General features: G+C 39.1%; 1 protein-coding gene across 1 annotated transcript; it reads left to right on the forward strand.

The window, feature by feature from the left end:
• The first annotated feature begins 25,544 nt into the window (after positions 1-25,544).
• On the forward strand, positions 25,545-56,299 carry LOC124287649 (pyrokinin-1 receptor-like). The gene is made up of 5 exons (XM_046724152.1): positions 25,545-25,888; positions 28,178-29,182; positions 53,613-54,161; positions 54,659-54,784; positions 55,743-56,299. The coding sequence occupies exons 2-5, from the start codon at positions 28,897-28,899 to the stop codon at positions 56,225-56,227; spliced, it is 1,446 nt and encodes a 481-aa protein (XP_046580108.1). The 5' UTR covers positions 25,545-25,888; positions 28,178-28,896; the 3' UTR covers positions 56,228-56,299.
• The last annotated feature ends 15,790 nt before the right edge of the window (positions 56,300-72,089 follow it).

Consider the following 72,089-nt stretch of genomic DNA (forward strand, 5'->3'; position numbering starts at 1 on the left):
TGGAATATATTCAGAGAAGGTAGCATTATTAAACATGTTGAAGGCAGTTCATGTTCAGGCCTTGAAGTGTTAGGTTTATGTGTCAGGAACAACCTAAATTGTACAAGTAGATGTTTACCACTTTGGTGCTTGTGGCCCAAGGCTTCTGATCATGGTGTGACATCGGATCCTGGTACTTTTCAGGGGTTGAATCGCTCACAACAAACAGCCGCGCCCTCGAAAACGTGCCCTACTTCACGGGAAGGCATGTACATCATCATACATATATTTTCTAGGACTTGGTTTCATCAATTGATTTGCAATGCGTTCTGTGTTGATGTCAACCACTTTGGTGCTTGTGGTCCAAGGCTCGTTATCATGATATGTCAGTGGATCCTGGTAATGTTAAGGGGTCAAGCCCTCACATCAAACTGATGCTCCCTGGTAAGCTAGAGTGTGCCCTACTTCACGGGAAGACATGTAAATAAATGCATGCATTTTCCAATACTTGGTTTCATCAGTTGATTGCAATGATTTATGTGACCTACATTTTAATTTTTGCCGATCTTCACTGCCTCGAAATGTGTCAAATGGCATAAACTATTCAAAACTTGTTGTAATGTGTGTATTTGTATGTATGTATTCGAAGGAACAGAAGTGACTGCGTTTGCCAACTCGTCCTTCAAGTGCTGTCAGCAACCTAAACCACAAATGGTATTGCCAGTCACGTTCCTTGCTCCAGCGAACATCCACATGCAGCTGGTAATCACACTGAGCATGGTTTCTGTATCAAAAGCTCCGGTCATTCCTTAACTAAGCAACCTTTACATAAACTGCACAGGCTTTGCCGGCTCTTTCTGTAGGCAGATTAATCTTCAACAGACGGATGACAGCGGTATTCAATATTACCGGCCAGAATTTTGACAATTCAATTATGGCTCGTTTGCATCCTTATATATGACTTGACTAGGTGACAGAAACGTCGTATTTGTTGACGAAAGCGCAGCAGAGACGACTGTTGATAATGCAGTTATCTGGAAATCTAGACGCTATCCTGATTACACAGGTCAAATATTGCCGCAAGTGATGGACAGAGTAAATGAAATGTACGAGGTATATAGGTATATGAGTGAAGTGTCGTAGTGATGTTCCTCGCGTACTCCACTACAAAGACAGTCAAAGGCATTTATCTGGCATATAATATTCACATACAGAGGATCTGACTACCCCTACAATCATGCGTAGGTGTTTCGCGGGCAAGAGACAAAAGGGAGTTGTGGAGTGTACAGGGGAGAGATATGCAAACTGGAGATGAAAGATGATTAGAGAAACAATCCACACAGAGAGAGAGAGACAGACACAGGGAAACCATGGGCCGGAAACTTAACGGGTGACGAGTAGAGAAATAAACGCCATATAGAGAGGAAATAGTCGAGCAGGTTGGTGTACAGTGAGAAATACAGGCAAGACGAGATGAGAGAAGGGGTACATCTACACTGAAACGTAACGTGAATGAAATAGGATCACTGTCAACGAAATAGTCTGGGTCTGAAGCCGACGTTTAACTCCCTCCTGGTTATCCTGATGAGATGTTGCGATACGTATACGAACGTCATTTTAAAGATCATAGTTTTACACTCAAGACATCAACGCTCGTTATCAACAGATATTCGGTATGCTCCACTTTCCTAGAATACTTAGTTTACAAACCAAGGAGTTCATATTCTTTGAAGAACACCGTGGAAATCTGCCCAAACCTAGGCAGATGTCAATCAAACATCATGGCAACGCATGTCAAATAAATATTGACCAAATGCTATTTGCAGGTTTAACCTAGGAGATAGTGTTTACTGTACACAATTGAAGTGATATGATCAAATAAAATCTGGCAGCTTCCCTACATATCAATATAACTCTGTTTTATACTCTGATAAAAAAGCAAAGCACCTTGCTTACACTCTCTGCTCAGCAGCTCATTACTTCCTCCCTTCATGGTGCACGTCGTCGAGATCAATGGAGAGGAAAATTGGACCTGATGATAGAAAGAACACTATTTATGGCGTCAGACGCTATGCTTATCTGGAATTCTTGAATGGATGAGGAACTGATAGCTGAAAGCATTGTGAGAAGCCAAGAAAAGTCGAGCTAATTATCTCGAACGTCTTGGGGCCAGAGCTATGGATTTATCCAGGTTCGACATGTCCATGTAAGTACCTTATGAGAAAGGACAACTACAACATTGGAAACGTTGTATTCAAAAAGTTAAAAAGACAATGGAAAAAACTGTACTTTGTATACATATACAATCATTTATCTGGCATCACCTTTTAATTAGCTTTGTGTTAAGTTTTTAATTCATATGACTGTAAATTTATTTAAAGAACAAATAAACTTTGTTTTTTGTACTCTTTTAACTATTACATATGAAAGATTTGTGGTAAGTCTTATGCGGAACACGAAATTCATGCTTAAAAAACTTGTGGTTAATTAATACCGGGCGATTAAAAGTTGCCAAAAGTCGCCTGCTTCACTCTCGCCCGCCAACGAAACCACAGACAGGTTACGTAACTCTGTCGCCAGAGCACTGCAGTGACGTCATATTTTCAGAGGACGGATTTTCAGTTAGTTGTTTATAAAGTGTGTAGCAAGCTTGTCATTTTGATGATTTCTCGACACCAACAAGACATGCCGAATCGTTGCGTTGTCGTCAATTGCTCCTAGGGGTCAGGCAATGCTGTCACCATGCACAGATTTCCACAGGACCCCGCAGTTCGTTCTAAATGGGTTATGCTTGTGAGTGCGTAGCGAGCGTTGTGGAAGCCTGAAACGATATCTTACTTGTGTTCAGATCGCTTCACGGAAGTTAAAGAATCAAAACTACTTACTAGTTGGGGTAAAAAATGACCATAAAGATTTTCCATGACACAACTTGTTACATAACGATTTCTTCCTCGGAACCAAGGTTGTGGTCGAAGTAACAATAATACTGTAGTGAGTGAGTTATTATTTAACGTCACATCGACAATATTTCAGCCATATCGTGACGAGAACAAATGTGACATTGAAATGGAAGATATGTATATTATAAAAACCTGTCGACGAAGGACAGTAAAACCAACTAGTATATCACAGTAATAGGAAAAAAACTATCGTATATCTCTAAAATAGGATTTAAAATTAGAACAATACAATATAAAATAAGGCTGAGGATCGCCAACAACTGAAGGTAGACAACCACTCTAGGGACCATGGGGACTTACAGTATTTTGGCTACCTGCATGGACCCTAGCTGGATTTAAACCATACCTTCAGCCACTGGCGACTGTACCGAAATTTAGCCATAATAAAACAAGAAATATTCTACGATTAAAATGGTGTGTAGAACTAAACTGACTTGGGAAGTTTTGGGACTTACGTACCCTCTCAGGAGGACAATAATACTGTCAGTAGTATTATATTGACACCCACCTCGCTTCCACGAGAGAAATTGTTATGTTATAAGCTGTGTCATGCAAAATCCTATTGGCCATCAATCAAATACATATTTTACTACCAGTAGAAAGTAGTTTTGATTTTGTAATTCGGTGAAAACAAACCTAAATAGCAATTATCCTCAGACTGACGGATGTTCGCGACAGGATGCCGCCATTTTTGAAAATCGTAAAGTCACGGGCTAAAGTCTGTTAGAATTAATAAGATTATGGTTTGTTTTCATCAAGTTAGAAAAGCAAAACTACTTTCTATCCGTAGTTAAATATGTATTTGAATCATGACCAAAAGGATTTTGCATGCCACAACTTATAACATGACGATTTCTTCCTCGGAAGCGAGGTGGGGGTCGAAGTGACAATATGCGCGATAAATTTCGTGCTACATTCACGTGGTTAACGTGCACTCACCAGTATGTAGATACTACTAGTCAATGTAGGTCTTTATAATTTATATTTGGTCTTATAATCCTAATTAGTAAATCATCAGACTTGTATGCATTTTGAAACTAAATAAAAAGCTGATACTTACAGTGAATTTATAACAGGAATGTAATATCTAGACATTGTATCGTTTGCCAATGTGAACCGTAATTCGCACTCACGCCCTAATGTATGTTGTCTGTCTCATTACGCTTCATGGCGAAAACAATGATTGTGTTGAATGCTACGACAAATGAATAAAAACAAACTGCAAACATTAAAATTGAAACAGATTAAAGTTATGGGAACAATGTCAGGTTATTACCTTGTTCGAGGAATTTATCCATCAATATCCACAAAAACGAGTGATATGCCATTCATCCGCAGCTGTTCCAAGTGATGTGTCTTTTAACAGTCTTCATTGGTCACCCAAGATAGCACACCTGGCAACTAATTGCATAATGTCTGCCATTCTTTTAAAAAAAATGAATTTAGTTACCCAATAATGAGCAATCAATCAATGTATTGGCGGTTAACCCTTTGAAAGAAGGACGTTGTTTTTACGCAGACACGACAGAGAGTATTCAGTATAGATTAGTAAATCTACATACATAAACACTACCTTTTGACAAATCCGCTGTGTAAGATAAAAGTAATTAACCAATCAGCGTGTTATCGGTTAACTGACCATCAAGTGAATGATGACAAAACCACGTGTAGGTTTATACCACCTAACACGGATTATAACAAGGGAGTATTAATTGCTGTATTGCATGCAATTTTAATTGCACGTGAAAACTTATGGACCGACACTGTTTTGAGAATACGAACAGAACTTCATTGTTGCATAAGAAATACATATAAGTATTTGCTGTGTGCTAAAACTGTACGTACCTATTTACCTAAGTAAATTTTCAGATTCTTCTAACCATGGCAAAGTAGGGTTGTTTAGTTTACGAATTCAAATAGATCAAATGTCATTTTTTAATATCATACGTAATAGACGTCATATTTTTACATGACATGATTAAATATCGAGGTAAAAACACACAGAATTATACCATCCAGGCATTAGAAAACCCACACTGCTTTGATACTTTATTACAATCAGACAAGAACTACCGGGGATATTTTCAATTAACTGCATCGGATGGTCATCTACCCTTCTTTATGTCGCACTGTTTAGGTTGAAGAAATTAACCGTAACCGTGATGAGCGAGGCTGATCATCGTTTTCGCTATCACTAGCGTCTGGCTCAAACAAATAAGGCCTAGCGACACCAATCGATTTTTGACAGAATCGTCTATGAAAACAAGTTGTACCTCGGAAACTAGGCAAAGCAGGAGACAAAATTAAATGACAGTAGATTGTGAGAACATATAGCTTTCATTTTTCACGACAGTTGTCACGCTTCAGGTTTAAACAAACCTGTATAACAAGATAATTTACCCCCTGAAATGTACATGAATTCTGCATCGGCCCTCATTTTCTAGTCCTCATATGACGTCACAGAGACGCGCCGCTCTGATTGGTTGAAATTTCGTTCGCGGGTCAAAAAGGTCGATTTAAGTTAATTAAAGATCGAAATGAGTAGTTTTAATGACGGGGTTTCATTTATAACGATGCCAATTAGTGATTTATGTATGTGTACCCCCTGGAGTATATGTGATCTTTAACTAATAGATGTGGCGTTGGGGTATCACAGTAGTTAAGACGTCCGGTCGAGTCGCACATTGGTATTACATGTGCAGCAGTTTATGCTTTGAGGGAGCTTCTGGTATGTTATTTTGTTTAGAAAACACGACGATTAACCATGCTGGTCCCCAATACAAAACACTTATTTACAAAACGATAGAAGATTAAGATAGAGATCCATTAGACGAGCATACCAATACATATACCTGGTATTCGTGGTTACGTACCCATTTATATAACTAGTGGTGAGATTGTGGTTGTTTTCAAAGTCATCTGTCCGTTGTCCAAAAGTAATTCGTGCCTATATATTTCCCGTTGTTCAAAATGGACTTATGTTTGTTGGTTGATGGGCGGTCAGACTGATTCATATAGATTTTTATAATTCCAGCGCAATCAAATTACAAAATTGAAAATCTTAATATAAAATTGTATCTGTGATAATCGGCTTACTACTGTTTCCATTGTCAGAATGGCTTTTGAAATATTAATGCTGAAATACGAAACTACGGAATGCTACTTTCAACAACAAAACAATGCATTGTTCAGCCATTCAAATGCTAAACATAGTCGTAAACTGTATTGTGAGTCGACCCCCTATGTTGCCGATACCATTTTCCCAGTTATTCAAAGTTTTATCAAATTCCATGGCGAAACAATGTGATATTCAGATTTGAGAAATTATACTTGTTTAGCTCATCTCAGTAATGAGCCTGTAAACAGAAAACAGGATCATGCTGAATATAATACTTAACTTCTAAAAGGCATTTTCTATTTCCATCGGGGATAAACGTATCGATAGAAAATAAATACATTATTATGTTGATGTTAAGCTATTTCACTCTCGTTACTTTCTGTTCTGTAAGCCCTTATCTATAGAAGAAATATTGAAACCCACCTGCTATCCTTTACGCGCAGGAATTAAGGTTTAGGCATGTCTATCAGTGAATATCATATATAAATAGGGCACTTTGAATTGCATAGTGTACTTGGATGTGACATGACCAAACTATCATGTATGAATACATGCTAACAAGTACATTGCCTATGGGAGGATGTACAGTAAATGACGGCTATAACAAACTCAATGGAACCACAAAGATTAATTTGTTACTGCCGTAATTCGTTATACGCATTTCGATTAAAATATACAGTAAGTGGTTGGTAAAAAACAAATGGTTAGCTATAACCCTCAGTTTGTTATAAGCGTGTTTGTGAGTCGACCCCTATGTTGCCGATACCATTTTCCCAGTTATTCAAAGTTTTATCAAATTCCATGCCGAAACAATGTGATATTCAGATTTGAGAAATTATACTTGTTTAGCTCATCTCAGTAATGAGCCTGTAAACAGAAAACAGGATCATGCTGAATACAATACTTGTCTTCTAAAAGGCATTTTCTATTTCCATCGGGGATAAACGTATCGATAGAAAATAAATACATTATTATGTTGATGTTAAGCTATTTCACTCTCGTTACTTTCTGTTCTGTAAGCCCTTATCTATAGAAGAAATATTGAAACCCACCTGCTATCCTTTGTCTGGTTGTATTCGACCCAGACGCAATGCAATAACCTCTGCTTATCTCGGTTTTCAAATGGTGCTTCTCGCTGCAATATATCCTTACCGTAAGGATGTAAAATGACATTGTTGGAATGAAGGTCTTATCGTGGTTGGGATAGCGGGTTAGCTCTGAACCTATATGGGTCAAAGAATATTGTCCAATGTGTTCAACATTAAGGGTTAATTCAGCCGATTTAGTGTGTCAATACACATTGCCATTTAGAAAGGGGTCGAATGTAAAAAATGTTATATTTGGGGGTACTATTTCTTAATAAAGTATAGGTTCTAGTATTTTAAGCGGTTTGAGTCTCACCCAGGAATCCAACCCATTACTGTTGTTCAGTAATCCTCTTTCATTTTCCATGAGCTGAATCACTAAACGTATACAGCATCAATCAACAGTGCCTCTAGAAATAGCCCGTCCTTCCATGTCCATGGAACTACCACACACAAAACGAACACTTAAACCCAGATGCAGAACGGCATAGGTAATAGCCGACATGATAGCTATGACAGACAGGAGATAGCTACAGTGTAACAGATGATCAAGATTTGTACATTGATATTTCGTTTAGTAGTGCCATTAAGCATCATGAATATGTATGACAGTGCTGCGTGCTTTGATGGTAGGCCCGGGGCGATGTCTGCAGTGCCTCATATACATCTAAGTGCTGAGTACACAAAACAACACGAGTTCATAAACAAGACATTTACATCTGTATATTTCCCATGTGTACTTCAGGATTAATTCAAACATTTGTTCACATTATCTCAAACGGCTCAGTTTAATCCCTTCATTTGTTGCGTGTTTGCGCTTGGTCTCACATTGGGATATTTGTTTTCCATTTTGAATGAGGTTAGGTTGTTGAGCGTAAGATTATATTGATTATAATTGTGCCCTGCTACTAAAGGCAATTGATTCTATCGGGATAGACAATACAGGCGCATCTTTCAATGTCACTAGAACAGCCAAAAGAACATGTTATTGCGTCAACAATGGTAATCCTGTATTTGTTACGTGAACAAAATAAAGCTTTAGGCGTTTGTATCAGTGGATATATAATGTTAACCGGGCATTTTGAATGGCACAGGTTAAAGAAATTCCAGACATCTCAGTCGCCTCCCTTTAATAATTCAATGATGGTTCAGAATCTTCTTATTAATATTCTTCCCGATTCAGGCCCTTATTTTATCAGCTCCACAGCCGTAACATTGATCAAAGTGTGATCATTCATTTACGAAGATATTGCCCTGGGTGCAACGTGTTTTCATCATTTCTTTGTGAGAATACAAAATCGCCTCAACAAAAGATAGGTGCCGCCTCTGTATCTATTTCAGAATTTCAGAAATGCAATGTGTGTCTGAGTACTTGTCTATGGGTGTGATGAACATGTTGAAAATAGCATCAATGTCACTCTATAAAGCCAGTATCAAGGTTTTCATTGTCTGTAACCGCAGCATCATAACCAAATTAGAGATATCTTTTCACAGCCTGTCTGATGCAATTATCGTGGAATATTATAATAGCTGTGGGTACAAACAGTTAATCTTTCTTCCCTTGTATGGCCTTCAAATTCAGTTCTGACTAGATCTATATTTGAAACTTCATCTCGAACTGAGATATGCCCCCTGTGTTACTATGTTTGGTGTTCATTGGTGGTGCCCTGGCTTTACAGACACACAACGTATAAGTAATGGGAATCATATACTGTGACTATATTTTGGAGCCAGCCTAGTCTCTTCTATATGCCTTTGTATGAGCTAACAAATTCAGATTAGTATAACCCACAACAACCGATGCATACAACTGAATAAAACTGAAAAACTGGAATGTCAACTCTCAAATGCATGTGTAGTGATAACTGTCGGTGAGACAGAATTACCATTGGTGTACTCGTCAATGAGAAACAGTATCTTTGCTAAAATGACTGCGTATATTTTCCCTTTGCATCAAACAATTTAGCCATGTCACGATCGAAGGGATTTGGATCTGAAGACAGAGACTAATAGAAGCATTAAAACCAACCTATAAGATATGGAAAGAACAACGATATTCTGAAAGCTGTTTTGTGTACGCGTCCGTCTATATCATCGGTATGGTTCTATGAAACATTATCCAATAGTGAAGCTGCCCGGAAACTTTTGTTTGCGAAAAGATGAACGTACAACCCCACTGTTGCCAACCGAGACGAACAATAGTAAAAGCAATTGCAAGTCAGTTGACACATATTTACGCAAGGAAATTTGAACTTTGGGTTTGCATGTAAGGAGCCACCACATTAAAAAGCCAGGCTTATCAAATACTCGGAAACAAGTTTTAAGATCTGGTGCTGTATCTGCTTATCAACCCATCTCCTTTCGCCAATGTTGAAGTATCAATTGTCGATGATTATACCAGCTCCCTTTTGACCTAGTAGCGGAAACTCAATAGTGCCTACAAATGACCCTTCTCTTGCACTTGAATCAGTGACGCAGTAATTTGCAAAGACTGTGTTTGGCTGCAGAGTTCAGATAGGGAAAATTTCAGTCTCCGACAGTGTCTAACACAAATACAGGCGCCCGCCCTTTCTGGACTCATTGACATTAATTTAAACTGTTCATGATGATTTCGGCTTTGCCAGACGGGAAGCTGCCCACCCACTCTCCACGGAATCCCGAATATCATCTAATCGTTTGGTCTGAGTCTCACTGGCTCTCTGGTGATTAGGTGCCTGACTTTGAGGGTGTGGGTTCGAATCCCGGGTGAGACTCAACCAACAAAAGTACTAGAGCTGTCGTTTACCGAGAAGGTGTAATCCTAATTATAACATGTGTTTAATTCGACCACTTTCTTAATGGCATTGTCTGCTTGCCAAATGCAGTATTACACCTTCCAGTGTAGTAGCCTCTAATTCTCTCTAATTAGACCCCCCAAACCCAAATGCCAACACTCAAGTTTTGCAGCCTCAGTCCGAGAGTTAAACATAATTAGGAGACAACTTTGGTTCCAGCTATACCTGACCCTGAGCGGTTCATGATCACTCTGCAAATATTGGATATAAGTGGGTAATCGTGCCTCGAAAATAGGAACTGTGGCATCAGTGGTCATACGTACAGATACATCGGTAAATGTTGTGTATATTAATTTGCTATCCTAATGATCTCGCTTAACAGAACACAATCAAAGAAGGTTGCAATACTAAACATGTTGAAAGCAGTTCCGTTATTTGAGCTTGTGATTTTTGTTGAACTAGATTCCAGCAAGGAAGTGTTCGTTTCATGTACCAGGAACGACCTAAATTATATTGGTATATGTTTACCACTTTGGTGCTTGTGGTCCTAGGCTCGCAATCATGATATGTCAGTGAAGCCTGGTACGGTTAAGGTTGCAAGACCTCACAACAAACTGCTGCCCCTTCGTAAGCTAGACCTTGCCCTACTTCATGGGAAGCCATATAAAATATACATATATACTTTCTAATACTTGATTTCATCAATAATTGCAATAGTTGCAATGATATCTGATTTCCCTGAACTTAATATGTGCCATCTTAACTGGATTCAAAACGTGCTGATCTTAACTGGATTCAAATGCCATTACCTATTCAAAACTGGTTGTAATGTCTTCATGCGCGCCTGTGTGTGTTTGAGTGTGTGTATTCAAAGCAACAGGAATGACTATATTTGCCAATTCGCAGTCCTACAAGTTCTTTTTGCAGCCTAAACCACAAATGGTATTGTCAGTCACATTCCTTGCTCCAGCGAACATCCACATGCAACTCGTTATCAGACTGAGAATGGTTTCTGTATCAACAGCTCTGGTCATTCCCCAGCCAAGCGACCTTTACATAAACTGCACAGGCTCTGCCGGGTCTTACTGTAGGCAGATTAATCCTCAGCAGACGGATGACAGCGGTATTCAATATTACCGGCCAGAATTTTGACAATTCAATTATGACTCGTTTGCATCCTTATACATGACTTGACTAGGTGACAGAAACGTCGTATTTGTTGACGAAGTTGCAGAAGAGACGACTGTTGATAATGTGGTTATCTGGAAAATCTAGACGCTATCCTGATCAACAGGTCAAATATTGCTGCATGTGATGGACATAGTAAATGGAACATACGAAGTATATAGGTATATGAGCGAAGTATGGTTGGGATATTTCTCGCGTGCTCCATTATCCTGACAGTCAAAGGTATTTACCTGACATGTAATAAAGGGGAAATATTCATGTACAAATGGTTTGATTACCCCTGCAATCGTGTGTGGGTGTTTAGATGGTAGGAGAGAAAAGTTGTGGAGGATACAGAAGGGGACAGAGATGCAAACTGGAGAGAATTTAGAGATGGGAGGTGATGAGAGACAAAAACCGACATAGAGAGTTGGACATACAATCGACATACAAGCTTGGTATGATGTGGGTCCTGGGAGAGTGTCGGGGATATGAGAGGAGATCATATGGGGAGCACGGAACAGGAGAGAGGGTGATAAAAGGAGAGAGGAGCAATTGAATCGAATAAACGACACATACAGAGGAAATACTGGAACAGGTTGATAAAGAGTGAGAATTACAGGCAAGACGAGATGAGAGACGGGTACATCTACACTGAAACGTAAAATAGGCTCACCGTCAACGAAATGGACTGAGCCTGAAATCGATGTTTAACTCCTAATCATCCTCATCATTCGTGTCGTGACATGAAAAACATGTTATTGATAGGGTGCTCTTTGTACATCGTTTTAATGATCACAGTCAAGACATCAACACTATAAACGTACGTATCTACTCAAGACAGCAACACTCGTTATCAACAGAAATTCGATATGCTCCACTTTCCTAAAATACATGTTTACAAACCAAGGAGTTCATGCTCTTTGAAGAACTCCATGGAAATCTGCCAAAATCCAAGCAGATATCAATCAAACATCATGGCAACGCATGTCAAGTAAACATCAACCAAGTGTTATTTGCAGGTTTAACCTAGGAGATAGTGTTTACTGTACACACAATTGAAGTGTTATGATCAAATATAATCTGGCCTACATGTCAATACAGCACTGTTTTATACTCTAATAAAGAAGCCAACGCCTTGCTTTTTTTATTGGTTCCCAAGATTAAAATATTACAGATATACAAAACCGTATTACATACGGCTTAAAGTAATATGGCTACATGATGTACAGGTGAGATATTATGTATTAATATTTTTATAAACATGCATAATTCATTAAATAGGTAATGTATAGATAATGTCAGGTACAAATCAATACAGTTTGAGTCATCTAAGTACTGGGGAGAGAAGGCTCCATTTATGATGGAAATTATTTATTTATTATTTTTTGTTGATATATGATTTTCCACAAAGAATATTTCTTTCAGAGTTTTTATATATAAAGTTAGATTTGGAAGCATATTTTTAATACTGCATAAGTGAATATGTCTCTTCGCAGCAATAATTATGTGATTTAGTAGTCTATTTTCACGTTGAGTACCAAACCAAATCATGTTTTTGATAATTTCAATGAATGTGGATAAAAATTGTTAAGCCAAATTTGTAGGTTTATCCAAAAGGTTTGAGTCTCCTGACATTCCCAGTACACGTGACACACACTCTCACTTACATCTTTGCAAAAACAACACAAACTGTTGTCAACTTTTTTCATTTTGACCAATTCCTTTTTGTGTGTAAATAATGCCTTGTAGAAAAATATATTGAAAGTCTATAAGCTTTGTATCTTGCATTCCCCTTTCTATATACTGTAAATATATTTTTCCAATCAAAGTCAGTTTCAGGAAATAAAAGTTGCCATTTATTACAAATGTTTGGATATTTATCAATTCAAATAAGTTTATCATAAATAATTCTGCAGCCTTTTGATGCTTTTACTAAATTTATCTGGCATTGGTTAACATTCAAATTACTGACTGGAATAGAGAGACTTTAAAGTATGTTTCCAAGATTCAGGTGATATGTTCAGTAAATATCTGAAATCTTAAAAAGTACCTTTGATATGATACTTTTCTTTTAAAGATTCTATTGATAGTAATCCATTCTCATCACATATATCCCTAATATTCATAATCTTTTTCTCTGCCCAATTCTTTATGAAATATGTAGAGTTTTTGAAGTTGTGATTGAACCATAGTGGTTGGGATGGAATTTCATTAATGTTATTTGGGTCAACATAATGTTGTTTGGGAAATAGTTTCCATGTTTTAACACATCATGCCAAAAAGGGTTTTCAATCTCAATAAAAGTTTCAGAATTTGCTCAAAAATTAAATATATCTTTGAAAGGTATATTGCATGGATTTTTATTTTCACATTTTTTAAAATAAAATCTTAAGGTGGATAATTTCAAAGCATCAATAAATCTACTTGTATCAATCATTCTCAATCCTCCTTCTTCATATTTATTTTTTATTACACTCCTCTTTATTTTATCATTTTTATCATTTTAATGAATTTAAAAAATAGTTTTTCAAGCGAAGTAATAAATTCTGCTGGTGGTTGGGCAAAGAATTGAAAATATGAACTAGTTTGGAGATTGCTAGGGTTTTTATTACTGTTATTTTACCAATAAGTGTTAAATGTCTTTTTCTCAAAGATGCTAAGAGTCTATTAATTTCTTCCAGTCTCTTTCTGGTGTTGATTAGCCATAGGTTTTCAAGATCTGGTGTAAATTTAATACCTAGTACATCAAATTCACCAGTTACCCATTCAATTTTCAGGTCATTACATATTTTATCAGTAGATTTAGCTTTTGATCCAATCCAGATTGCTTTTGATTTATCTAAATTTATTTTCAAACCTGACATTTTATAAAATGCATTAATTGTGTCGATAGCAAGATATAAACTGTCCTCAGTTCCATCAAGAAATAGTTCAGTATCATCAGCGTATTGATCCAGTTTATATTCCTTATCATTGATGATGACAATACAACAATTTAATGTTTTCATTGTTTCTTAACCGAAACAACATAACATTTAGTTCCTGGAAATTATATCTGTATGGCTTATCTCTGTAATTAGGCTGTAAACAAGACACAGGAATGCTGAATATAATAATTCTCTACATCAAATGTAAAGACATTTTCTATTTTCAACAGGGATAAACGTGCCGATAGAAAATAAATAGATTACATATTATGTTCATTTTAAGCTATTTCACTCTCGTAAATTTCTGATCTGTAAGCGCTTATCTATAAAAGCTTATCTCGGTTATCAAACGGTGCTTCTCGCTGCAATATATTCTTACCGTACGGATGTACAATGACATTGTCTGAATGGAGGTCTTATCCTGATTAAGATGTCGGGTTAGCTCTGAACATTTATGGATGGTGGAATATTGTACAATTAATATTAAGGGTTTATTCATCCGAACCTGTGTACCAGGTTGACTTTGGGTTTGACTCCCATCCGGGAATCCGACCTACACTCTCAGATTGAGGTACCAAATCGCCAGCAGGCTAAGTCAGCAATACCTAAACTACTCAGCAACCGCGGGTTCCACCAAAATGTTAGTATAACAACTAGTGATCTAGACCACGTACATTATGTACCCCCTCTGACAGGTGTAAATTGGCACGGATCAAAAGACCGAAACTATTAATACAATACCTTTCAGAAAGTAGTCGAATGTAATATTCGAAATACGGCCCTGAGATCCAATTCAGACTAGATCTAGATTTCAAACTCCATCTCGAACTGAGACATGTCCTCTGTGTTACCATGTTTGGTTAGTAAGTTGACACACATTTCCGCCAGGACAAATGAACTCGAAAGCATGTTTTTAGATGTGGTGCTATATCTTTCTCAAATGATGAAGCATAAATTGTCCTGATGATACCGGCTAATAGAACGCCATCAAAGAAAGTAGCAATATTGAACATGTTGAAGGCAGATGCGTATACCAGCTTCCTTATAACTGGAAGCGGCAACTTAATAGTCTAAAGGAATGATCCCTCTCTTGCACCTAAGTCATTGACGCAGTAATTTGTAAAAACTGTGTTTGGCTGCAGCGTACAGGAAAATTGTCTCCGGACAGTGTCCATCACTGATATAGGCGCCTGCCCTTTCTGGACTCATTGATATTAATTTACACTGTTCGTGATAATTTTCGGCTTTGACAGTGAGGAGGCTGCCAACCCCCTCTCCACGGGATCCCGAATATCATCCAATCTTTCAATCTGAAAATCGTTAGCTCACCTCTGAATCAGGTCAGAATTCAGTCCACAAAGGCAGAATGTCGGTCATAGGCGAAAACACAAAGAACATATTTGAAAGGCCATGACAGGGTGCATTGTTAAAAAATAGAAAATATATTGTAAGCAAAGACATTTTAACTCACACTCATTCTTATTTACTTTACATATATAGTATTATTTGCTCCAAGCATTCGGGTATTCGCGAATACTTCTAAAGAGACCTCCCAAACCCTAGTACAAACACTCAAGTTGTAGGAGACAACCGATTCCAGTTATACCAGACCCTCAGCGGTTCATGATCACCCCTGCCCGTGTTTTATACTGTACTGTCTTCTTTAATTGGAATGTTTTAACTTTGCTCGCTAGTTTTATATTCACATCGGTGATTCTCTAGTATTTTTACTGTCCATCCGACGTAAAAATACTAAAGAATCACAGCTTTTAATCCTCCAAATGTTTTCATTTTTTATTGTATAAACTGTTTTCGTCACGGTATGGCTAAGATATTGCCGATGTGACGTTAAATATTAACTCACTCACTCACTCATGATCACCTCTAGCATGTGATGTCTCGAGGAAACTGACCACTGTGCAAGTATTGGATATAAATGGGCAATCATACCGGAAATATAGGAACAGTGGCATCGGTGGTCATACATACAGATACATCCGATTATTGGTAAATCTTGTGCATATTGATTTGCTACCTTAATGATATCGGCTAACAGAACACAATCAAAGAAGGTAGCAATATTGAACATGCTGAAGACATTTCAGCTTGTAATTTCTGTTCAACATGATTCCAGGCCAGGAAGTGTTACGTTCATGTGTCAGGAGCGACCTAAATTATACTGGCATATGTTTACCAATTTGGTGCTGTGGCCCGGGGCTCGTGATCATGATATGTCAGTGGATACTGGGACAGTTATGGGATAAAGCCCTCACATCCAACTGCTGCTTCGTGGTAAGCTAGAATTTGCCCAACTTCACGGGAAGACATGTAAAGAAGTGCATGCACTTTCCAGTACTTAGTTTCATAAGTTGATTCAAATGACTTCTGTGACCTACATTTTAATGTTTTCCGATCATAACTGGACTCGAAACGTGTCATTACTGGTTGTAATGTGTGTGTTTGTGTGTATGTATTGTAAGCAATAGAAGTGGCTGCGTTTGCAAAGTCGCAGTCCTACAAGTTCTGTCAGCAGCCTAAACCACAAATGGTATTGCCAGTCACGTTCCTTGCTCCAGCGAAATTCCACATGCAGCTGGTAATCAGACTGACCATGTTTTCTGTTTCAACAGTTGCTGTATCAACAGTTCTGGTTATTCCCCAACTAAGCAACCTTTACATAAACTGCACAGGCTTTGCCGGCTCTTTCTGTAGGCAGATTAATCTTCAACAGACGGATGACAGCGGTATTCAATATTACCGGCCAGAATTTTGACAATTCAATTATCGCTCGTTTGCATCCTTATACATGACTTGACTAGGTGACAGAAACGTCGTATTTGTTGACGAAGTCGCAGCAGAGACGACTGGTGATAATGCAGTTATCTAAAAATCTAGACGCTATCCTGATCAACAGGTCAAATATTGCCGCAAGTGATGGGAAGAGTAAATGGAACATACGAAGTATATAGGTATATTATGTCAAATGTATCGGTGTGTAGCAAAGTGGAAGGAGAGTACTGAAAGGTTTCAAAGGTCTGCTCCAGAAAGGAGCACTACCACCAAGTTCAGTTGAAGCCAACATTTTTACCATGGAAACACATAAATATACATTTTATTCAGAAATCCAAAACTAGCAAAAGGCACCGCAGTTCACCACTAGACCTACCTATGCATGAAATGTGGTGATGAAACAATCAACAGTTTTTAAGCTCTGCTCCGGAAAAAAGCACTAGCACCAATTTCACTCAAAGTGAAACTTGTTGCCATGGAAACGCCAAAAATATTTTATTCAGAAATCCAAGACTACCAAAAGGCACCATTAGACCACCAGATCTATCTATGTGCCAAGTTTAGTGAAGAAATATTGCATGGTTTTAGAGTTCTGCTCCGGAATATAGCACTACCACCAATTTCAGTCTAAGTCCAACTTGTGACCATGGAAACGCAAAACATATTTTATTCAGAAATCCAAAACTACCAAAAGACACCAGTAGACCACCAGATCTATCTATGTGCCAAGTTTGGTGAAGAAATATTGAACGGTTTTAAAGTTAATATGCTCCAGAAAAGACAACTAACTGTGCACGGACGCACGGACGAATGGACGGACGTACGGAGTCCATTTTAATACCCCCGCAAAACGCGTTGCGGGGGATAATTATTCACATACGGGTGATTGGATTACGCCTACAATCGTGAGTAGGTGTTTCGTGGGCAAGAGGCAAAAGGGACTTGTGGAGTGTATAGGGGAGATATATGCAAACTGGAGATGAAACGTGATAAGAGAAACAATCGATAAAGAGAGACAGACACAGAGAAACCACGGACCGGGAACTTAACGGGAGACGAGTAGCGAAATATATGCCATATAGAGAGGAAATAGTCGAGCAGGTTGATGTACAGTGAGAAATACAGGCAAGACGAGATGAGAGAAGGGGTACATCTATAGTAAAACGTAACGTGAATGAAATAGGATCACTGTCAACGAAATAGCCTGGGCCTGAAGCCGACGTTTAATTCCTGATCATCCTAATCATTCGTATCATGATTCGAAAACATGTTATTGAGATGTTGCAATACGAATATCATTTGAGCGATCTTATAAACAAGTCCGTAGTTTCACACTCTAGACATCAACACTCGTTATCAGCAGATATTCGATATGCTCCACTTTCCTAAAATACTTGTTTTCAAACCAAGGAGTTCATTCACTTTGAAGAACACCATGGAAACTTGCCAAAAACTAAGCTGATATCAATCAAACATCATGGCAACGCATGTCAAAAAAACATCGCCCAAATGCTATTTGCAGGTTTAACCTAGAAGATAGTGTTTACCGTGCACACAATTGATGTGATATGATCAAATATAATCTGGCAGCTCCCCTACATATCAATACAACACTGTTTTATACTCTAATAAAGAAGCCAACACCTTGCTCACACTCTCTGCTCAGCCTCTTATTACTTCCTCCCCTGGTGATGCACGTGAAGACGATGTCGTCGAGATCAGTGGAGAGAGAAATTGGACCTGATGATAGAAAGAACACTATTTATGGCGTCAGACGCTATGCTTGTCTGGCATTCATGAATGGATGTGCAACTGATAGCTGAAAGCATTGTGAGAATTCATGTTGTCTCGAACGGTTTAGGGACAGAGATGTGGATTAATCCAGTGTTCGACACATCCATGTTCTTACCCACTAACCATGACATCAGAAATGACACCTAAAACATCGGAAAAGTTATGTAAAATAGATTTTATGCATAAAGTTGCAAAAAGGAAACACCCTACCTGTATCTATAGGCATTTTCCTTGCATCACTGTTTAATTAGTTTTGTGTTTGACGTATCAGTTTTTAAGTCATAGGACTGTAAATTTTGAGTAAACATATACTCTATCTGTATTTCGATAAGTGATAGATGCAGCAATTTGTTTAGTTGTTTTCAAAATCAACTGTCCATTTTCAGTCAGTTAAGTTTGCCTTCATATTTGATCACCGTCGTCAAAACTGGACCTTAGTTGGTAAATGGCTTGTCTGGTCAGGGTAGGCTGATTCGTTGTTCACAGACATCTGTCATAATTTTGATATGCGGTGCGATACCTGCTTATCAACCCATCTCTTTTCTCAAATGATGAACTAGAAGCGTAACTCAATTGTCCTTAGAAATGACCCCTCTCTTGCACTTTACCCAGTCACGCAGTCGTTCGCAAAGACTGTGTTTGGCAGCAGAGTACAGGTAGGGAAAATTGCCGTCTCAGACAGTGGTCATTACTAGCATAGGCGCAAGACCTTTCTGGACTCATTAATTGATATCAATTTAAACTGTTCCTGAAGATTTCCGCTTTACCATTTGCTAGGCTGCCGACCCCCTCTCCAAAGAATCCCGAATACCATCTAATCTTTCATTCTGAGGACCGTTTACTCCCCTCCGAATCTTGGATATCACCAAACACAAATCAGGACAGAATTCACTATACAAAGGCAGAACGTCCATCATAGATGAAAACCTGAAGAATATAACTCAAAGGTCAGAAAAGGTTGTGAAAAAAAGAAAATATATAATATGTAAAGCATTTTACTCATATTGATACTTTTTAAATACTGCTTGCCACATACAGTGTTATTTGCGCCCATGCTTTTTATTCCCAGTACGCTCTAAATAAACCCCCAAATCCCGAGTACCAACACTCAAGTTTGGCAGCCTCAGTCAGACTTGATAGAGTGTAAATCGAATTAGGAGACAACTGATTCTAGTTATACCTGACCCTGAGCATTTCATGATCACCTCTAACATGAGACGGTTCAAGGAAACTGATCACTCTGCAAATATTGGATATAAGTGGGCAATCATGTTGGAAAAATAGGAGCTGTGGCATCAGTGGTCACACATGCAGATACATCCGATCATTGGTAAATGCTGTGCAGATGGATTTGCTGTCCTAATGATCTCGGCTGATATAATATAGTCAAAGAAGATAGCAATATTAAACATGTTGAAGGCAGTTCATGTTCAAGGCCTTAAAGTGTTAGCAATGAAGTGTTAGCAATGACCTAAATTGTACAGGTAGATGTTTACCACTTTGGTGCTTGTAGCCCAAGGTTTTCGATTATGGTGTGACATAGAAGTGAACCGAATAAATGACACATACAGAGAAAATAATGGAGCTGGGTCCCGTCTCATTAAGCTACCATAGCGCTACGACTGTCGTAAGTCTATGCTACATTATAGGAGGTACGATTGCTACGAGAAACGTTACGAGTTCTTAGGCTTACGAGAGGTTTGTCAAACGGTGCCTAGGTTCACATAGAGTGAGAAATACAGGCAAGATGAGATGGAGAAGGGTACATCTACATTGAAACGAAGTTATGCTCACCGTCAACGAAATGGACTGAGCCTGAAACCGATGTTTTACTCCTAATCATCATAATCATTCGTGTCGTGATATGAAAACATGCTATTGAGATTTGCTCTTTGAACATCAACACTCGTTATCAGCAGAAATTCGATATGCTCCATTCTCCTAAAATACTTGTTTACAAAGAAGGAGTTCATGTTCTTTGAAGAACACCATGGAAACCTACCAAAACCTAAGCTATCAATCAAACATCATGGCACCGCATGTCAAGTAAACATCAACCAAATGCGATTTGCAGGTTGAAGCTTGGAGATCGTGTTTACTGTACGCACAAGTACAGTTGAAGTGATATGATCAAATATAATCTGACAGCTTCCCTACATATCAATACAGCACTGTTTTATACTCTAATAAAGAAGCCAACACCTTGCTCACACTCTCTGCTCAGCCTCTTATTACTTCCTCCCATGGTGATGCACGTGAAGACGGTGTCGTCGAGATCAATGGAGAGGGAAATTGGACCTGATGATAGAAAGAACACTATTTATGGCGCCAGACGCTATGCTTGTCAGGAATTTTTTCATCGGACACGTTATGAAAACATGCAGCGGTAATGTGCCTGAGTGCAGGGTTTAACAACAAACCAATATATTGTCCATCCATTGAAATACTAAGCTGAGTAACACATATTGTCAGTTGATTCCCATTTTGACAATATCATTTCCCGAGTTATTAAAAGTTTTATCCGATTCCATACCGCAACAATATAGCATTTAGTTCCTAGAATTATATCTGTATGGGTTATCTCGGTAATAAGGCTGAAAACACGACACAGGAATGCTGAATATACTAATTCCCTATAATAAATGTAATGGCATTTTCTATTTCCATCGTATCAATAGAAAGTAAATACATATTATCTTGATGTTAAGCTATTCCACCCTCGTTACTTTCTGTTCTGTAAGCCCTTATCTATAGAAGAAATATTGAAACCCAGCTGCTATCCTTTGTCTGGTTGTATTCGACCCAGACGCAAAGCAATAACCTGTGCTTATCTCGGTTTTCAACAGTGCTTCTCGCCGCAATATATCCTTACCGTAAGGATGTACAATGACATTGTCGGAATGGAGGTCTTATCCTGATTAAGATGTCGGGTTAGTTCTGAACCTATATGGGTCATGAAATATTGTTCAACATGTTTTCTATTACGGGTTAATTCAGCCGAACCTGTGTTGAACCAGTTGAACACACAATGCCATTTGGAAAGGTTTCGAATGTTACATATGTTATATTTGGGAGTACAGTTTCTCAGTAAAGTATAGGTAGTAGTATTTTGGGTGGCGGTTTGAGTCCCATCAAGGAATCAAACATACACACTCTGATTGAGGTGCCTAATCGCCCGCACACAAACTCAGTAATATAACCTTCTCAGCTGATTGGATTCCACCAAAACTGAAGTGTGAGAACTGGTAATCTAGACCACGTACGTTATGTACCCAGCTGACAAGTGTGAATTTGCACAGCTCAAAAGACCGAGGCTATTAATACAATTCCTTTCAGAAAGTAGCCGAATGTATGTTATTCTCTCAATAAAGTACAAATTCTAATACATTTCAGGGTTGAATCCCATCCGGGATTAGAACCCACACTCTCAAATTGAGGAACCTAATCGCCAGCACACAAAGTCTGCTATCTGAACCTCTCACCATACGCGGCTTCCACAAAATGGAAGGTAGTCCTTTGTAGTACTTTCTGTACCCCTCTTTTAAAGAGTTTGAATTGACAAGACTCGCGTGGCCAAAGCTATGAATACACAATGCCTTTTAGAAAGTGTTCAAATGTAACATATATAAGATATAGGATCCCACTTACTGGGAAAGTGTAATCACATATGTAAAGGTATTTATTCTACTAAAAATGTGTAATCCCAAATATATCATATGTTACAGTTCTTTTAGAAGGTGTAGTGTGGTGTGGACTTTTGTCGGCTGTTTTATGGTGTTACCCTACTGAAATGCCCTGCAGCAGTTTTACCATAATACCCAACCCTCGCGTCTCCCTCCAGCATACTCCCTATCCTACATGCACATACCCAAAAGCAGTAAGTACCACACCTTGTTTTATCTACCCGAAAAGATCCAGGTTAGAATTGGTCTTCAGCAACCCGTGCTTGTCGTAAAAGGCGACTAACGAGATCGAGTTGTCAGGCTCACCGACTTGGTTTACACATATCACCGTATCCCAGTTGTGTAGATCATGTTGTTGATCACTGGATTGTCTAGTCCAGACTCGATTATTTACAGAGCGCCGCCATATAGCTCGAATATCGATTATTTACAGAGCGCCGCCATATGGCTGGAATATTGCCGAGTGCGGCGTTAAACAATAAAGCAGCCAACCAACCTTGTTTTATCCCAGAGTGTTAACCATGGTAACAACAAGTTCCACTTTTAACGTCTTGAAGAATGATGCACCATGGGATCGAATACCGACCGTCTCCGGTAAGTGGGAGCAGAGAAGAATTGCTGGGAGAATCAATTTTACCCTCTTTGATTCCAGAGCCGAATAATAAGATGAAGATAACATGGTTATCGTGTGCGATTTGGAGCATTCTGGGTCATCGAACTAAGTGAGGGACGTTCCTACAGCTTCATCTTATTGCCACTGGTCAACACATTTATCATAGTTTTCGCATATCGCTGCCATATCAGCGCTCATCACTTCTGACCTGAGAATTTCCGTGTTATTTATATTCCACACTGTTATAAACCATCCAATCCTTAATTCAGCAATACTGAATAATAATATCTGTAAATTCAATAATCCGAGGTGAATTTGTAAACTGATACACATCAAGTATATTTCCAAATATAAGAAATGCGAAGGGTATTTACAATCTGGGGTGCATTTTGTGAATGTGCAAATACAGAAACTGCTAGGGGAATTTATAAAATAATGTACATTACGTATGTTTGCAACAACCATAGTGAGTGAATGAGTGAAGATTCATCGTCCCATCGGCAATATTCCAGCTATATCGTGACGAGAATATTCATATATCATCCTAAAGATCAATAAAATTAGCAATTATAGAACCTGTTGATGATGAACAGTAAAAATACTATCACATAATAATATCACAGAGAAGGTAAAACTAGCATGCAATCAAAAAACAATATCATTGAACAACAAAATATTAAAACGGGCTTTGGACCCTAGCTGGATTTATATCATCTATTCAGCCACTGGCGATTGTAGGCAAAGCTAGCCATAATTTAAAATAATAACAATACTACGTTATAAAAATCTGGTAAGTTGATGCAACAACGATAACTGCTAGGGGTAGTTAATTTGTAAATTGATATACATTGCGAATGTTTGCAAAAATAATAACTGCCAAGGGTATTTAATTTGGAAATTGATAGACATTAGTAAAGATATAAAAACATAAGTAAATTGAAAAAATACAACAACTGTGTCCACTATCTGTAAACTGACACACATTATCCCCATAATGACCTTCCTTGGGGATTCATGATAAGAATACAATCTTGTCGTAAAAGGTGACTAATTGTATGGATCGAGTGAACAGACTTGCTGGCTTCGCTCGTGGCATGTCGTAGCATCTTAATTTCCTTATGATCGATGTCCATGATGTCAATTACTGTTTTGTCTGGTTCAGACTCGATTACTTGCAGACCATCTCCACAGAGCTGGCCTGTGGCTGGCATCTGAATATTCCAAATGTTATCAAAATTAGGATGAAAGAGTCCCCCGAAACAGTGAAAATGTAAGTACCAAAGTAAGTGAGTGAGTGACTTACTATACTACCCATAACAAGTTTAGACTCACTTAAAGCACCCACTGTATGTTACGAATATATGTATGGTTACATCAATTTATCCACTAACTTGGGGAACCAACTGCAAATCTTATGCAGATGAATTGCATGAGGATCATGCTTCCAATTGCTGAAAAGCATGTGCAAATATCGTACATGTCAACAGCTGAATTTTGGTGTCAAGTTCTGTTAGGAATTCGTGATTTTTCACTGAGTTTCATCATTCATTGAACTTATGACAATTATGTCAACATTACAAATTTGTTTTACAATACATCAGCTCATGTGTAAACAGTACCTTAAACAGTATGGCATATTTTGCAAAATCTAGTTTAGAACAGCTGACTGAAGTAAGTGGCTACATTTACACTAGTGAGTCTAAACTTTTGATGTGTAGTATATTTGACGGTAATGTTTCAGTCATATCGTGACGAAAACAATTTATACAATAAAGATGAAAAGATTTTGAAGCGTAAAACTTGTCGATGATGGAGAGTAATAATCCTAGAGTATCACAGATATGAATATAAAACTAGCATGTAAAACTAAAACATCTTAATTAAAGAAGACAGTATAATGTAAAACACGGGCTACAGATCGCCAACAACTGAAAGGGCCAAAACAAGATAATGCCATTATAAAATACATCACCATCGAACGATATTTTTCTGTTTATTTCATTTGTAGCCACCATCAAACGTATGGGTATACTTATTCCTTTGTCCTACAGCTTAGTCTTCAGTGTTTCAATCACTGACCAACCAGGGGCGGATCCAGGATTTTGGAGAGGGTGGGTGGGGATTGGAGGGTGCACATATATCATACAGTTCAAGGATTAAGGGGAAATGCTTCTCGGGGATTTTTTATGGGAGAGAGGGGGGTGGGGTGCGGACCCCAGCCCCCTCTGGATCCGCCCCATCTGAGTGCTACTGTCATTATGTTATTCAATCATACATCATACCAAATTCACTTATACAGTCAATTGTGGTAAATGAACACTGTTTTTGAAGCATTTGTGTCGCAAACTCCCCACAGAATTACCAACCCGATATTACAACCAAATACCAATACTATCAATACAATCAGGACTTGCAAAATCAGCGGTTTCAACCGGTAATTAAAGCTTTCAGACATAGTACTACAATAGCTACTTGATTTTCGATATTGTCAACAAGCGATTACAAGCCCAGCATTACGTTCAGCCCACACCCTACCTCTGTCGTCAACTTGCGTCATAATGGACTGCGCTAAGGCGAAGCAGCCACTAGTATCTTGCCTATCAACCATCACTCCGCGTCGGACCTGTCAGCCGATGAACTATCAGAGCGTTAGTGGTGCACCTCATTAGTTCGAGCAATATGGTTGGAGGGGTTAGCGTACCAAGGCTCCACAACACTTTCACAGCACGCTCTCCAGCAAATCCATGAAGCTTATTCAGTTGGAATAGAGTCACCTGTGCGTTAGGAACTGCCAGAAGGACGTATGTTACATGTAGCCCCAGGACTAGGACCGGTGACAATGTGTTGACCTCTTCACGCCTACGGTTTTGCAAGTGCTTTAATGTTAAAAGACAATGTTTAAGTGCAATGTTCGGTCAACTTCAACGTGATGTTGGTTAATGTTCATGGGCCCTAGTTCCCGAATTGGAAATAATCAGGACTACCCATTGGAATGGTATGATGTTTGTGCCTCTTCATAAATTCATTTATACGGTATTCTATTACATACGGTTGATTGCGGTTGGTTGATTGAATAGCGTTCAATCCCGACGGCTTGCGTCATTGCTCATTTCACTGGATTGTCTGGTACAGATCCAGCTGTTTCAATAGCCACTGTCATATAACAGAAGCACACGCATGCTCTTGTAATGAAATTGTGTAGAAAAGGACTTTCTTACTTTGTCGGGAGCAACTGACGTTATTACTAATTTTCGAAGGACTTGACTTTTAAATTTCATCAATATTTTGCCCTCATGCAATATGGAATTTGTTTCAGCAGATATTCCAGGCTGATTATTTTCAAGCGTTTTGAATAATATCGCAAAGACAGGTGAATTATCATGCCTAAAGGTGTCTATATATTCTAATCACATGTTCTAATATATTTTGTGCAGGCAAATTATTCATCTCTTGCAATAATTGATTTAAGCGAGGTGGAATTGCCTTCTGGTTAAAGGCGAGGGCCTCTTTCCATAAAGCGATCTAAGCGTGAAGACGATCGTATAGTTTAACACATATGACAATCACTGCGCTAAGAGAACTTTGTGAAACGAGGCACAAGGCACATTAGCCGAAAGACATCTTAGAGCTACGATGATCGTAATTTACACACGTAACTTACTTTCTCAAACCAAATTTAGCGCTGAATTTGCTTTGAGAAAGTGGTCCCTTGTTTACATTCCCCACATGGACAAAATCAATGACGTCCATTCGTGGTGCAAGCAGTTGTGATAAGACTGCGATGATGCTTCAGAAAGTGTTCACCCACACGCACTCAGCTCATTAAGATTAAACTCTTATACTCGGAAACGAAATTTGTAAGTGACTTCGTGAGTGAAAAATGTTGTCTGCCTTGGTCATCAATTATTCCGATACATTAGGAAAAGCGAACACTGTGAAAAATCTGGAGCAGGATTCTCGCTAATTGTAACGCTTCGAGACATAAGATTTATCCATGCAGTCATTTGTGCTTCAAAACATTACATTTATCTATCCCGGTGTTTGCTGAATGTCCCATTGTACCAGTATCTTATCAATTGCATCTGAAGTCATGGGTTCGGTGTTTTATTTATATAAGATGCACTGAGAAGGAATCAGTTTACACTCAATTCCTGTTGAATTATGATAAATAACAATTATAAATTTTGTTGTTAGCGAAACTTAACATATATATTATTGTGAATAATTATTGATGTATCATAACCTTAGTAATCATGATGCACTTTTACATTTCAGTTCAGTAACCCATAATTGTCGTAAGAGGCGGCTGACGGGGTCGGTGGTCAGGCTCACTGATTTGGTTAACGCATGTCATCGCACCCTAATTGCGTAGATCGATGCTCATGTTGTTGATCACTGAATAATCTGGTCCAGCGTCGATTATTTACAGACCGTCGAATGTAGCTGGAATATTGCTATGTGCGTTAAAAAACAACCACAATAAATAACTGTCCTGGTTGAACACATATTGTTGCCACAGGCGTGATTGAATGTATGTATATTGTTTTATCAAATGTATCAAATTCAGCACATATCAACCAAATGTCAACACGCAGGTAACTCATTTGCCGAATCAAACCCGGACAGCAAGAGTGGCTTGTAGCGTTTTAAACTCTGTAAGCACTGTGCTACCCATCCGTCCTTTATCCACAAGCTGTGAAATCGTACGACCAACCATAATCACACTGTTATACTGCCTTTTGAAGCATTATGAGGTTTCTTCCTCAAGGCATTGGCTGATATGACACAAAGTGGAGATTTATACACTGATGTTATTACACTATGACATTATCCCATTTGAGTTTATTGATTTTTTTGTCAAACCAAACACTCGCCATGAACATACATTATCGGTATTAACTTAGTTTCAGAAGTTGTAACATAAAAGAGGAGTCAGTCCACACTGTCTTCTTTCTGTCAATTCCTCTTAAGCAATTGGTAAAAAGGGAATGTCTTTCTTGAGAGATTCCGCTTAAAACAATGGCCTTAAAACATACACATTTAGTATCTTGAGGAGCCTTTGTTTTCATCCTGTTTAAAATAAATAACAATTTGTTATCCAGACCCCACTTTACCTAATTGCTTTTTGAGGATCTCTCTACAGTAGTCTTGCTTTGTAGTTACTGTATCTCCCAGAAGAATCCACGCTGGCCATGTCCTGCATAGATTAAACATGATTGTTGAAAACGGGTGCTAGGTCTAATGAACAAGATAAGTGATGAATGAACGTGTGTTTAAATTTCAGTTGTCAACAACAGAAGTTACTTACAACACCAACGCAAAGTGCTGACGTAAGCACACAACTTCACGCTGCCTACTTTCTCAACACTTGTACCTTCACAAGAGAGCTATTGGGCCATCGTCTCATGAAGAATTGTGTAATTTCTCCGTCTACCGCAGCCAGTCTGTAAGTAAGGAGAGTTTAGCCTTCTGGCGACAGGATTGAGACAATCAGTGACGGATGTGGTCCTCATCCAAATGGGAAATATGTGTACAAAGTCAGTTCTTGTCTCTTATGCTGAGCTTCTATGACTTGTCTCAAGAACGTGAGAGGTGTGTGCGTCAGTCTTGGCCAATGAAAGCAGAATAACGTCCACTTGGGCAAAATAATATCAAGCTTTCGTTTGAATACATTCTTGTGTTGACAGTTTAAAGGTGCATCCGGGGAAGGACGTCTTTGAGAAGCCGGTTTGCGTTAATGTGAATTCCATTTGTGTCGACACATAATAGCTGTGGGCCATTATTGGTCTCGAAATTGGATGACACTGCGGCTTTGGTTTGCGATCAGTTATCCCATGGTTAACTGTGATATACAGTTGCAATAACCCCAATGTCAAACCGGGCCATAAACCAAGGCAATTTGTGCAAAAGAATTGTGTATCTTCACTGGTGTGTTAATCTTTTGTTCTAGGAAGGCATTTCAGATAGATGCTTAGCTTGTTGGCATTGTAAAGAGTATTTACGATGTCTGTGATCGGTAGTGTGTCCGTTGTGCTCAACATGAGCAACGGCAGTGATGTCGTGAGCAATTTCTCCCTCGACGACTATCTCCTTACCAACCTTGGCTCGAAAAACATGGGAAGCACAGCAGGCGTACTCCTCACTATCATCTACAGCCTCATCTTTATCTCTGGTACCATCGGCAACGTTTGCACGTGTGTCGTCATCGCCCGCAACTCCTACATGCAGACGACGACGAACTACTACCTCTTCAGTCTAGCGGTGTCGGACCTCTTGCTACTGCTGTTTGGTGAGTAAACTTTTTTTGTTTTGTTTTCTGCTTTTTGCGTGTTTCAAGTCAAAGAGATGACATCAAATTTACATCCTGTGAAGACACAGATTAGAACTCGCCTTCAGCAACCCATGTGACGTAAGAGACGTGTAATGGAATTGAATGGCTTTGTGATCAGGTTCGCTAACTTAGATGCTGCATGCCATCGTATCAAATTTACATAAATTGTATTAAATGTCAGTCACATGACTGCGGAGTTAAACAACAAACAAACAAAATATCACATTCACAATAAGACTGTCTCACCAAAACTTTAAAAGCACATTTGCCCTTCACCGGAAATGAATGATTCTGAAACTTGTTGAAGTAAAACTATTCTTTAATCCAATAAATGATTCATCCGTTGAGGCTTGGATAAAGGTGAAATTAATTTCAGTAAATTTCCCTTTTATCTTTAGTGTCATGCTTACTGGCTATTTTACGCCAATTATTCCACTTTAACCGCGTTTACGAGGTTATCTACTCTCCCAACTCTAGTTCCATGCGACCAGCACAGTGCCTGTGCCTCAGGCAGCCGTCATGTGACCATTAGCACGACAGTTAACGCATTTCAATAAAGACATTTTTCAATTATTTCATTTTTGACAAGTCTAATACACATGTGATAGAATGGTTTACTTTCAGTGAGAAAATATCCTGAAATGTGAAACACTATTTCGATTTGCAAAGTAATCTTCGGTTTTTACTGGATTTGCCCAAAACAGTTATTCAAAACTGTAGGGTTATTAAACTGAACAAATTCTCCGAAACAGCAAACTGTCAAGATAAAAAATACAACTATGCCCCTTAATCACTACGGAAAAACTACTTCTTGCTTATTTCATTTTTATTAACCATCAACCACATGTGTATACATAAGTTTTAATCGGCAGTTGAATATAAGGCTTACCCTTTCGAAATATATCTGTAATAAATAACACCATCCCTGGTCAAAAACAAAAGATACAATATATTTCTTGCACACGCTTAGAATGCCATTATTGATTACTAACGATATTCTCGTGAGTAGTAATAAACGTCACAACCAATGGCTCAAGCATCTCTTCCACAAGTGGGACTTCATTGAACAGATCCGCGATATCGAAATCAATACCCATAATCTTTGTGGCCTCATGTTGTATGTCTCAAAACTCAGTCATGGCTGAAGGTACCTTTATAGTAAATTCTTTTAAAGGTATCTTGTCTGTCTGTCCGTTCAATTGCACTTCCCACAACAGGCCATAAGGGAACAAAATATGATAATCGAGGTGAGTGTGCGTGCGAGGGTGGTGGTGGTGGGAGATAATCCGAGATTTTATCAAACAAAAGTATGCTGTGAGCGAAAAAGCTTCAAAAAGATAATTGGGCTTCAGATACGTTAAGTAACTTTCAACATTGATGCAAGGCTATTTTAAAAATGTACAGGTACGTTTAAGTCAGTGGTTGGTCCTATACAGTAGATGTGCACTCAGATCCGGCAGCGGTAGCAGAGTTGTTGCAAAAATTCACTTCCTCCCTAAATGCACTGTTCATTCTGATAAGTTCTTTACATCTAATGGAATTGCTACACACTCGTCCTTTAAACATTTTTTCATCCTCTCGTTAATTGATGAAGAACACTGCAGCTCGTATTTCATGTTATTCCACCGTGCCCAATGACTAACGAACAGCGCCCAGTCATCTCCTTCCTTGGCTTTGTTGTTTACACCAACACATGCTCATCGCTTCCTCTTCACGATCTCACTTCTGAACTCGAGAGCTCTCCTTTATGAAATTCACTTTCATCGCAGGTTTAGCAGGGGTATTCTTATTGAATAAATCCAAGATTCAGCAGCATGGTTTGATGAGAAGACTAACCTATCGCACTCTGCGCTGCTTGTCCATGGTAGCCAGAAGAGTCATCAATCGCACATACTTTGATCCGAGACGAAGCATTGGGATCAGACAAGGTGCCACGTGTTTTGACTAACGTTTCTGGGATTCCATGTCTCAACGCTGTGTTGCGAGATGTTAATATATATTACTTGCCACACCAAATTGGCTTCAAAGTTGAGTGTTCCTTGTTTCTTGCAAAACATTGCTGAATGGGCATGGATCCTATTTGGGGGGTGTTATTTTCAGTACGTAATAAAGGATACTCTTCCTTGAGTGAAATCTATTTTTATCAGGGTGTGAGAATAAGAGTTGTTCGTATTCAGCTCGCATAACAATGATTGAATGTATTGTTATCAATATAGACTGAGAGGTAGAAAATAGTCTGGCGTTTTATAAAGTTATTGAAAAGTGTTGATTGCGTCAATTTAATCATAACTCATTCACAAAGCAAAATAAATATTAATGATGCTGACGAATTTTGTAGAGATAAGAGATAAGATGTGTAACATACCCATCTGCAATCATGGAAACTGTATATTTTCTTCATTTTTAGAAACAAACATGTAGAGTGCTGATTAATCGCAAATACAGTTAACATGTAATACAATTATTTGAACTTGTATCAACGATTATCACAACTATCAGTGTGAATCAGAGCAAATTCGATTGAGTTTGCTTTGTCACATTCTGATTGCAAAACAGGGTCAGTTATTATGGGGATATTCGAGTCATTGTACCTTAAATGCCATAGCATTCAAGAGTGGTAGTAGTAGTGGTGGTAGTGGTAGTAGTAGTAGTCGTTCAGTCATACTGAGGTGCACGCCACCAATCACTTCGCATTTTTTTTTCACAGTAAACGCTGGAAAGTACCAGATCAATATTTCTGTTAAACGGATGACGAACACGTTTATGACATGGTTAAATGCTTCACAAGTATTAACAGATCAAACATATGATGCACAATAAAATAAGAACTGGCCCCTTTGGTAACGCCACGGTCAATGCATTAGCTCCTGAAATCACAACGTAAGTGCAAAATGTGATACTGACGCTGTTACCACAACTAGAATACAGCATTAAGTTTAAAACACACCTTACCCCGAGTGCATACAGATATTAAAGTCATCATTTTCATCCCTTTTAGTTCGTTTCAAATAGAACTCATCAAATGTAGAAATGATTTGAAATGCGACGAAAACAGGCGTTTTTTTAAATCTAAACCTGCCATGTGAGGATCCTTCAATCAATCGCTGCAATGGGTAATTTCCTCTCCGACAACCGTATTTGCAGATGGACGGCACCAAAATGTGTACGGCAAGATGAGAAACGATTATACACAACAGTTAGTGGGAGACATAATAGCTGTAATTGCGGTATGATTGCCATCATGACGAAAAGGGAAAATTGTACCTTGATTGCTTCCTGAAACAAGTTGTCCTGCTGGGTATTGATCAAACATCCTAATGTGGGATTTCCATTGAGATTAGTATGAGAGTTACTTGTTAGGCAAGTAAACTAATGCGTGAAGGAAGGAAACTATTATTTGGTATTGTTTTTTGGTTTGTTTTTTCTTCCTTGTTTTTTAATTATTTCGATTGAACATGTGGTGCTCCTCAAACTCGTAGTGAGTGAGTTTAGTTTTATGCCGCACTCAGCAATATTCCAGCTATATGGCGGTGGTCTGTAAATAATCAAGTCTGAACCAGGTAATCCAGTGATCAACAGCATGAGCATTAATCTACACAATTGGGATACGATGACATGTTACAACCAAGTCAGCAAGCCTGACCATCCGATACCGTTAATCGACTCTTACGACAAGCATTGGTTACTGAAGATCACTCCTTACCCGGATCTTCATGGATACTTGAAAACTCTTAGGGTACGGTTATGAGTCTATTTTATCTCTGCCCAAGCAACATCTGAGTTGTTTATGTAGCAGTTATGTAGATGCACCAACCGAATATGGTTGCCTTGTTGATGTGACGTCATACATTGACGATCGACATTAGTGTTGCCACGTTGTATAAAAAGTGTTGAGAGAGAGGAATCATTAAAATGACTGGCACCTTCGCTTTGCGCCATCCTTCTTTGCAGAATGTCTACCGCATGGGGAAGTTAATTATCAGCAAGAAACGGCTTTGCGCAAGTGTTTTTCACAGTAAAACAATTGCGTTTCATGAGCACTTGACAGATAAACAATCCTCGATCACATTAAATATGCCCAGGTGTGAGAAATATTCGAGCATGCAAACACAACAAAAATCTAAACGCTATATAAGAACATGCATACAACTTTAGTGAGTGAGTGATGGTAGTTTTACTCTGCCTTGAGCAATATTCAAGCAATATCACGGCGGGGGACACTAGAAATGGGCTTCACACATTGTACCCATGTGGGGAATCGAACTAAGGGACTTCAGAGTGACAATCAAACGCATTAACCTAACCACCCGCATACAGCTTTAATGTCGAGGAATGTGTGAGTTAATTTTACACCTTTTTAGCAATATTCCAGCAATACCATGGCGATGGACACCATAAATGGGCTTCACACGTTGTACCTATGTAGGGAATCGAACCCAAACTCTTTAACCACTAGAATACCCAACCGCCCCTAAAGTCGAGGAGAATGAAGATGCATTAACAGATTTCAGAACAAATATCAATTTACTAAACTTTGGACGAAGCACATTTACTTTTCTGGCATGATATATACACCTTAAGGGATAAACAAACAGAATAAAAATGGAGTATAAATCAATCACATGTGCTGAGAAGCTGATCCAGAAACAATACAACTAAACAAAAAAAGTTGATTTGCTAACACAACATGTTGCGTGTGCTCAGATGGATAGCATCGACTGCCATTTGCCATCCAAATCCGGCTCATGAAAAATATTGCTTTGCTCTGTTAACAAAAACGTCTTGCCATGGCATTACTAAACATTTCCAGATGTAGTTAAATACAATTATGTTGTTAACATGTAGCAAAACTAATATTCTCACCAATTTGCTCTGTCAGGGAATCTCTCTCTACTAGAAATGCAATGGTCATGTTACAAATCCATCAGTAAGAACATAAATTGCATTTAAAGTATGATGTTGTTCATGCGCCAATAGCTGTGAGTTAATAGTTGTATTGCTTGTGCTCTCTTCGGAGGAGATAGGACTTTCTCCATAACATTCTCCAATTATTCCATTGACATAAAGTTTGGACTGAGTTAAAACTGAGACTATGCTTGTCGTAAGAGGCGACTAACGGGATCGGGTGGTCAGACTCGCTGACTTGGTTGACACATGTCATTGGTTCCCAATTGCGCAGATCGATGCTCCTGCTGTTGATCACAGGATTGTCTGGTCCAGACTCGATTATTTACAGACCGCCGCCATATAGCTGGAATATTGCTGAGTGCGGCGTAAAACTAAACTCACTCACTCACTTCTTGTTTTCTAATGGAATGCTTTCTTAGAAGAGGTGTTTGAGAGTGAATGTCCTCGAAATGAGAGTCTCATAAACAAGACTTCCTTTCACTGTCCAATCCTTTCAAAGGCCAGTCATTCCCTGGCAGTTGTGCGTTATCATATACATAACCTGAATACAGTTTTAGTTTCATCTTGTTTGGATGGAGACAAAAATTAGAGTTGTTGTTAGTTATCTTCAAGTATCTACGTTGTTGAGGTGAACATTTAAAGGTTTGAGGACTGCACTTAAATCTCATCCAAGGGTGTTGGTAGTGTACTAAAGGGGTTTGAGTTTTCGCTTAAGATGCCAAAGGTCCAGTTCTTTTCATAGGGAGACTGGAGTCTCCAGTCGCGATATTGCTGCACTATTGACAAAAAGAATAATAACCCCCAAAAAAGAACATTTTATAAAAATGGGATATTCACTCGCTCACTCACTCACTCACTCACTCACTCAAAACATATTAATAAGCTTACCACCAAGGTCACCTTACATTCAAAGTGAACTATACCTTACGATTGTGTGAAATCTGAGGCTGTCTAGTTGGGAACGTATGGCTGATGAATGGCTCTGTTATGTTGTCTGGCTGCTGTTAGAAGGTAACATAGTCTCAATGTAATACTCTCACATGTCGCACAGTAACAACGTTCATGAAATGTGCTGCTGTACTTGGCCATGAGGTTTAGTTAATGTGATCGTATATTTCCAACAGCTACCAGTGTGTAGAGATGAAAGAAACTGTTATCATTTTCTCTTAAAAACATTAGCCACTATGTGAAAGTCTGGCTTTAAATTTAGATTGTTTATTCAATTTAGAAAGAAGACACAATTCTTAATTCAATTGGCTTGATATTCTTTAACTCCGTTCCAATTGCCAAAGTATCATCTTTCTGAGCATAAGTCTTATTCTAAGTTTCAGCCCGGACAGTAAAGTTCTAAAAGAACGATCTTAAAGGTGTTCACATAGATAAAAGATATACATTATATATCAATTCCTTTCATCTAACCAATTCGTTTTGAAGACTGATTACTTTAATGCTGTGCTATTCACATGACTCAATTGAAGCCATACGGTGTAGTTCTATGTTACGTTCTTTGGCTCTACCAGTTAGCAGTAAGTTTCTATACTCTATCACAGTGTAATTATGTGTCATCTGTTGCTATGTATATGGTCCCTGGACAAGTCTATAAATAGCGTTACACCAAAGGCACAACCAGCAACACACACCGTGCTTTCATTATGAGCATGATTGGGCCTTTATAAGACTGCCCTCATACAAACAGGGATCACTCCTGTACAATTAACTTGAGGAGTAAGGAGATATTTTCTTCAGCCATGTGTTAGGACACATTCGCTGTGGGACGGATATAATCAACCAGTAATCAAGAATAAGACCTCTTGCAGAGGTTATACGTAGCATTCGTGTTTCTCCTTAAATGTTTTCTTGATCCCATTCTAAGAAATAGGTTTATGTTCCCATGCAATATGAATACCTCATTTCCTTCACAAGATGTGGTTTCGTCCACTCAGTGCTTTGTATGAACGCTCTGGCATTTATGACTCGTGAAGATCCAGGTTAGAATTGGTCTTCATTAACCAATGCTTGTCGTAACAGGATCGGGTGGTCAGGATCACTCATTCGGTTCACTCATGCCATCGTATCCAAATTGCGTATGCTGTTGATCATCTCTGGATATTCTGGTTCAGACTCGATCATATTATTTACAGACTGCCCCATATAGTTGGAATATTGCTTATTGTCGCGTAAAACTAAACTCACTCATCTCAACTCTGGTATTTGTGGTGATTGTGCCATTTAGCTCTGCTGTTGGTATTTTCCCGAAAATTATCCTGTTATTATGTGCCTTGTGTCAAATTAGTAAAGCTGATGCTTATGTTGCACCAAACTGATAAACGTCTAAGGCATGCATCAGTTTATGCCTTCATGTGTTGAGTTAAAGTCGACGTTAATACGAAATCACTGTCCCACAAACCATTGTTTCTGTAACACGAGTATACATGTTTTCCAGTAAGTATCCATAGCAATGCTTAAGGGGTAAGGTTGAAGCAACTAGTCGTCCTTACCAAAGTCATTCACAATCATTGCTTTGTCTGCTAACTATGGAAAGACACATGAATAATGTCTTGTACTTTTGGGCTCTTAAATGCAGAAAATGTAAAACTTTCCATTGCACCATTCCACAGCATTCTCAACCTGCTAATTAGGGGATAACTGTACTGTGTTTGACGAATTGGGGACGTATACCGGTGATTATATAGCCCCAAATATAGTTATATCGGCGACGCGTAATTTATTTCATTATTTAAACCAGGTCAAAGTTCCTCTAGGTCAAAGGTTAATCACATCACTCCTTCAACTTACACCATCGCCAGAGAAAGTAGTTCCCTTTTCAAACTACACACGTTTATTATGTGCACACAGACTAAATTTGACAATGATGAATAGATCATAGTATTATAGATAAAATGGACGGTATTATGATGAAACCGCCCTCTAGTTACAGAAATGAGCGGCCCGCTGATTCCTCAACTACGGGCCATTATCAGTTCTGTTGTCAAATGACGTTATAGCAGGTGACGTCACGCTCCATAATGACGTCATAAACCTTGTTTCATGATCTAACAGTGTTGGGTCAACAGCCCGTTGTGAGTAAGTTGTTTGAACTTAAAATTAAATTTATGATACTGTTTTGTCTTTTTTTAACACAAATTCCACCAATTTTTAGCTGGATAGGGGAGTTAATTGACCAATGGCTTCTGCAAATGACAATGTCCAGCGAAAAAGCGTTACCCCAATAGTGTAGGGATACATTCAAAGGTTTCGGTGAATCGGTTTTCAAATTGCGACCGTATATGCTGATTATACGGTCGGAAATTTATAGCATTGACCAATCAGAACTCGTGTTACATACTAAGTTGAATTAGAATTAATGATTGTACTCGTTTCCCCTCAGCAATTTGTTCATTCTCGCACCTGGAACTCGTTACAGTAACATGTCTTTCAGTAGACATCGACCGTGGAACATGGTCCATTTGTATGTAACAGTAAGATAGTAAAGGGGACGTATAATGTTTTTCCATCACTGAGCGTATCTACTTTAATGCCATTGCCAATAACAGCTAAATTGTGCAATTAATTGTGTATCATTGTTATGTCCAATTTCCACATCATTAATTTGGTTGTGAATTTTATGATCTGACCCAAAAAATCCAGGCATCAAATAAACTGAAATAAAGAACATATTTTATATACTCGAGTACATATTAATATACCTAGTGGAAGATACAGAGATTACCAACTGAGTGTACGTCAGTATTGTCAATTTCAGTCTAGGAATGTGTTCTTATGTTAGCCTATTGTGGGCATAATGCATACTTGTAATCTTAATGTATAACACCAGGGGATTAATCTCCATAAATGTCATTCTTAAAATAATGGATATTCAAGACGTAATTTCATTCAAAGTCCTCGTCTGTTTAGAAATCGTGCTTGAAGACAATCTTGTAATCGATTACGAAGTTGGACTACCTAAATAGTTCTAACAAAAACGTAGTGACGTAGGTGGGTAGGCTAACTGTTGAAGTGTTTGCTCAGCGAAAAGCTCGGGTTCGATTACTCCAATGTTACGAAGGTGGGAAGCCAAATTCTAGAGTACATGTCTGGGGCACAAGTGACTTTGTCGTCCAAGGCGCCACAATTCACTGTTAAAAGTTGCCTCCCTTGGGCTCTCGAGAAACCTAGGATTATGATTCAAATCCAAGTCTACCTCCATTACGTTCCTAGGTTTGTCAGCAGTGGGTTTCCACAAAGTGGCTAACGTTTAAGAGCTGAATGACTCAGGGTTTTACTCCCACCTTAAGCTGATACGGCGTTACATAACTGGAATACTTTTTTCAAAGTGGCATTAAACCGCATAACTCACTCATACCTGCATGTACGATAAAATAAAATGAACTCGGAGTATTCAAACCGTGTTCCGACCTGCTTCAGTGTTATTTGAAAACACGCAAGAATACTACGATCTGTGTCGTTTCAATTTCGTTCCACTGGAGCTTTACAATTAAGCTACCGTGAAGTATTGTAAAATGTTTGCCTGAATCAATACCACATGCTACGATGGACACACAGTGCTCTACGTGTTTCAGTTTGCTGAGCATATGTCAAGAACTGTTAAGGTATTATAGCATAGCTAATTTAGCCTCGTTATATAACTAAGTCGTAACAAAGGTGTTCCGGGATGTTATGGAACAAAGGTATGCTGTGCGCGAAATGTTTCCGAAAGGTAATTGCGCTTCAAATACGTTAAAAAAGGAAAATTTCAACATTGATGCAAGGTTATTTTAAAAATGTACAGGTAGTTTAAGTCAGTGGTAGGTCCCATAAAGTATATGTGCACTCAGCTTCCGGCAAGTGGTTGCAGAGTTGTTGCAAAAATTCACTTCCTCCCTAAATGCACTGTTCATTCTGAAAAGTTCTTTACGTCTAATCGACTTGCTACACACTCGTCCTTTAAACATTTTTTTTATCCTGTCGTTAATGGATAAAGAACACTGCAGCTCGTATTTCATGTTATTCCACCATGCCCAATGACTAACGAACAGCGCCCAGACATCTCCTTCCTTGGCTTTGTTGTTTACACCAACACAAGCTCATCGCTTCCTCTTCACGATCTTACTTCTGAACTCGAGAGCTCTCCTTTATGAAATTCACTTTCATCGCAGGTTTAGCAGAGGTATTCTTATTGAATAAATCCAAGATTCAGCAGCATGGTTTGATGAGAAGACTAACCTATCGGTCTCTGGGCTGCCTGTTCATGGTACTTTGATCCGAGAGGGGTCAGTGGTGAAACGAAGCATTGGGATCAGACATGGTGCCACGTGTTTCGACTAACCTTTCTGGGATTCCATGTCTCAACATTGTGTTGCCGAGATGTTGATAGATATAACTTGCTATACCAAATTGGCTTCAAATTTGAGGGTTGCACACTTGTTGGTTGCGAAAAAATGCGAAATTGGGCTGGGTCCTATTTTGGGGGATTTCAGTACGTAATACTAAATACTCTGTAATACTAAATACTCTTCGTTATGTGAAATATATTTTTATCAGGGTGTGAATATTCGGTTGGGTGATATCACAATGATTAAATTATATTTTCATCAATCTGCACGAAAGTTATACGGCAGTTTGAAAAAAAGCTGGCAAATTTCAACCCTTTATTGGATTTTATACTTTATTGATATTCAAGATATATCATATCTGACATGCGCCTTTTCAGTTTTGTATTATGGAAATTATATAAATCTTTTTATGTTTTAAAGTTTTAAATCAAAATACATATTTGAAAACAAACAAACATGTAGATTGCACCAGTACAGTTTACCCTTTGCATGTGATATAGTGAACTTACAAAAAAAGATTATTCAAAGTAACATCAAACATATGATCGTGGTAAATTCAGCTGAGAGGTGTAGTTGCAGTTCCCTCTCAGTGTGGATCGGAGCAAATTGGATTGAGTTTACTTTGTCACACTCTAATTGCAAAACAGGGTCAGTTATTACGGAGATATTCATTGCACAATATATGTCATAGGATTCAAAAGTGGTAGTAGTAGTGGTGGTGGTGTTGGTAGTAGTAGTCGTCCTGTCATACTGGGGTGCACGCTACAGCGATCAATCACTTTGCATCTATATTTTTACAGTAAACACTGGAAAATACCAGATCAATATTTCTGTTAAACAGATGACGAATACGTTTGTGACATGGTTAAAGGCTTCACAGGTATTAACAGATTAAATATATGATTCACAATAAAATAAGAACTGGCTCCTTTGGTAAACTCACGGGCAATGCATTAGCTCCTGAAATCACAACGTAAGTGCAAAATGTGATACTGACGCTGTTACCACAACTAGAATACAGCATTAAGTTTAAAACATACATTCCCTCATGTGCATGTAGATATTATAGTAATAAACAAAAGATTTTAGTTTTCATCCCTTTTAGTTCGTTTCAAATAGAACTCATCAAATGTAGAAATGATTTAAAATGCGACGAAAAAAACGTTTTTTAAATCTAATCCTGCCATGTGAGGATCCTTCAATCAATCGCTGCAATGGGTAATTTCCTCTCCGACAACCGTATTTGCAGATGGACGGCACCAAAATGTGCAAGGCAAGATGAGAAACGATTATACACAACAGTTAGTGGGAGACATAATAGCTGTAATTGCGGTATGATTGCCATCATGTCGAAAAGGGAAAATTGTACCTTGATTGCTTCCTGAAACAAGTTGTCCTACTGGGTATTGATCAAACATCCAAATGTTGGATTTCCATTGAGATTAGAATGAGAGTTACTTGTTAGGCAAGTAAACTAATGCGCGAAGGAAGGAAACTATTATTTGGTATTGTTTTTGGTTTGTTTTTTTCTTCCTTGTTTATTGTTTTTTAATTATTTCGATTGAACATATGGTGCTCCTCAAACTCGTAGTGAGTGAGTGAGTTTAGTTTTATGCCGCACTCAGCAATATTCCAGTTATATGGCGGCAATCTGTAAATAATCAAGTCTGGAACAGACAATACAGTGATCAACAGTATGAGCATCCATCTACGCAATTGGGATACGATGACATGTTACAACCAAGTCAGCGAGCCTGACAATCCGATACCATTTAGTCACCTCTTACGAGAAACATGGGTTACTGAAGATCAGTTCTAACCTGGATCTTCACGAATACTTGAAAAATTCTTAGCGTACGGTTCTGTCACTATTTTGTCTCTGCCAAAGGAACATCCGAGTTTTTAATGTAGCCGTTTTATGTATGCCCCAACCGAATATGGTTGTCTTGTTGACGTCATACGTTGACGATCGGCATTAATGCTGCTACGTTGTATATAAAATCTCGAGGATATATGTCTCGAGGAACATTAAAATGCCGGCAAGTTTGTTTTGCACTGTCCTTCTTTGCAGCATGCGTGAGGAAGTTATTTTTAGGAAGAATGGCTTTGGACATATGTCAATACACGAAACGCGTTTTATGAGCATCTGATAGGTAAACAGTCCTCGATTACATTTAAAATGAGCCAGACGAGAGAAATATTCAAACATGCAAACATGACGAAAATCTAAATTTATGCCGTGAAAGAATATGCACACAACCTTAACGTCGAAGAGTGTATGAGATTTGTTTTATGACGCTTTAGCAATATTCCAGCAATATCATGGCGGGGGACACCAGGATATGGCTTCACACATTGTACCAGTGTTGGGAATCAAAGCCGCGTCCTCCATCGCTTCAACAACTATGCTTCTCCACTGCCCCTAAAGTCGAGGAGAATGAAAAACGGATTAATAGATTTCAGAACAAATATCAATTTATTAAACTTGGCAAGAAGCACAGCTTCGTAGCTGGCATGATATATAAACTTTCAGTGATAAATGATATAATACAAATGGAGTTTAAATCAATCACATGTGCTGAAAAGCAGATGGAGAAACATTCCAACTAAACAAAATGGGTTTCTAAGTGTGTGCTCAGATAGATAGCATCGACTGCCATTTGCCATCCAGATCAGGCTCATGGGAGATGTTGCTTTTGCTCTGTTAACAAAAACGTCTTGCCATGTTATTACTAAACATTTCCAGATGTAGTTAAATATAATTATGTTGTTAACGTGTAGCAAAACTAATATTCTCACCAATTTGCTCTGTCAGGGAAGCTCTCTCTACTAGAAATGCAATGTTATTGTCACAAATCCATCAGTTAGAACATAAATTGTATTTAAAGTATGGTCTTGTTCATGCGCCAATAGCTGTGAGTTAATAGTTGTATTGCTTGCGCTCTCTTCGGAGGCAATTAGAGTCTCATCAACAAGACTTCCTTTCGCTATCCAATCCTTTCAAAGGCCAGTCATTGACACAGAGCGACTAGAATCCCCCGTCGCGATATTGCTGCAGCGTTGTAAAGAAATATAACAACACAAAGCAATATTTTAAAAAATGGCGTACACTCACTCAATCAAGTCAAGAGATATAATAAACATACTGAGAAGAAACGAAAGCTCACCTTACATTTAAAGTGAACTATGCGTTACGATGGTGTGAAATCTTACACTCTCTGGTTGGGAACGTATAATGCTTGCTTCTGTTATGTTGTCTGAAGGCAACGTGATCTCAATGTAATACCCTCACTAGTCGCACACTAATAATGTTCATGTAACTTGCCGCTACACTTGGCAACGAGGTTTTTAGTTAATGTGATTTTATTGTATTTGCAACAGCACAACTGTTATCATTTTCCCTTATAAAGATTAGCGTCTATGTGAATGTCTCTCACTTTCAATTTATATTCTTTATTCAGTTTAGATAGAAGACGTAATTATTAATTCGTTTGGCATGGTATTCTTAAACATCGCTCCGAGTGCACGCATCAACTTACTGAGCATTGGACTTATTCTGAGAATATCATGCACAAGCAAAATATTTCTTTTTTAATTTCATCCCGGACAGTAAAGTTCTGAGAAGAATGATCTTAAAAGTGTACACATAGATAAAAGATATGCATGTTACTTAAATTCCTTTGATCTGACCAACTAGTTTTGAAAACTGATTACTTTAATGCTGTGTTATTCACATGACTCAATTGCAGTCATACGGTGTTGTTCTATATTAGGTTATTTGGCTCTGCCAGTTAGCAGTAAGTTTCTATACTCTATCACAGTGTAATTATGTGGCATCTGTTGCCATGTATATGGTCCCTGGACAAGTCTATAAATAGCGTTACACCAAAGGCACAACCAGCAACACACACCGTGCTTTCATTATGAGCATAATTGGGCCTTTATAAGATTGCCCTCATGCAAACAGGGATCACTCCTGTACAATTAACTTGAGGAGTAAGAAGATATTTCCTACAGCCATGTGGTAGGACACATTCACTGTGGTAGGACACATTCACTTTGGGAAGGATACAATCAACAGGAAAGGCTCCTTGTGGAGGCGATACGTATCATTCGTGTTTCTCCTCTAACGTTTTCTTGGTTCGTATCAAAAAAACATGTTTATGTTCCAATGCTCTACTGAACACCTCATTTCCTTCACAAGATGTTTTTCGTCCACTCAGTGGTGTGTATGAACGCTCTGGCATCTGTAACCCGTGAAGATCCTGGTTAGAATTGATCTTCAGTAACCCATGCTTTTCTTTCAAGAGGCGACTAATGGGATCGGGTCGTCAGGCTCGCTGACTTAGTTGACACATGTCATCGTATCCCAATTGCGTAGATCGATGCTGATACCGTTGATCACTGGATTGTCTGGTATAGACTCGATTATATTATTTACAGACCGCCGCCATATAGCTGGAATATTGCTTAGTGCGGTGTTAAACAACAATAATCAATCAATCAGTGCGGCGTAAAACTCACTCAACTCAAATCTGGTATTTGTGGCATTTAGTTCTTCTGCTGTTTGTATTTGCCCAATTTGTTTCCCGCTATTATGTGCCTTGTTGTGTGAAATTAGCATACATCTGTTGCACCAAACTGATAAACGTCTAAGGCATGCATCAGTTTATGCCTTCATGTGTTGAGTCTCACAAACCATTGTTTCTGTAACACGAGTATACATGTTTACCTGTAAGTATCCATGGCAATGCTTTAGGGGAAGTTTGGGGCAACTAGTCGTCCTTACCGAAGCCATTCATATTCATTGCTTTGTCTGCTTACTATGGAAAGACGCATTGATATTGTCTTGCGCAATCAGGCTCTAAATGCAGAAAATGTCAAACTTTCCATTGCAACATTCCACAGCATTCCCAACCTGGTAATTAATGACTGTACTCTTTTCCCTTTGGCAAATTGACCATTCTCGCACCTGGAAGTCGTTACAGTAACAAGTCTTTTACAAGACATCGACTCAGAAACCCATGATTATGATTCAAATCCCGGCCTACCTCCATTACGTTTCTAGGTTTGTCAGCAGTGGGTTTCCACAAAGTGGCTAACGTTTAAGATCTGAATGACTCAGGGTTTTCCTCCCACTTTAAGCTGATACGGCGTTAGTTAAATGGGATACTTTTCAAAGCGGCATTAAACCGCATAACTTACTCATACCTGCATGTACGATAAAATAAAATGAACTCGGAGTATTCAAAAAGTGTTTCGAGGTAGGTTAAGTGTTATTTGAAAACATGCCAGTATACTTTGAACTGTGTCGTATCAACATTGTCCATTAGAGCTATACAATTTAGCTACTGTGAAGTATTATAAATTGTTTGAATCAATACTACCTTCTACGATGGTCACTAAGTGCTCTTAATATTTCAGCTTGATGAGAATGTATCAAGAACCGTTACATGCCATACCGTATTACAGTTTAGCTACAGCTTGTTCAACTTAACCTGATCAAGTGAATACTAATGCATTGTGTGACCGTGTCTCAACAGGTTGGGTCTATTATTGTGAAGGGGTGCACCTTTGTCAGTTGATTGTCAACATGTCGCCATTTGACATCTCAGTGTCGAGATATCGTCAGCAATGTCCTATCTTTCTTTTAAAAAGAAGCTACAGATGGTTTAATGTTTCCGATTCGGGCTTCTAGGCAGCGAGCAGCAGCAGCAACTGTGTGTAGAGAGTGATAGCGAGATTGAATCGGATTGTGAAAGTAGCTGACGTCTGTACGTTGTAAAGTTAGTAAACCAAACTAGATAGCATATGACTGTATAAAAAAATCAATTAATCAATGATTGTTTTTTTTCAGAAACGTTGTTTTCCGGGACAAGTTCTGTAACGAATCCATGTATGCATTCTTCGCATGAACGCAACATTAATAACATTCTCTGCTCCCCTATGTAATGAAATTAACTCGACCTGCCGGGTGTGCCATTTAACCTCCCGGGTCACGCATATGTAGAGTAGCTCAGGTCAAGCTGAACAAACTGTAATATAGCCTCGTTATATAACTATGTCGTGACGTAACATTCCTCGATCACATCGATGCACCTTCTCAATAGACCATGAAAACTTGCACAACCCAGCTGGATACGTTACTTTGCTGGGATGAGTCCCTTGTGTGCACAAACATGACTGACTTGCTCTGATTGTTTCGGCTTTCACCAGCTTCATACCTGTGTGGAGCGGGCGGGTAGCCTAATGGTTAAAGCGTTCCCTCGGTACAATGCATTCAGTCCATTTCTGGTGTCTGTGATATTGCTGCAATATTGCTAAAAGCAGCGTAAAACAAAACTCATTCACTCATACCTGTGAACGTAACATTCGTATTCCCGTGAACGTTCTACAACTGACATAATTTTGCAAGCAGCTTGGAACTCAATTCATTCATTCACTCTCACTCACTCACTCACTCACTCACTCGAAAATGCCTTTCTTTTAATCCAACAGCAAGTTAGCTCTCCCGGAAACATCAAGTAACAAAACTGTTCTCGGTACCCATTTTATCGCACATGTTAATGCCGGTTACCGTGTGACCATGAGGTTTAATGTCCATATCCCGTGACATAACGCAGTCAGCACCAGGTTGGCTTGCCCAGACAGGATTATTTACACACACCGATACAGCTGGCTTGTGACTGACAGCTGCATTTAATAACATATACTCACTCATGGTTCTTACCAGAGTGTGTAATCAAGTTTGGTTCGACGCTGCCCGAACAATAAATCAATTGTGTCGTGGCGTGTGAACTTGATGTGGGGCAAAGCCTGAAATGATGAAGGTCTTAAGACGATTACAAGTTGCTGAAACGCAGGACTACGGGTCTGGTATTGACGAACTTACACATACCATTTCTACAATCAACAGAAACCTTTGTCAAAGTTACGTCTGTTGAATAATTACGACTTTATAATTTGCATTCGCATATACGCCTCTATCAGTAACTAACGGATGATAATGGAGGTTCCTGAACCGGCGGGGGGTTGGTAGCCTAGTTGTTAAACCGTCCGCTCGTCACGCCGAAGACCAGAGTTCGATTCCCCTGAAGAGCATGGGTACAATGTGTGAAGCCCATTCTGGAGGCCCTCCCCGTGCTGGAATATTGCTAAAAGCGGAGCAAAACTAAACTCACTCACTCATACACCTGAACCACCAGTTAACCTGACAGTGTCATGAACACATGCAAGGGCAAGTTAATATCCTCCGGCAGAATATGATATTCGAACCCAGGATCATATGATCCTTAGAACCTGAGGGCTGTTAATCCAGCAAATTGTGTGAACGGCATAAACAAATTAATGTCAATATTTTGATATAAACATTCTAGAACATATTAACAAACTCATGCACTCACATGTTATAACTCTAGCAAGTTCAAAGTCATATTTAGGTACAACCACCTTGAGCAAGACGACCAACGTCAATAACGGCGAGCTCCTGTCAGGATACTGTCTACCATCAGCACCTACTCTGAGCGCGAGTGATAGGTTAGCAATTTCCATGTCACAAACTATCAATTTGGCCTTGTTGAAGTGTCGTTCACTTTCTCGAGGACGTAGAGAAACACCGTTACTTTGTGGGCAGGAAATTGCATTACTTTCTTAATAATTCCTTATCGATACTTGACAGCGGCAACTGCGTTCACGTTTGACCTTTAGCTGATATCGTACTTAGTGCTTTAGGTGGGTGGCAGTGGTTTATTTTGGGAAATGAGGATTCCGAAATTATTTTAAAGGATTGCATTAATACAAGATAATGCGATGCATTAATGGCATCAATGATGTATGGATATTGTGTTTACAAACTACATGCTCTTATCAATCCTATACCTTATGGGGGCCTAGAGATAGCCTAGTGGTTAAGGCGTTCACTCATCACTCCGAAGACCCGGGTTTGATTCCACACATGGGTACACATGAGTTCGGTTTTACGCCGCTTTTAGCAATATTCCAGCAACTTCACGGCGGGGGACACCAGAAATGGGCTTCACACATTGTGCCCATGTGGGGATTCGAACCCGGGTCTTCGGCGTGACGAGCCAACGCTTTAACCATTAGGCTACCCCACCGCCCCTTGTGTGAAGCTCATTTCTAGCCGTGATATTGCTGGAATATTGCTAAAAGCGGCGTAAACCACAACTCACTTACACTATACATTATGAAATATGACGTTTTATATGCAATGCTGTGATGTTTGAACTGTTGATGAATCAATATATAATTGTTGATCAATTCCACACATTTTATTATTTTAATTCACTTTACGTCAGTGTCATTGCGAATCAGATGAGGTACTACACATGATGTTGTCTTTCCTCTCAGATACAACACAGGTCACAGTTTCTAAAACCAAAAGCAGAGTCTGCCGTCAAACAGAAAAAGAAATAAAATAATCGACTTTTCAAATTTTCATCTTCACTGAATCTTGTAAAATCGATTTCATATCCTGGTGCGTAAATAATTCCTTGTAAAAATAAAACATCCCTTGAGAATTACAAATTGGAAGCCACATAATCAAAAGAATCAGAAAATGCATGAAGATATAAAAAGTGACCTCATTTATATTCTCCATGTAAATATTTTTATAAGCCTTAGCTCCTTGTCAACTAAGGTTGCAGTAATTCACTTGACGAGCGTAAAACTGATAACGCCAATTTGTCATTTTATAAGCTTCGTATGTTCCAGCATGAATAGGTTTTGATTGCCCTTGACATGACGTGAAAGACATGATTGACAGAGCAGGGCCTGTAATATGGGTTAGGTCGGGGACACCTAGTTTGCTTTTAAATGTGGAGCTCGCTTAAAAGATTTCAGTCTCACTTACAAAGGATTAGCTAATACATGCAGCTATCGCTCATGTAGGAAGCTACCGTTACTTGTTCATTGGATTTCGAGCAGAAAATTGAATTTCTCTGGCATAAGAGCATGTGCCTTGGAGATACTACTTAGGGCAACTTTTACTAGAACTATTACTGCTACAAAGGAGGCCTGTTTGTAAACCTTAGGCGTAACGGAAAAGAAAATGGCAAATGGAATGCAATTTTTTCCAGACATTTAATGAAATATTTTCCCAATTTCCATCGAAATGTCCAAATGCGCATGCTTTAGGATACTTATGTTCTCATTTTCTCGTGTAATCCAAAAAAAGGAATATAATGAGGTATAGCGATAATCTTTAATCGATCAGGGAATATAAAGAGATATAGTGGAGATAGTCTATGATCGATCGTGAATAATGCATGATACATGTGAGATGTGGTTTAGCGGTTCATCTACAATTAATGCTTAGTGTCCCCTTTAACGTTTGTATGAGCAAGTACGTTAGTTTCTGAGTGGCTGTATCTAACCAACTAAACCAGCAGTCGGTGTCGGTGTCGGTGTACATCAGTTGGAGTAGGCCTCCTACATTGGTGAAAATGAATAATAGTGGATAATGTTTTATAGTTTGCATACGCAAGTACAACACTTCTGTAAAGGCTGTATTTAAACCAAATCCACAAGCACTCAGTATGTTCCTACAGACATCAGTGGCACTACGGATCTTACATTGATGAAGATGGTAATGCTACCGTAATCCGGTATCTGGCCCCTACAGCGGTAACTATGGATACGGAGCCAATTCAGGGGAACCAGGCACTGTTTGGTTGGAAGCGGAGTTCAAGAGCTGAGTAGATGGTTCCTGATCAGGAATGCCTTCAACTGACACCACAAAGGAAATGATGACAAGGGATAAGATATTAAATGATGGACAACGTCAGATAGCCAATGCAGTAAGCCTTTTTTTTTCTTTTTTCTTTTTTAAGGTGGGGGACATTCTGAAGAATGAGCTGGACAGGGCAACTGTTTATATGTCTATATCACGTTTGGTTCAACTGTCTCTGACTCCTGATGGGAAAGGCTTCTGATTGATGTCTTTCTTGAGAATGTACATCGTTTTGGAGAACAGCTAGGTCTATTGTTTATCATGTTCATTTGGTGCTGGAAGACAAAGAACCATGATCTCTGTTGTACAATAGACCCCGACGTGGTGAACAGGAGCAAGTCTTTGACTTTCTATTCTCCTTTCATGTTGAATGACATATTCTACGGTCATAATTAGATCTTAGAGTTCTAACAGAATATGCGAGGCCTTCGTCCACTGCCACAAGCAATAACACATTTTCACTTTAACGAGTTGTTCTGCAGAGCTAGAGGTCCCTGTCGTATGAAGATTTGAAAGTTCCATTTAGAACAAAAACTCTTCAGAGGAAGTTTTCTTTTCGTGTCAAATAACACAATTGTTTCACGGTGTGCGTAATAATATCTCATTAATTCCCGGGGCGGTGGGGTAGCTTAGTGGTTATTGCGTTCGCTCGTCACACCGAAGACCCGGGTTTGATTCCCCACATGGTTACAATCTGTGAAGCCGATTTCTGGTGTCCCCCGCCGCGATATAACTGGAATATTGCTAAAAGCGGCCTAAAACCATACTCACTTACTCAACCGTTAGTTGCCCAGCCACGACACGAGTTAAAATGGCAGTTTAGAACTTATTATCAAAGTTTAATTAAAGTGAACCTAGTTTAGACATATAGTGTTAGTTCAGAAACGATGAGCTATTTAGTCAACAGAAATTGCGATAAACGGAAACAAAAGATAAGGACACTGACAGAAAGTCTAACACAAACGTCGTGCGTGTGTTGTCCGCTTTTCGCCTGAAGATCAATAGTGGTCTCGCATTGTCATTTTGCAGCTGACATTTTTTTGGTGATAATTCTACAGAATTGGACAACAAGAGGACAAGGAAACAATTACATCAACATGCCGCGTATGGGTGTCCTTTGATTCGTCTGTAAACAAGGCGAAGTACCACTGGCGCACGGCCTGACAGACGCCAACCTTCGCGGCCTATTATAGTGTCACTACCTTTTGACACCTTGCTTTCAGGAGGATTCACAAACGTTTTTGGATTTTTTTTTTAATGTTGAATCTTGGCGTTCGTAATTTTGTATTAGGACAGGATTCTCTCACTAACTGCGGCGAGTTTAAATCTTTTGCTTGGTCGAATTACAGTAATGAGACAATCGTGTATATCAATATTGTAGGTGGCATACGGGATTTCATTGCAACCCCATTCTTTTGATGGTATTTGTCTTTGTCCCACAATCCAACAACATTTTTGATTTGCAAAGTTTCGGGCATGACGCCACAACCACTGTTCTACCCAGTCGCCAGTTTGTCTGTTCATTTAGGTACTGCCTCACAAGTAATTGAAAGAGAGTTTCTTGGCTCAGTTCCATGTTGCGATCGAGAGATCCCCTGCGGTCAAACTGAGCATGGCTTCAGTGTGCGGGTGCGTTGCGTGTTGTTCAGATAGATATAACAGATAGTCACAGGCAAGTTAGTCACTACCATTTTTGTCATTTATCTACACATGATGTTTCATAGTAAAATTCAAAATCTGATCTTCCCTTGTGTGTTATACTGATGAAAGATCCATCACACAGATTGGCTCTCCAATCGGAGGAGGATGTTCAGTATGGACCAATAGAACCTTAAAAGAACGGTAGAATGTTTGTACGTTCATTCCAGGTTTTATAATATGTCAAGGTCTATATCGTTAGGTCTACACGTTAGTGATTATGGATGTTTTACGCCACTTTGGCACAAGTCTAGCAACATTACGATGGGGGGACACCAGATTTGTGCTTCTAACATGTATGGGGAATCGAACCAGGGCCTTCAGCATAACGTCCCAAGGCTTTAACCACTAGGCAACCCCTTTCCCCTGGCCCTGACCTTCAACGACAGGAAAGCTTATTCCTAGGGGTAGGAGTAGACTAGCCTCAAGTGAATTGGATAGTCACAATGTCTCAGTGGCTTATGTGTCATCATACACGCACAATCTATCTTTGCTCATGTTGTAACCAATGGCCCAGACATGATATCATAAACGATATCACCCGTGAAGATCCGTTTTTGAACTGGTCTTCGGGAAAAAATGCTTCTAGTTAGATGCGACTAACGGAATTGGGTGGCCAATTCTGTAGATCAATGCTCATGCTGTTGATCACTGGATTGTCTGGTCCAGACTCGATTATTTACAGACCGCCACCATGTAGCTGGAATATTGCTGAGTACACAGTTTAACAACAAACTAACAAGACAAAACCAATCATAAACGACCGAGAGTGACTTAACTCACCAGGTCTTTTGATTGGAATACATACGAAAGACTTATAAATGAACAAAGTACTTCTCAAACCTGTGTGAGGAAAGGCAAGGGATGACTGACTGACTGAGTTTGGTTTTACGCCGCTTTTAGCAATATTCCAGCAACATCACGGCGGGGGACACCAGAAATGGGCTTCACACATTGTGCCCATGTTGGGATTCGAACCCGGGTCTTCGGCGTGACGAGCCAACGCTTTAACCATTAGGCTACCCCACCGCCCAAATCATAAACGATATCGATAGAATATTGGTGACTTCAGCTCATACAGCAATCGCTATCTAACGTGTGATTCGCTGTAAACCCTTACTGAATCCTTTCCACACTCATAAGAATTCCGCACCAAAAGAAGAGTTGACTTCAAGACTCCAACCATATTATGAGCATGAGGTGTTCGCTAACAATATGAGCTTACCATGTTTCATCGGAGGAACCGTCACAAGTACATGCTAAGACAAATCAAATACCCACTCGATGAAACACAGAACCCTAAACAGCAAATTGCACTGGACACCTTCCCTGCTCAACAACCGGGAACGTCCTTCACGTGTCTACCATAAAACTTCCGGGAAGCTCCACTGAGACTCCAAATAACGCAACAGCAACATAAACGCATGCACTCTCACTTCAGCGATCATCACATGTGCCATTAGCACCTACTTGTAATCTGAAAATATGACCATAAAACTCAAACGTGGCTGTCAGCACACATGCAATTTTATTGCCCACATGGGCATTCGTTCAGCGACAGTTTTTCGCTACACCTCTACACGCACAAATTTGCTCACAGTACATCTGGGTTCAATTTACCTATTAAACACAAGGGGGCAGGTCAAAGCAGCAGGATTATTGTCTTAACTGTTGGGTCAATTTGCCGGTGTTTCCTTAATGTAAACCCTTGATTGGAGTAGATAGTGTTACTAAAGCGGAATAATTGCTCATTGACAGAAGCTATGGCCAACACATGCTATTCCAAATGACTGAGAGTCACATGAGCGTATAAATCCAGTTGACGTGTTCATTTGAGTCGGAAACAGTAAACCTAATCAACCATACCTTGACCTTGACTTCTGAAAGCTTCATAATGTTTGCCAGAGTTGTATTTACCTGCCACTTATCCAAACAAGCCAACTTGCTGTGTGTCGAGGTAGAGGTTACACAAACTGTTGAGATATGTATGTATGCGTGTTCTAACTTGGCGGAAGGACCCAAAACAACTTCTCTAGCAGAGTTAATTGTTTGCTGTTCATTCTTAATTACATACCAACATGCCTGTCTATTCACACTAAAGTTATTGGCACGACGGTGTATGCATATTTTGGTTCAATTGGACAGTGTAGGGTCTTAGGCTAAAAATATGTTTAGCCACAAGTATTTTAGCAAGGATGTATCTTGTCACTACAGATATTAGAAAACAGATGAAACGGACACAGAGTCGTATCTGATTACCAAGAACACTATTTTCTTTGTTCGCCAGTTTTATATTTTATTTTACAAACTTGATCCCTCTTATTTAGCCTTACTATCGGAGAGATTGAAAAGACAGACTATATTCACGTGTGTGTCCTTAAAATTAAAAATCAACAACTTTTTGCTACCCGACTGCGATCTGCAAAGTATCGAGTCTGGGAAGGACACTCCAGAATTGACTTCATAAGCATCCATCTACTTAATTACGTTCCACGACTTGTATCAAGTCAAGTTACCTGACCACCCGATCCCGTAACTCGATCGCCTCTTGCGAAAACTTCGGTTTCGGGATACGAACACTAAACCTGATCTTGACGTGACCGCGATATTTGTGGTTATCTGTTTAACAACTGTTACATGCATGAATGACACTTACAGTTATGTTACTTGAAACTCTATTTTCATGTTTCTGTTGCAGGCTTACCGCCGGAGTTGTACGCCATATGGGAGTCGTATCCATGGAGATTTGGGGCAGCCTTCTGTATACTACGTCACTCAGTTATGGAGATGACGTCATATGCGTCGGTCCTGACAATCACAGCCTTCACCGTGGAGCGTTACGTGGCCATTTGCCGTCCTCTTCAGGCACACCGTATGGCGGGTCTGTCCCGATGTCTCCGGATTATCATCTCCATCTGGGTTGTCTCCATCCTCGTGGCCCTCCCTTTCTCCATCCACACCCGCGTGTTCCACGAGCTGCACCACCCCATCACGAAAGAACCTATCCCAGAATCCCTCATCTGCAACATCCGGATTGAGTGGCGGGAAAGGATGACGTACATGTTCCAGATCTCCACCTTCCTGTTCTTCGTCACCCCCGTCGCCGTCATCATCTGCCTCTACATCCTCATCGGCATCGCGCTCAGGAGGTCCCACCTCGGGCGAGGTCCGTCGGATGAAATAAAGTGTAGCAGCAACAAAAACAAGCCCCCATCCCAGTCGAGGAGAGTGGTGATTCGTATGTTAGGTACGTGATACATGTTATCTGACAAAAATATTCAGGATTTACTTTAATCAAAACTATAAATTGGGAAATGATCAAATTTACGCCAAGAGTCAATTGTATACCTGAAAACTTCTGAAGGTAACATTACTCTCTAACAGTAACAAATGATGTCCATTATATCATATAATAGGGGTAGCCTAGTGGCCAAAGCGTTCGCTCGTCACGATGTTCGATTCCCCACATGGGTTCAATGTGTGAAGCCCAATATTGCTAATATAGGCGTAAAACCACTCACTCAAGTTCAAATTCACACTATATGTAGGGGACACCAGAAATGAGCTTTAAGCATTGTACCCATGTGGGGAATCGAACCTGGCGAACGCTTTAACCACTAGGCCACCCCACCGCCCCAAGTTACAGGTGAAATGATACTTGGAATGTTTCACTTTGACTACCCTTTATAATCACAACGTATGTACCGAATTTCAAGTGAATAATGCCTGTTTTCCTCGCTTCAGTTGCTGTTACAGTAGCCTTCATCCTGTGCTGGGCGCCCTTCCATGCCCAGAGACTGATGGTTCTGTACGTGTCCACGTGGACCCCGTTACTGATGAACGTGCAGAGCACGCTATTCTATATATCAGGTGAGCTTATATATTTTTGGTTTTGGTGCCAATGTTCAATTTTTCACACATCTAAAGGTGTTTATTACATGTTGTTAAGCCACCAGTGACACACGAAAACATCGAGGCTGAAGAAAATTGTTTGCAAAGCACAAATTTTAATGTACACTTACCTTTTTAGATCCATCTTACGTACCACTGCGTATTTTCATAGATATGAATGCATTCTTACCACCCACTATTCGTGACGTTTTCTCCTCGTTTAAGCCCACACATGCTTAATACGTCATCTGAGCAACCCACCGCTAAAATACGTTCGCATTTAGAATAGCATGACACAACGATTGTAAATGAGGTAAATAGGATGGGTTAGGATACCTTCTATGAAAACAAGTTTCTGCGCTTGACAAAAAAAAAATGACGCTTTCCTATGCTTTGAGTTTGCGAATGTGGCACAAAATATGAAGAGCAGTAGGGTTAGTAGTAGTAGAAGTAGTAGTAGTAGTTATAGTAGTAGTAGTAGTAGTAGTAGTAGTAGTTCCAGCAGCAGCTGTAGTAACAGTAGTAGCAGGCGTAGTAGTAGTATGGAACAGCAACAGCAGCAGCAGTAGTAGTAGTAGTGGTAGTAGTAGTAGTAGTAGTAGTAGTAGCAGCAGCAGCAGTAGTAACAGTAGCATTAGTAATAGTAGTAGTAGTGGTAGTAGTAGTAGTAGTAGTTCCAGCAGCAGCTGTAGTGACTGAAGTAGCAGGCGCAGTAGTAGTAGTGGTAGCAGCAGCACCAACAGCAGCAGTAGTGGTAGTAGTAGTAGTAGTGGTGGTGGTGGTGGTGGTGGTGGTAGTAGTAGTAGTAGTATGTAATTAATGGTAGTAGGCTTTTCGTTAAAATATCACTTGTGATTATAGAAAAGGTTTTATTGTTTTTTATTTCATTAACCGTAAATTAAGAGCATCGTTCAAATCTGGACCCCTTCTGTTTCAGGTGTCTTGTACTTCGTCAGCTCCACCGTCAACCCCATCCTGTACAACGTCATCTCGCGACGTTACAGAGGCGCCTTTAAGGAAACCATCTGTTTCTGCTGTTACAAGGCTGGTGCGTCTTCCTACACCAGCAGTGTATTCAAAGGCAACCTGGACAAACCACTCAAACAACCAATGGTGGTTGTCAAAGCTGACGGTGATAAACTCCAGCCCACATACCACGACCATAATGCTTTGCTGCATCCGGTTGCGAACGGCAATGTGCCAGAGTCGTTGAAGACACGGCTTATTGACGAGAATTTTGACAGAAAAATAAACGATGCCGATTTCCACTACGTTAAAAACGTGAACTCCTGTGTTGCTTGCGATACTTCTGTGAATGGATATCATTCGCCTTGCAGAGCCGCTTTGCTGAAAAACGGATTTTGTGATGTGAGTCGTTCGTCGTTGAACTGTGTTCTATTGAAACACGGAACCGTGTTGTGAAATCTATTATTCAACACTCTCAGAATATGCACTGGTGTATAATTCTGAAAATAAATGGAATTAACCTGAAAATGACAAGTGTTTGAGTATATGTGATTCTCTTGATAAAACCCTTTCGTGCGCAGAGGGAGGACAAAGAAAGCATACACAAGTGTGGATGTTGTTACATTACGTTGGTAGTAATTTTTGTTTAGGAGAACAACTTATTACGCATTTGGCATGTTCAGCTAACGATAAACGTTCGGATTAAGTGAGTGAGTTTGGTTTTATCCCGCTTTCGGCAATGTTCCAGCAATATCACGGCGGGGGACACCAGGAATGGGCTTCACACATTGTACCCATGTGGGGAATCGAACCCGGGTTTTCGACGTGAGGAGCGAGCGCTTTAACCGCTAGGCTACTCCACCGCTCCCGTTCAGATTAAGAGTTCATCGTATATAGTGTCCCTGTGAACAATACGTATATGTTCTTGTAACATGTGAAGATCCGTAAAGGCAAGAATGTTATGGATGCCAACTTCTTTGTGATGGATAGCAGTAGAAGTAGAAGCCGTAAAGTCTTGTCCATCACAAATAAAGAAGATGGCATACATAAAATTCTTGCCTTTATGTGTATCACTTCTAAATGCCGTTCAAACATTCGTGAAGATCCGTGTAGTATTGATCTTCAGTAAGCCATGCTTGTCGTAGGAGGCGACTAACGCGCCAAGGTGGTCAGACTCGCTGACTTGATTGACACATGTCATCGTATTTCAATTGCGTAGATCGATGTTCATGCTGTTGATCACTGGATTGTCTGGTCCAGACTCGATCTCTTTTACAGACCGCCGACATTTAGCTGGAATATTGTGGCGTTAAACACCAATCAATCAATCCATATATGTCCTTGATGTTCATGCATTGAGTGGTATTTCAGGCGAATACGACTTACGGAACGTTCACGTTCCCGTCGTTTGTAACGTCAACGTTTATTTGAATCAGTATGGTGACAGATTATGAAGCCACACCACATGGAGAAAACATTCCAAGGACAGTTTGTGGAACAAACACTATTTTGAGTCAAGAATCCGTGTACAAAAAAGCGATAATGATACAATTATTTTCAAAGAAATACATTTCCAATAAAATGACACGCATTTACTCAAATATACATCTATTATTTTGTAACTGCTGTATAGAAATAGTTATTTGATGACCCTCGCAGTGGCATCATGACATCTTCTGACTCAGTAAATGCCACCATCTTGAAACATAACATTTTGTATGACCTTTTCATGAGGTATTGATGATATCTTAGATACTTGATCTTTCTTCTAAAGATATTTTGGAAAGGTATACATGGCATTACGTAGAAGTGCTGCTTAACCTTTTCTGGGTTACCAATGATCATTTATCTGATCTGGTATTACAAAAAGTGTGTCCACATTGTGGCAATATGATCTAAAGCTTACATTCGGACGTTGAAGACACTGAAGAAACTGTTTTTATTGATTTAATGCAGATTAGGACATGGTTGTCAAGCCATGCTTATATACACATAGATATATGCAAAAACAAAGCAGTGCATGGTATCAAGGTAAGAAGAAAAGGATGATCAGTTAGCGCCATCAAAGTTTGTTGTTGCAATGATGAAACTGTGTATGTACTATGTTATAGAGGATTGGTGGCCTTCTGATATTAGCGGCGTACGTCTAAACTAACATAACTTCTAATACATTCCACCACCACCACCACTATTAAGAATAAGTATAATAAAGAACACAACATTGAAATCGAGATTCAGGTTCATCATGCATGCATTCAGGCACAAATTGCCGGCTTGAATGGCAACCGTTCACTTGTTTTCTGAACACAGCAGCTATGACTAGCTATAGGTTAACGACAGATGTTGGTGGACGATATGACGGTCCTTGCGACGTGTTGTTACACGGGTCGACCATAAGGTGGACGGTCATCAGTGCAGTTGTATCACTGTCTAAGACGTTCTATCGTTCTAACTGAAGTCATTAGCAATGACTCGAGCACGTTGACCAGCATGCATGATGCACGTGCATCTCGATTTCAATATTTTGTTTGTGCGAACTCTTCCCTTTCCACAAACAAAAACATTTCAAACCTCAATCTCAAACAATACTTTATTGAGCAATACAGGCTGTACGACCACGATTCAAGTTTTAAATGTGACTACCGGGGTTTATTTTATAAAACAATATGTTCAAATACTCCATTGATACTTAAATGTCATTTCCAATATTACAATATTATTCCAATATTATTTCTGTTGCCTTACGGTATATTAAGGTCAGAATCCAGTAATCACTCCAGTATTCGGCGATGCAACTTTAAAATGACACGTAAGATAATACAATTATACAAGTATGTACATAAAGTTCCATACGCAGTGTGTGTTCTTTTAAAGAGGAAGTGTTAACATTGCGTTGATGATAAGATTTTGTTAGGAGGCTAAACACGGCACAGGGAACACGCGCAACGTTCCATTCTGCACACGGAATTTAACGTTTCTGGCAGTCGTAATTTTACCCTTTCGCTACATGGTGCAAAAATAATGGCATCCATGACCACGATGTGAGACTTAACTCACAACAGTGTCCTGTATCTTTGACTTAGCACAAACCATGTCCGGAATCTGTGCCTCAGCAGAAACATAAACCGGAAGCTGTGACTTAACGCTGGATAACGCCAGTATTTAACTTACCACACAGAAAAATGTCCTGAATTTTAAACCCAAAGAAAGTTCCTCAATCTGTGGTTTTACACAAATGAATTTCCTGATTACGTGAAACACACACAAAGAACACAAAGGAAGTTCCTCAATCTGTACTTTTACACAAATGAATTTCCTGATTACGTCACAAGCTCTCTCTCTCTCTCTCTCTCTCTCTCTCTCTCTCTCTCTCTCTCTCTCTCTCTCTCTCTCTCTCTCTCTCTCTCTCTCTCTCTCTCTCTCTCTCTCTCTCTCTCTCTCTCTCACACACACACACACACACACACAAATGTCCTGAATCTTAAACGCAAACTAAGGTCCTCAATGTGTGGTTTCACACAAATGAATTCCCTGATTACGTGACTCTTTAACCTGTGATTTAACAACAGCACTGGGGAAGCTTAAAGGTTAAGAAATGTGTTCGTCAGTTCTGTATCCATCCCGTGACCTACCAAAAATATCAAAAATGTATGACGATCCAAAATAATGTCCTCAAAATTAATACAACATAATACCCTGAACATATGACCAAACAAATGCTTTCTGAATCTGTGACTAAACACACAGAATTGTCGCCAATCTGTGGTAAGAATGTGTTTTTTTCTTCCTGCAGACAAAACACAAGTATCACAAACGTTGAACTCGCAATGTTGGCCATTATGAGATGAGTGGTTATTTTCAAATGACAATTTCTTCCATATCGCCATTTACACATCTGCTCAGGAATGGTAAAACATGGTCATTCTAAACGCACTAATCCAAAACACCACGAAGTACTGCATAAAACGAACAAAATTAGCGTCATCTGAAATAATGCATAAAATGAATACATTCAGTTCTCCCGGAAGACTTGTGTCTGATTTGCTTTTCTTAGTCGTAAGGCAGCACGGACGTTAACGAGCTATATCTTGCACATTCTCAGTGGTATTGCGTGATAGGCGTTGAGTCCGTGGAACATCACGACTAGTCTGACAGGCAGGCTTTTCATAATTTCCCTGAAGAAAACGCTGGCCTTTCTGGTAACTTGAGTCATTGCTCCTGAACGTCAAACGCCTGAAGGAAATATGTGGCACTGTGGCACTTACATGACACCAACATGTAATCTGTATAGTGCATAAATGTATTCACCAATATATGTTCAATTCAGCAGCATTCAAAGGCTGTTGGGTAGTGTGAATGTTGATCTTTGAACAGTTATGACAGCAAATAAGTCATTTGTTTCATGTGTTTTTGTATACTCGGTACAGTTCAGGAAAGTTGATGAAAGCGCTCGTAATTTTTAATTTAACAGGCACGTCAATCACTTTACTGTATAGGTTAGTTTGGGGTAATTTTTGTAAAAACGTAAATGTATAACTTCTATAAAGCCATTCACAACGTCAAATTCAACATAGTTAACGTCCATTCTGCCCTGGAAAATATAATCAGACCTCCGAGGCTTCCAGTTTCGTTACGTATTGAACGTAATAAAATGAGGAATTAAAACGCTTCCCTTGCAAGCACTGATCCTTAGTGGATACCTAATCCGATAATCGAAGGTTCTACTCCCGGTTTTGTCCTGCACAGCAGAGAACTTTGTTTTTAAAAGTGATAATGTCTTGTAATACTTTTGTTATCGTTTGATATTTATTTATCATAAGGATCTCTACATAACGATTATTAAACGGTAAACATGACTTTATGTGTTACTAGTGTTGCAGATGTTTTAACTGCATGTATTTCATTGTTTAAAGCCGGCAGAAAACGTTTTGGAACGAACATGTCAGACAAGTACCAGTTATAAAGTGCCTAGTGTTCTCCTAATGCCAAGATTGCGATCATACGAATTTTAACCACGTCTACCGTGGAAGAATTGACCAGCATATATTCACACAATAAATGTTACCAAATACAGTGGAAAGTGGGAACTTTTACAGGTCAGAACTATAAGTCGAAAGTAAGTTAAATCATATTATATCGACGTCTTACGAATATTACTTCCATTGCTCAAAACAAGCTGATGTCGATATATAACTGTAGTGACGATACAGATTCTGCTGTAACTTCGGCTTAAAAAAGGTATCGAGACAGACACACAGACAAGAGCTCATTTCCCAATCAAGTCATTTTGAAACTGTTAAACATGACTGAACATTTTAGACAACCTTCTCCTCCTCGGTAAACCGGGGCGGCGGGGTAGCCTAGTGGTTAAAGTGTCGCTCGTCACGCTGAAGATCCGGGTTCGATTCCCCACATGGGCACAATGTGTGAAGCCCATTTCGGGTGTACCCCGCCGTGATATTCCTGGAATATTGCGAAAAGCGGCGTAAAACTAAACTCACTCACTCACTCCTCGGTGAACCATTATGAGCAAAATGTTGTTACGTGTTACACAAACAGTGGTGATTTGATAAAGATATTTCCAAAACTGTAAAATGATGAAAAACGTTATTAAATAGATAAATGAGTGAGTGAGTGAGTTAAGATTTAAAGTCACATCGGCAATATCTCAACCATATCATGACTAAAACTACTTCTAAATTCATAATACATACATATAATATATAAAACCCTGTCAACGAAGGACAGTAAATTAACTAGATTGCCAAAACATTAGTTAAAACTAGCTAGCACATATCGTTAGAAGTAGAAAACTATTTTTGGACAACACAATGTGAGAATGGTCTATTGATCGCCAACAACTAAAGGTAGATCACCATACTTGGGACCATGGGGACTTTCGGTGCCATTAAATAGACAAAGGTATACTAGGAATACATACCAATTTTATGAAAAGACGCACTTTTATCTTGGCAAAAATTGATACCGTATTCAATACGTTATAAGTCGTGTGAATATGTATCAGACACATTTCTATTACATTGGTTTTCTGATTAACGTGAGGGTTCAGTTATCACAGAGGTTTATTATCTCCTAAAACTACGCACAATTTTTTTGAATGCACAGGTACGTGAACAAAATTAGAATAATAACTTGAACCTGGCCGATCCTTAGATAGCAGTGCGTACATTTATTTCCTACTTGTCATTCCACAGTAATTTGGCAACTGGCATTTCCCTTGCTGTGTGTTGACAGGGCAGCAATACATCACACAGTAAGAGCCGGAAGGTTCCCACTCAAACCCACTGCTAATTTACACATGCATTTTGGTTAGTTTGCAAAAAGTTGTCACTGTGCGTTATTCCACCTTATTATAGATTGTATGAGTTTGGTACTATGGAAATGAAGTTGTCTCAGAGATTTGTTAAGAATAATTAAACGACTTTCGACAATATACGGCAAACACTGTATATGTAACATGTTTTACATGAAGCGGAATTTAAAACTTGTACTTTCAGCAATGTATAGAGAGCATTGTGTGTGTGTGTGTGTGTGTGTGTGTGTGTGTGTGTCTATATATATATATTTATATATATATATAAGAAGTTTCTGAAATAATAACACGACACGGACAAGCTAACAGGTACCATTATCCACAGATATATTTACCATAGTGTGTTGTTGCCTTATCATACAAATGAGTATTTAGGCCGGGGGCCTACTACAGATATAGATAAATCTGTCTACACCAGCTCTCACTTTAACTATTATTCAGTTGTATGGCATTACAGTCATATGTCATATCAAAGCCTTTTATTCATTTTTTTTGGTTTTATCGATCCTTACCCGAAAGCCATGACACATCAGAGGGAATTGTATGGTTCAGCTATTCATCTAATGCTAAGCTGCATAGAAGAGCTTAGTTTGTAATGTCTGATGGTATGGAAAAAATATATGAATAATCATTGTTGGAAACACTCAATACAGTGTCATTGTAAAGTATCAAGTATAATACTTTCATAAATCAATGTAGATACATGTACATGGTTCTATAGAAGGAGTACGGATAGCAGTTCCGTTTGGTAGACGTCAATAAATCGAGTAAAATAGATCAAAGTTATCATATAAACCACTTTCCCTGAAGCCTGGCTTGATGTCGTGTGATTGAAGTGTCTGTCTGTCGGCACAAAGGACACTTCTTTCCTTTATTCATTTGTCTATCATCAATGTCATTTCAACTTTTAGTGTAGTGGCTAAGCGCACACCGCATAAGACGGAATCGAACTGTGGTGCTTCTGGTCGGAAATCTTAATACTTCTTGGTTGCATTAACCAAAACGGAAGTTTCGAGGATCAATACAGATCGAGGCACATCACATATCCTTGTCCTACATGGTGCTCAGCATTGTCTAGGTAAGACAAGTCGGTTGCGGGTCGTATTGAGATGGGTGCCTCTATCACACTACGGCACGTTGTCTCAGTGAGCTAACACTGAAACACTGGCATGAGTCCAGATAAGTACAAGAAGCAAAAACAAAACACACACACGCACGAACGTCGCTATGGAAGTGCAATAATCTTGACGCGATCATGTAAACCCAAGATTACCTCACCACTCCGTTGTGCGTATGACTGTAGCTTCCTTAAACAGAGAATTTCTATTATGCTATGTCACTCTACTTGAAGACAAGACCTCAGACCAGAGCTTGCCGAGGACCTATTGGATGACAGTGACCAGAATGACTCAAGAACCTTAATTCCGGAAACGTGATATTTACAATAAAGACAATGAGTGTGTGAGAGCGAGTTTAGTTTTACGCCGCACTCATCAATATTCCAGCTATATGGCTGAAGGCTGTAAATAATCTAGGCTGGACCAGACAATCCAGTGATCAACACCATGAGAATCGATCTGCGCAATTGGGAACCAATGACAAGTGTCAACCAAGTCACCGAGCCTGACCACCCGATCCCGTTAGTGTGGCCTCTTACGACAAGCATGGGTTACTGAAGATCAATATTCTAACCCGGACCTTCACGGCTCTACAATAAAGACAAGGACGAAGAAGTCCAAAGGGAAATACCTCTCCTATCAAATTGCAATTCCATTCATTTTCATAGGAAGTGTTAGTGGGATAATTCTTACCCGAAATCTCCAGAGGACATTAACCTCATTCAGTATGAAAAGAACTGCAGTTTTCAATCGTGTTCAATCTTTATGAAAGTTGCAACGGGCATAGCTGACATCAATGACCAAACTGGAATCCGATTTGAAAGTATCATTAATCAGCCCCTCTAATACCAACCCAAACCGGTTCATGAACAGGTATTGTAATATGCGACACCGGACTAAAAAGCATTATAGAGATTTGTTAATCTATAATTGATTTTCAACTGTTTTTAACTGGAACTGCCACCTATTGAATGACTCGACAGCAATCTATCAGTGGTACTTGTGTCGGTGTTCAAATCGTACGGATGCTCATCTAATAGTTAATGACGTGAAACTAGTTCCATTTTATTAACAATGGAGGGATGTGTATTTAACTCATGTTTTATAATTTGAAGACATCCTACTCACCAACGAGATCCATTTAATTATTCATTAATTGATGAAAGTACGTCTGATACTGTAAGGTTTCTGAGCTTGAGCGTTGCACAAGTCATGTCCTTTCAAATCTACTCTGTATCTTGTCTTGACTTTTGGACGATTTTTCTTTCTTTTATTTCGTCCTAAAGTATTTGATCATTTAAAGCTGTAGTTACCGAGTCTGTATTATTTATAAATGAGTAATGTCCAATCAATATGTTCAGCATGTTGCAGTTGTAGTAAAGCAGGGTCGATTACACGAGTTGATCAAGATGTCATCAGACAGGATGGCAAGGATTCAGTATCATATGTGTGATCGTCCTTGCTTAATCCTACCTTACCCATCTAACTTTACAACCAAAGAAAACAGTCACAGCCAAGTAACAATCATCAACAGCAACAAGAGTCCCAAGATTGTTTGGACACAAATACATTTCAATGAATTCAATGAGTATCTTGGGTCCAGTGTTGTACATCAATCACAACTTCTGCAATGGTTTAAACCCCCTGGTGAATACGAAATTGGTCACGAAATACGATGGTCGTAAGAGGCAACTTGATAGATAGGTTTGGATCAATTGAATATTATCATACTGCGTGGGAGGCTACTTATAATGTCATTCTCTGATGTTGTTATCTTCTTAGATACACCGTGTGATGAACAAATATAAACGTTTCAGGGTGAGATGGCCACCAACTGACCGTCAACACTGAGCGTCATCACTCACTCACTCACTCACTCACTCACTCACTGAAGCGGTTTCCTTGTGTCACCTGTCACTCATTCACTCACATTCTGCTGAGTTCTTTCCCAGTGTCCCATGTCGTAAAATTGTTGCAATATTACCAAAAGCGATGTGCAATCAACCTCACTCACTTTCAGTAGGTATCAGTTGAAGTCAATATGAATCTTACTTTGCAGCACCCAATTGTTCAATGGCCTGACATACAAGAATTTATCACAGAAGACCGACACTATTTGTGTTTAATGTTTTAATTGAAGTCAATATGAATCTTACTTTGGCACTTCAACGTTTGCAGGACCCATTTATTCAAGTGCCTGGCATATGCAAAAAATATCACAGAAGAGAGACACATTGATGGTTTGTGTTTCAGGGAAGCTATCTGTACCATGCACATGTGAATGTGATTGATTAATTGTTCCGGTTGATATATGTTTCTTGTATAACACTCAGAAGTAAAGCATTACCCAAGAGGAGCCCACTGGAAGTTGCATTGCTTCTTGTAAGTGAGAAAGATAGCTATTGCCAAATCATACATTTTCAGCAAAGTAACTGAATCTGTTACTTCATGAAAATGTCAAATCTACAGTTGACAATACAACGTTTCAAGAGGAGAAAAGATACTGATATTTAATAGCACTGTCTAGCGTTTCTTTATTCGATTGTCCTAGCCATGCTTGTAGGGAATAAACAACAATATCTACTTGTATTTACATCATGACGGTATACCCCGTGCTTGCCAGATCCAAGATCAGGTTAGATTCTCTCCCACGTGATACCTGAATTGTTGTATAATCACCGGCGAACAAGATTCCTTGCAATAGGACACCCATTCTCCTGGCAGCCTTTCTTCGTATTCTGACTATTCTACTAGTATTTTAAGGAGATCTATCGACTTCACTATTCACCGAATCACTTGAAACATATGTACATATTAAATTACTGACATTATAACTACATCGAACAAACTTTCGGTTTAATGCAAGAAAATATCGATCATTGTAATATTATTCAGTTGCTTTTCGAAACGTCTAACAATGGCTGTACTACGTTGATATCATCGTTCATTCAACAATCTAACTGTTAACAATCAGATCCCCGCTGTGATATTGCTGGAATATTACTAAAATCGGCGTAAATTTAAACTCACTCACTCACCCATTTCAACAATCAGAGACTCAAGGATAAAGCCTGTGGGGAACAGAAGACTCATCCTCGATAATCCGGTGGGTTATCTTTTCATTTTTAAGACAAATACCATGGTCCTATGCTCTGTTGCTTAATGTGTCTACGTAGCCTCCCTTCAAGAGGCATCAAAAACTGTTACTCTTCTAAGTTCGCCTCGTCTTTCTAATGTCAATCTGACTTGAAAGACTCTTGTATCCATAGAGGATAGTGGGAATGGCATAGTTGCAACACATTTTCAATTTTGGCAATAATATTGTACAAATCAAATTAAATTGCATCACTCTAAACTGATTTCGACAGTGTTAACACACATCTTGAAAGGAATATCGAGTAATCATGGTCTTTCAAATAAGTTGTCATTTCCTAACGACCAAAATGATACCAAAGGCGTCCGAAGTGACAGAAAACTTGGGTTTGATGAAAGATGTTTTGGGCAGTCTAATTGACTGCTGAGTGGGAGAGGTAGGAAACCAATGTTCACTTGCCAGATGATATTAACTTTACAGTTTTTGGCCATTCTCATGATAATTTAGTGAGCTCGTTAGAGACGAACAAAGAAACGTTTACGAATTCAGTTGTTGATATGATGTTGCAACATGTTAAATAGTCGATCGTTTTGCTTTGATGTAGTAGCTATTTGATCCAGCTATTTTTTCATCTGATGCCTCACTAAACTCATCAATACGTTACATGGAAACTTTATCTCATGTGTGTCTTTGGAAATGCGGGATGTGTTCTTCTATTAACGTCTGAGGGAATCTCAGTCATATATCACTCGTCATCAAAGATCTTAGGGAAAGGTTTTGACGAAAACGGTTGCCCACATTTATCGAAACTGTTCATCGTTTCTTTGGTATAGATTTGGCAAAATGCAATGAGGAATATCATTATACTACTGAACTTTTTCAGTACTAGATATCTTAATGCATAATACCTAATATTTGTTGCAAACAAGACACGTAACACGTTTCGGTTCGTTTTAGTTATTTAATCGTATCAGTTGTATAATAAACATTCTTTACACACAACAATACCATTGATAACGCAATATAATTTTGTTTGTTTTGTTTTTCTGTCAAAGGTCAGAGTTTCTAGAAAAAGGTACCATGTGTCCCGATAACAACAATAGAGATAGAATTCAATGGTTACACAATGTATTTGTTTCTACTCAACAACAAATCACACTGCTAACACACATGGACACCTATTGGTTCCGCAAAGAAGACTCCCATTAAGCACCTCCAAGTTCTTCGCAGTTAATGTTGACTTCAAACAGAACAATCTTCGTATTCTACTTTTTTAAAAGCTATTTGTGAAGACAATAAAAAGAGAATAGATGCTATACAGAATGTCTTTGAAAGAAATGATTCTGTCATAAGCAATGAATTGCAATAGGGAAAAGCAAAACAACTATACATATTCGGTAACTCGTCTTAAGACATTCCTAACAACGGTGTAACAATATACACATGTTCAATTACCCAAACTGAAAGATATTTAACAGTATGGATTAAAACAATTGCTGACACATGCCGCTTGGAAAAAAGACCGTGTTCTAAACATTTAAGTGGGATTTGTGGAGTTCCATTAATGGACTATTATGTAATATTTAGAAATATCATGCATCTGTGTCCCTGATTATATCTTGATGTTATCTCACTAGAAAAACCAGGGCTCTGTTATCAAATTTGTGGCAATGTTATCGAGTTTTGATGCACTTTTAGATATGATTACGACTGATGTATTTGTGATGTTGAAGTACATAAACGCAATACACTGATCAGCATGATCAATAGACATGCTTAATGAATAAATGCAGTTAATAACACATTAAACAATACATTATAGCGTATATACGACGCCACATACATTGAATATAGAAACCGGAAGCGCCATCTACATTCGGTATCGAATATTCTAACTATACAACGTCAATACAACAGAGTAACACGCTATGACAACCCCTCAGAATAGATTCCGTTTCGTGAAAAGGGCAATAGAGGTCGATTGCGAATCGTTCAATTAACATCTCTTATATGAGATTGATTATGGTTACAGAACTATTTTCTAAATGCACGAGTCTAGGGTAGTTGTGAACAGTGGTTTATGAGTATACAGTAGTACACTACATGAAGCATTTGTCACACAAATGCAATGCATATAAACATTAACATCTGTCCTGTCAAACTGTACATCTAATCCAGCCTGAACCATCCATGACCATGATGTGAGACTTAAATCACAATAGTGTCCTGAATCTTTGATGTAACACAAACCATGTCCAGAACCTGTGACCAAGCAGAAAACAATATCCGGAATCCGAGACATAACGCTGAATAATAACATTGTGTAGCTTACCACACACAAACACAAACTAAGGTCCTCAATCTGTGGTTTTAGGCAAATTAATTTCCTGATTACGTGACAATTTAAATAACGTCCATAACCTGATTCAACAACGCCACTGGAGGAGCCGAATGGTCTTTCCGTCAGTCATGCCTCCAGCCTGTGACATACCACAGAATAATATCATAACAACATAATTTATCATCCAAAACTGTGTTCCACAGGAGATATCGCTTGTGTGAGATCAAACGATATCTCCTAGGAGATATCGTTTTGACAGTAGATTTTGTACAATGCCCTGACAATGCTATGACGTCATGTACTTGATGACGTCACAATGCTATGACATCGCTGCACTGCAAGTGTAATGGCAGTACCATGTTCAGAGATGTACATTTTTTCATTGAAAATTAATGAAGAGTGATTTTGGATGATAAATAGAATCTCACCCTCGTGTCTTCTGATATCAAATATATCAACACTCGTTGATAAAGTAAAAATATCCTCGGCAAGCCTCGGATATTTGTAACTTTATCAACTCGTGTTGATATAATTGATATCAGAAGACACTTGGGTGAGATTCTCTATGTCCTGAACATATGACAAAACAAAATGGATATTTCATGAATCTGTGACTTGGCACAAAGAATTGTCGCCAATCTGTGATAAGAATGTTTTTCTTCCTGCATACAAAACACAAGTTTCACAAACGTTGCACTCGCAACGTTGGCCATTATGAGATGAGTGGGTATTTTCAAATTTCCTCCATATTGTCTTTTACAAATCTGCTTAGGAATTTTAAAACATGGTCATTCTAAATGCACTAATCCAAAACACCATGAAGAACTGCATAAAACGAACAAAATTAGCGTCATCTGAAATAATGCATAAAATGAATACATTCAGTTCTCCCGGAAGACTTGTGTCTGATTTCCTTTTCTTAGTCGTAAGGCAGCACGGACGTTAACGAGCTATATCTTACACATCCTCAGTGGTATTGTGTGATAGGCGTTGGGTCCGTGGAACTTCATGGCTAGTCTGACAGGCAGGCTTCCCATAATTTCTCTGAAGAAAACGCTAGCCTTTCTGGTAACTTGAGTTATTGCTCCTGAACGCTAAACGCCTGAAGGAAATATGTGGCACTGTGGCACTTACATGACATCAACATGTAATCTGTATAGTGCATAAATTCATTTCACCAATATAAACTCTGTCAAAAAAGAAACGCAACCCCTGTCCTCAGATATGAAAAATTCGTTTGAATGAAGTTATTGCTTCCAAACTAAATGTTATTCGAATGTATTGAAATTATACACGTAATTAATGAAGATTACCATCCAAACAACTGCATTTGTACGCATAAGTGTATTTTATTGCTTATTCCGTCACAACGCATGAAATGACCCTCATGGTGACTTCGCACAAAAAAAACACATGCAAATCATGAAAATGGCAGTTAATGTAGGGGTGTATAAAAGCCCATGTGCTTTCGTATTATATTCATTCATTTGTCGCATGAAAAGCTGTGTGAAAAATGCCACGATTGAGTGCTGCCGACCGAAATATCGCCATTGGTCGTGTTCAAGCCGGAGAAAGTTTTGGAACTGTTGCACGGCACCTAAATGTTCACAAAACAACGATATCCCGACTTTGGAGCCGCTACAACAACTTCAATTTGACCAACGATCGCCCGAGAAGTGGAAGGCCAAGAATCACGACCCCCCTTCAAGATCGGTACATCCGGGTCCATCACCTGCGTAATCGGCATGCCCTACCAACCGTGACTGCCACACAAATACCAGGTTTGAGGAGAGTGTCAGCTCAAACGATTAGGAACCGTCTGAAAGAAGCGGGTTTACGTGCCTGTAGACCAGTTGTTGGACCTGTACTACGCCCCCTACATCTCCGCCGACGACTCAGGTGGTGCAACAACGTAAGGATATGGACTTTACAAAACTGGAGGCGCATCTGGTTTTCTGATGAATCCGTTTTTCTTTTGCAACATCACGACGGAAGAAAACGTGTGTATAGGAGACGTCATGAACGTTTTGCGCCCATCTGCGTCCGACAGGGGACAGATTTGGCGGAAAGCGTTATGGTTTGGGGATCCATCTCATACAACCAGAAATCAGACTTGGTGATCGTTGAAGGGAACCTGACAGCCCAACGTTACATCAACCACGTATTACAGCCTCACCTTCTCCCGATTATTGACCAACAGACACAGATTTTCAACCAGACAACGCCCGGCCTCATACTGCACGTGCAACAATGAACTTTCTGCAGAATTCCAACGTCAATGTCTTGCCATAGCCCTCTAAATCACCAGACCTCAACCCTATTGAACACCTGTGGGATACTCTGGGTCGACGCGTACGTCAACGTCAGCCGCCGCCACAGACGCTGCAACAGCTCGGCGTTGCACTGCAGGAGGAGTGGAGAGCCATTCCCCAGGAAAGAATCCGGCGTCTTATCCGTTCTTGTCCAAGGAGATGCCGTGCAGTGATTGCAGCTCGTGGTGCTCATACGAGATACTGAGAAAGACGCCCCCCTGGTGACAAACTGGTGTCTGTGAGATGACTTTTGAAATGACAATTTTAAACATGCCCATCTTGGTTATTATTCTGCCAAATTTCAGACTTCTGTCTTAAATAATAAAAATGCTGTGTCGTCTTAAAACTTCAGATCAAAATCTCTAAAATACAGGGGTTGCGTTTCTTTTTTGACAGAGTTTATGTTCAATTCAGCAACATTCAGAAACTGCTGGGTGGTTTGAATATTACTCTTTGAACAGTTATGACAGCAAATAAGTCATTTGTTTCATGTTTTTTTGTATACTCGGTACAGTTCAGGAAGATTGATGAAAGCTCTAGTAAGTTTGAACTTAACGGGCACGTCAATCACTATACTGTATAGGTTAGTTTGGGGTAATAACGTAATAACGTCAAATTCAACATAGTTAACGTATTCTGCCCTGGAAAACAGATTCAGAACTCCGAGGCTTCCAGTTTCGTTACGTATTGAACGTAATAAACTGAGGAATTAAAACGAAGAACCAAGCTTTCCTTGCAAGCACTGATCCTTAGTGGATATAGGATCCGATAATCGAAGGTTTGAATCCCGGTTTTGTCCTGCACAGCAGGGAACTTTGTAATAATAATGTCTTGTAATACTTTTGTTATCGTCGATATTTATTTATCATATGGATCTCTACATAACGATTATTAAACGGTAAACATGACTTTATGTGTTACTAGTGTTGCAGATGTTTCAAATGCATGTATTTCGTTGTTTAACGTAAATTCCAAAATCGTCAGAAAACGTTTTGGAACGAACGTGTCAGACAAGTATCAGTTATAAAGTGCCAAGTGTTCCCCTTATGCCAATTTTGCGATCATACGAATTTTAACCACGCCTAGCAGTGACTGGAAGTATAAATTGACCAGCATATA

Source organism: Haliotis rubra, unplaced genomic scaffold (assembly GCF_003918875.1).
Source record: "Haliotis rubra isolate DU_JTF1 unplaced genomic scaffold, ASM391887v1 Scf403, whole genome shotgun sequence".
NCBI classification, from domain to species: Eukaryota; Metazoa; Mollusca; class Gastropoda; order Lepetellida; family Haliotidae; genus Haliotis; species Haliotis rubra.

Coding starts and splice junctions, on each gene's coding strand:
- LOC124287649 (XM_046724152.1), top strand. CDS start 28,897: ATGTCTGTGATCGGTAGTGTGTCCGTTGTGCTCAACATGAGCAACGGC. Junction 29,183..53,612: donor CCTCTTGCTACTGCTGTTTG/GTGAGTAAACTT, acceptor TTTCTGTTGCAG/GCTTACCGCCGGAGTTGTAC. Junction 54,162..54,658: donor AGTGGTGATTCGTATGTTAG/GTACGTGATACA, acceptor TCCTCGCTTCAG/TTGCTGTTACAGTAGCCTTC.